Below are 72,089 nucleotides of genomic sequence, written 5' to 3'. Positions count from 1 at the left end.
TGTAAATGCGAAATTAATTTTAATTAATTAAATAGAAAAAACTTCGGTTTTAATTCTGACAGCTAATTCGCCTCAGACATTAAAAACGATGTTAATGTTACAACGCCCTAATACACTTGATGATGCATATACGCATGTAATTAACTATAATATGATTGAATCACAGGTAAATTTTTCAAATCTGTCTAATGTTCATAATAACCAATTTACTAATAATAATAACCATAATTCCTATGTAAAACAAAATAGCTTCCAAAGTCCCGTAAGATTACTACCCCAGAATCAACCCCCCATGACATTCCCCCAGCAACAATTTCCCAATCAACCCATACAAATTCGACCTAGACCAGTTCAAAGACATTATCCGACAAATGCTCAAGTTTTTGGAAAACCAAGAAATGTCTTCGCTCCCCAAAATCATAATAAACCAAAATTAGACCCCCCTACTCCAATGTCAATCTCCATAACTGGACCCTCTAGGCAGTATCAACAAAGAATGCCTTTTCGACAACCAAACTTTTTCCAATCATCAGGCCCCCGAAATTTTGTGTCCCAAGAGTTAACTAACATTGAGACCAACGCTAACTCTTATCCCGATGTGCCTTATGTCGAAGATAACCAGTCTGAATATTATACCGATTATTCACCCCAACATTATTCTGAATATTACGAGCCAAATCTTCAATATGAAGAAACCTCTTACGATCCCACCTTAACGAATCCTAATGACCAAAATCACTACCCCACTTCCGAACAAAATTTCGAAATTGATAATTTCGCAAATTTTCCGAAATCAGGCCCAGATCTACCATCAACTTAAATAACGTAGCACAACAAATTGAGCTCCCATACTTTTATTTACCACAAAAGCACTTGACAATTTTAATTGACTCCGGTGCCTCTGACTCTATCATATCTCCTAAAATTGCAAACAAATATTCCGACAAAATATTTATCGAACCTTTCGAAGTAACTGCATGCAAGAACACTTATAAGGAAACCAAAAATTTAAAAATTTCCTTGCTAGAAGAACTAGGCATAAAAAACGAATTTAAAATGAGAGTACTGAATTGGCATAACGATTTCGATGCCTTAATAGGATCAAAAGATCTTAAAAACTTAAAAGCCTTGCTAGATTATGAAAGCAAAACCCTTAAGTTGGAAAATATAATAATACCCTTTTCTTTGGCTTACAATAAACCCCTCTTGCATCCGATACACAACTTTAATAATAACTTTTTAAAAATACCAGTAAATTTCGAAAATGGTGTCGCTATTTTGCCCTCGTTTGACATAAAAAATCATATTATACCTGACAGTTTAGTAAAAGTTGAAAATGGCTTTTGCACTATTCCCAACCCCACGCCTACCGTCCACGTAAATTTTCATCAAAGGATGAAAGTCATCCCCCAAGATCAATTTGATATACTAGACCCATCATACCCAATTTTAGAAAAATTCAACCCTGAAAACATCTTACGTTTCGATCACTTAACCCCTCTCGAAAAATCAAAAATTTTACCTTTATGTCATGAATACAAAGACATAATGTATCACGAAGGATGTGACCTCAGTTTTACCAGTCAAACCAAACATAAAATTCGAACTAAAACAGACAGACCTATTTATGTAAAATCCTTTCGACATCCCCCTCTAATGAATATTGAAATACAATCCCAAATTCAGAAATTACTAGAGAACAAAATAATTCGTCCTTCAATATCTCCGTATTCCGCACCCGTGTGGATAGTCCCAAAAAAGCCCGATGCTTCAGGCATCCAGAAACATAGGATGGTGATAAACTATACATCCCTTAACAACGAGACAATAGAAGAAAAATGGCCTCTTCCCCGAATAGATGAAATTTTAGATAATCTCGGAAAATGCACGTACTTCACGACCCTAGATCTCGCCCAAGGATTCCATCAAATAGAAATGGATCCCGATTCTATTGAAAAAACGGCCTTTACTGTCAACAATGGTCACTATGAATACCTCAGAATGCCCTTCGGCCTCAAAAATGCACCCGCTACGTTCCAACGTATGATGGATGAAGTTTTCCGTGATTACTTATACAAATTTTGCTTTGTCTACATGGATGACATAGTTATTTTTTCTAAGTCCCTATCTGAACACATAGACCATATACGTCAGATATTTAAAAAAGTAAGGGAAGTTAATCTCAAAATACAGCCTGATAAGTCAGAATTCCTGAGTAAAGAGGGAGCTTTCCTAGGACACATCATTACCTCCGAGGGAATAAAACCCAATCCTTTAAAAATTGAAGTAATCCAACGTTACCCGATACCAAGAAATCAGAAAGAAATTAATGCCTTTTTAGGGCTTGTAGGCTACTATCGCCGATTTATCAAAAATTTCGCCAAAATTACCTTTCCTTTAACGAGATGTCTACGAAAAAATACTCAAATTGATATAGAAAATTTAGAGTATAAAAATGCCTTTTTAAAATGCAAAGAACTCATATCCAATTCCCCTATCTTGCAATATCCTGATTTCACAAAACCCTTTAAGCTCACCACCGACGCCTCCAACATAGCCATAGGCAGTGTGCTATCGCAAAATGACCACCCAATAGCATTCTTTTCCAGAACCCTAAATTCGGCAGAAAAAAACTACTCAACTATAGAGAAAGAACTTCTCGCAATAGTGGACTCGACTAAACATTTTCGTCCATACTTATATGGCCAAAAATTCCTAATTGAAACTGACCATAATCCCCTAGTTTGGCTTTCAAAAATCAGAGAACCCAACTCCCGATTAATTCGTTGGAAAATAAAACTAGAGGAATACAATTTCGAAATTCACTATAAAAAAGGAAAAGAGAATCTAGTAGCAGATGCTCTCTCCCGCATTAATCTTAACACTCTTGAAACAAATGATACCGATTCACAGTCTAATGTCCCAAATGTTGACAATACAGTTGCCAACTTATCCGATTTTGACTTAGCCGACTTTGTCTTTTATGAAAGATACAAAGAAGACGCTCCAGCCCAAAACATCTCAAACCCTGTTAACCCTGTCGCAAACGACGACGATTCTGACGTCACTGCACACTCCAATAATGATACAGAAGGAAAGAATATCCCAATATCAGAATTACCCCTCAATTATGCATCAAATCGTCTTGTCATCGACTACGGCGATGAATTTAAACACACCTACACTAAACCTTTTAATAAAAACCACCATTTTGTAAAAATTTCCAAAGAAAATCAGGAACAACACATTTTAAAAATTATCAAGGACATAATTAAACCAGATGTTACCTTTACTATATTTATTAAAAATGACGAATTAAAACTCGAGTTTCGAAGACAAGTATTTTCTAATCTAAATACAACCGTAAAACTAGTTTTTGCCAGCACTTACGTCCTTGACGTGACTGACCAGACTCAACAAAAGGAAATTTTAGCCAATTATCACAAAAGTAACCATAACGGTATAACAGAAACATATAACCATATTAAACAAAAATATTATTGGCCTAAACTACGAGATTCGATAACTAATTTTATTAATTCATGTGAAATATGCCTTCAAAATAAATATGAAAGACACCCTTACAAAATCGCTTACGAAGGACCCTTGCTCTCTGAAAAACCATTTAAGACACTTCACCTAGACATTTTCCAGTTTTTAAATTGTCAGTTTCTAACAATAATAGATTCATTCTCAAAATATGCCCAAGCCTATTTTATAACTGATAAAAACGCCCTTACTATTTTAAGCAAACTACGTCATTACTTTTCACATCATAACACCCCCTTAAAAATCGTCACAGACCAGGGTAAGGAATTTCAAAATAATTTATTCAAATAATTCTGTCAACTTTTCTGTATAGAAGTTCATTACACTACTCCAGGAAATTCTTCCTCCAACAGTCCTGTAGAAAGATTGCATTCCACACTTTTAGAAAAACTAAGAATTCTGAAAATGCAAAATCCCGATGAAACCCCTCAAAATCTCATGACTTCCGCTGTCTTAATCTATAATCAAAGTATTCACTCGACAACAGGTCATTCGCCCTTTTCCATATTATATGGCCCTTACGTAAACGAACCGAACATCGATAACGACCTAACCTTATTTGAGCAATATAATGACAGACGAAAAAAGGAGTTACTACCATTCCACGAACAAATTTATAAAACAGCTTACAACAAGCAAGCTACAAACACTCAAAAACAAAATAAAAATACAGAAAAACCTCCAGAAATACTCCCAGATGATACGGTATATAAGAAAACTACCCTTAGAAATAAAATGAACCCACAGTACGTACCCCTAAAAGTATCCCAAATAGACAAAAATAAAATAACAGGTACCGCTAAGAAAAAACCAATATCTACTCATCTTAGAAAAATCAAAAGACTTAGAAAAAGATCTATACCTTTTCAGCCACCTGATCCCGACCCTGATCCTGGCCCTACTCAATCAAACGAGCCCTTGCCAAGCACTTCAGGTGCACAAACTCCACAATAATGGATATTATATAGAAGAAGTTGCTCCCTCTTTAGTAATAAGTCAATATCATACTACATATATACCCTTTAATATAAGTAGCCTTAAGTATTCGTTATCCCAATTATTTACCAATTTATTAATTATGCAACCCTCTGTAAATAATCAAAATAGTATATTAATTAAATCACAATTTTATTTGACTTCTAAAGCATTAAATGATACATATGACACTTTCGCAAAGTTAAATGTATTTGACGAAAATAACCTGAATATTATGCAAAATCGAAAAAAACGAGGTTTAATAAACTACCTAGGAAGTGGTATCAAGTTCATTACAGGAAACTTAGATAACAATGACCTAGAGGTTATTACCCAGAATTTGCAAATATTGAAATTTAATCAGCTTGAGTCTATGCACAAAATCAACGACCTTAGTTCATTCGCAGGAAATATAATGCAAGAGTTTAAAAATAATATTCACACGATTAACGAGAACTCGAAAAACATACGTAATAAAATTTCTAAATCAAATACCCAGTCTAATTTAATGTTAAATCTGCAAAGTCAATATATTCAGATTACCAACTTAAATCAATTTTTAGAAAAAATATTACGTATTTTATCTTTTGGTCACCTAGAAACTTTAGATCTCGAAATTTTAACATTAAAACAAATCAATGAAATATGGCAATACTTGAAAGTTCACTATCCTAAAAATGCACTATGGCCAATTAAGCATTTATCGGAATTAACCTTAATCTGTAAAACCGGCCTTTTAATTTTAAATGAAATGGCAATTCTAGCAATTAAGATACCCATATTTGAACAAAATGTATGTAATTTAGAATTAGTTTATCCTGTGCCAAATAATAAATCAAAATTAATTATAAGTCCTAGTAAATACTATTGCAACGAACTATGGTATAGCCAATGCGAAGAAGTCAACTCACAATGGATCTGCTCTGGACCAATTGCCAATGGATGTATTTTACCCAAAAATTGTCAGTATGCCACTGTTCTAAACAATTTTAAGGTACATACCTTAACTTATAGGAATGCACTCCTATTTTGTACAAAAAGCCCTGAAACAATTTATGAAGATTGCTTCCAGTTTCAGAAGATTATACTCCAAGACTGCAACCTTATTCAAAGTCAATGTGACGTAATAATTAATCAACACAAATACTCATTAGCCATCAACAATATTTCAGTCATAATTCCAAAAATTATAAAAGTCCCAAACACCAATAATTCAATCAATCTAGAAATTAGACATCTTCAAGACCCTAAGAAAATCCAAGAAGATATCATCAAACCAATACATTTCCATGACCTAGCACAACATGTTCCAATGCACAATTATGTTCTTACGACAATATCAATCATTCTTTTATGCTGCTTAGCATTGATCATCTACCATTGGCAAAAACAAGGAAGAAAGAAGGCCATCCCTTTGAGAATCCTGCAGAGACTTGTCAACGAGGACGTTGACAGAACTGAGGGTGGAGGAGACATATCCTCAAACCACAATTAATTGTTTATATTACATTATAAAATGCTTAACTTAGGACTATTTTTATATTTAAGAAATCGCTTGTAATTTATCGTTAGCATTAATATTGTGTCAAAGCCTCGGCTAATACCGTTGCTGTTCATATTTCTGTTCACCTAGTTTTAAGGCCATTTTGTATCAATAAATGTTTTTTAAAAGTCCGTTCGTCGATATCTGAATTTAACTCGCACACGATCTTCTGATGAAGGAAATCGCGGATGAAGACTTAGATTTTGTCATTGGAGAGGAACCCAATAAAATGAGGTCACAAGCATTCTATTGTGATAATGACAGCGATTGTTTCATTTACGCTAAAAATGGGATAAAAATAAACTGTATTGAACAAGGAAAGGGATATGTATGTATTGACATATCATTCTTTGTAATAATGTCATATTATTTTTCGCCAAACGGGACCCTGGAAGACTACCTGACTACAAAATATCGAAACAAAAGTAAGAAAATACAAAAATAAGCTGATAATTTTTGGTGAGCTAAAAGCAAAAACACCATTGATTGGTTCAAGAGGAATTAATGACAGCCAATGGATTAGCAATTCTCAACCACGGAAACACTCCTACCTTCTCAAACACCTCTGGCACTTCGATCATAGATTTTACCGCTGCCTCGATGCATATTAATAACGATATAGACAACTGGAAAGTGGACGAAATTACAGAGAATTATAGCGATCACAACAACATACATTTCGAAATAAAAGTAAATTCTGAAACAAAAACAAAATGGAATTTCCCCAAAACATACAGATGGAAGCTAACTAAAGAAAACCTACAAAAATTTAGCCTGGGCTGCAAACATAACTTTACTTCTGATCTAACTCCACAAAAAAAGATGGAAATCTTAAGAAGGGTCTGCAATACTTACTAAAAAAAATCAAACTACAATAAACACCAACCAGTCTACTGGTGGAATGATAAAATTGCAGAAATTAGAAAAGAGTGCATTAAGTGGAGAAGAAAACTCATACGAGCTAGAGCCAGAACTATTTCCACCGAAGAAATCCAGAATATCCAAGAGCAACAAAAAATCGCTAAAAATAATCTTAAACGAGAAATAAGGCAAAGTAAAGTTGAATAATGGAATATCCTATGTAGAGAACATGACGAGGACTCTTGGGGGAAAGTTTATAAAATTGTTACGTGCAAACTAAATCTAAGACAAAAACACCAGATAAAAAAATAGTAAACGACCAAATAAAAAAACTATTTCCACAAAAAAACAAAATTAAATGATAGCATGCGACCCAAGAGATGGAAGAAGATTTTCCACCTATTGACTCGTCGGAAATTCTTAGGGCGATAAAAGAGACAAAGTTAAAAAAGGCACCAGGGCCTGACCTTATAACCCCAGAAATCCTAGTAACGTCGGTCTCGCAAAACATTGGACCAGTTACAAAAACATTTAACCAATGCCTCAAGAAGGGCGTTTTTTCAAATATATGGAAAACTGCTAAGCTCGTTTTAATAGAAAAGCCCAAAAAGGATAGTCTAAGTCATACTGCGTATAGGCCACTCTCCCTAAATGACATGGCGGGAAAATGATTTGAACGTGTTATTAAAAACCGTTTATGCCAAGAAATTGAGGAAAAAAATTTAGTAAGTCAAAATCAATATCGTTTTGCAAAAGGCAGATCTACCATAAATGCAATACAAAAAATTAAAGAAATATCTGAAAAAAATAGAACAAAAGCACACAAAAATAGGGAAATCTTATGACTCTCCTTGACATAGAAAATGCGTTTTACTCAACACCCTGGGACAAGATAATTGAGGCCATGGAAACAGGAAAAGTTGCGTCGTATCTGACAAAAATTGTTAAATCCTATTTGTCTGAGCGCAAAATCATCACCCCCTATGGAGATATAATAGATATGACATGTGGAGTTCCACAAGGGTCGTCATGGCAGACGACCCGGCAATTATTGTCAGGGGTAAAAGTACTGAAATAGTAGAAGATAAAGCCTATTATTCAATACATAGAATAATAGAGACCCTTGAAAGCATGGGGATCAGGACGGCCACACAAAAGACAGAAACAATTATAATAAACGGCAAAAGAAACATAAGAAATATTGACTTATACATACAGGGAAACAAAATTGAAACGACTAACACAGTAAAGTATCTTATGGTCACTCTAGACCGGAATATGAAATCAAAGGCACATATTAAACAAATTTCGGAAAAAACTTTTAAAATGATAAATCTACTGTACAGGCTAATGCCGAAAACAAAGGGACCCAAAGCTTGCATTAGAAGAACAATCGCTAGCATAGTAACCTCGGCTATTCTGTATGCGGCCCCAACATGGCATAGAGTTTTAAAATACATTACAACATAATTTATATAACATTACAACAACATTTTAACAAGAATAAACAGAAATCTGGCAATTATGATAACTTCGGCCTATAGAACGGTGTCAACAGAAGCCGCCGAGGTTCTTTCAAAACTGCCACCCATGGATTTAAGGGTAGAGGAAAGGGTAAACGTTTATGAAAACGGACCTACATACAAAACAGAAGCTTATCAAATTTTACTAAGAAAGTGGCAAAACAGATGGATGGAATATAGGGGATGGGCAAAGGTTTTTATTAAGGATGTAAACAGGTGGACAGAAACTGAGTGGACGGGAAACATTAATTTTTTCCTGACGCAGGCAATTACAGGACACGGTGTATTTAAAACCTATTTAAACAAAATAAAAAAACAGGAAGATGACCTCTGCTGGATGCAGGACACTCCTACACGCTCTTTTCTTGCAATACGTTTGAAGAGATAAGAGAGGAGGCAAGGATGAAATGTAACAGTGATATTACTATGGAGACAATAGCAAACCTACTTTTAAAAAGTGAGAATGATTGGACGGCTGTAACGGAAATGCTAGAGAAAATAATGAAGCAGAAGGAAAAAATCGAAAAAATGAATGAAAATTCGGAAGTATAGGAACATTCTCAGAACAAAATACGACGAAAATTCCAACAAAATGTAAAACAACGGACTACAGAATATGACATACCGCATCCCTTCTGAAGTAATGTCTCAGGGCGGTCCCAGAAGAGAAACGCAAAATGCGAAGAGAGAAAAAGGTTTTTAGTGGGTCGGGTTCATACCAAGCCAGGCCCCCCATCCCCACACTCCCTCAGGTGCTCGAACAACAATGCCTGGGGGGTCCGCTCGCAGATTTTCCTTAACCTCTATAAAAAAAAAAAGGGTTGGGTGGGGTTGGGTCTATCTATGGTCTGTGCGCAGCGCCTTATGTTCCCCTCGCGGTGATAGAGAAACGGAACAAACCAAAACACTGCACACATACACCCAGAGTCCACAACCTATTTAACAGATAGCGACTGTCATTGCAAAAAAAACAGCAAAAATTTTAAATAAATCAGTTTACCTCTATTTGTGAGTACTTCACATTGTTTATAAAGAAACTATTTGCAAAATACACCTTCCGCCACTTTATTAATTGTTTCCACATAAAATTAGGCTATTTAAAAAAGAAAACCGATGAAAATACGCCAAATTTGACAAAAGCCGCTAAACTGCAGAATCATATTATTTTTAATTCTGACCAAGATCTAAAAATTACCAAAATAATAATACATTATGAGTGTCTTCGGTATGTTTATTGCATGAAAATAACAGATTTAGTTACAAGAAAAGGTAAAAGCAGTTTTTGTGAATTTATTTTATGCATAATACCTAACATTTCACATGACTAAAAAAATATAGAGTGAATTCGCCACTTTAGAGAAGGCACTCATGAGTCAGCCACACTGGAGACAAGGCTGAATCTGCAGAGTGACAAAACCCAGTAGTCAACAGAACTGGCAACACCACACCTAACCTCACCTTAGTTGTCACCTATTTGTCGACAAAACTAATCGAATACAGGGTTATTCTAATGACTTCTATTTATGTCCCATAGTGAGTGATTTAGTGCGTGATAACACCCTCTTCGTGATAAAATTTGGCTTTCCGCCACTCTTAGTAAAAAATATATATCCAAGTTTACCCATTTTGCAAAAAACCCGATCATTTTTCGTTAGTTTTAACAAAAGCCGCTAAACTGCAGAATTATCGGCAAAAACAATGAAGATAATTCTAAATATTTCGAAACTGTTCCATCGGGTTTTAAAAAGGACGCGCTTCGTAACAATTCATTCAGTTTTAATTGTTTAGTCAGTTTTTACCTTGCAAACAATTAAACGACAGTCAAGGTGAGTTAGGTTAGTGTTTTTGACGTTGACAATAAAAGTGTGTACCCGAATTTCGTTACAATTGGTGTCAGAAGTAAAGGATATTTGGAAGCTCATTTTAGTGGATGCCTTTAACAAGAAGTCAGGCCAAGATGGAGACCGAGAAATTGTTGGAGTTGCTATAAAGGAAGTTTGACGAGCAAAAAGTAGAAAAAGAAGAACGAAACCGTAAACAAGAAAAACGAGACCGTAAACAAAAGGAAGAACAAGAAGAACCAGCCCGTAAACAAGAAAAACAAGACCGCAAACAGAAAGAAGAGCAAGAAGAACGAGACCGCAAACAGAGGGAAGAACAAGAAGAGCGAGATAAGAAACAGGAAGATTTACTAAAGACAATTAAATCTGACCTGAAGAAGTAAAATAAAGACCTGATAAGGACCATGAAAGATGACCTAAAAAAAGAAAATGTATACCTGTTTCGAATCATGAAATACGACTTACTTAATTTAAAAGATAATCTTAAAAAGGAGCAGGAGGAACGAGACAGAAAACAAGAGGAACGAGTTTTACAACTTAAAGAAGACCTGGAGAAGAATCAGATAACGTCAGAATTAATGACTAACTTTGAAGCAACGATAGAAGAAGAATTGGGGCAAGTACAAAAAAAGATCCAAGAACTAGAGATGAAAGTAAAACGGACTCCTCTTCATGCCGATCGTGGAATGCAAACGATGATGAAAGTAAAGCCACCAAAATTCGACGGCAAAGAAGCATGGAGTACCTATTTGAATCAATTTGAGGCCGCTGCTAGGGCAAATCGCTGGGATAACGAAGAAAAGGCAATCTTAAGATTGATTGAAACCTTAGAGGAGAAGCTACAGAAATATTAAGAATGGTGCCATCTGAGGATAAGCTCAATTTCGACGTACTGCTGCGTACCTTAGAGATGAGATACGCTGAAGCCCATCTACAACAAGTGTGTTCCAGGCTCAATTGAAATCTAAAAGACAACAACCCGAGGAAGGACTCCAACAGTTTGAGGCCGATGTTGCTCGATTATTAAATCTGGCTTACCCTTCAGCCCCAACAGAGTTCCAACAACAAATTTCTATAAATTGTTTTATTGACGGAGTTCGAGATCCAGATACTAACCACGCTCTAAGGATGGCTCGTCATAAAATTATATCAGAAGCTTTGGCCCATGGAGTATGAGGCAGCTTTTCAAGCAACTAGAAGGCAGACACGAATAAGACAAATCAGAACTTTGGAAAGTGATCTCGAAGACCGCCTAAAGAAGATTGAATCATTATTAGCAATGAAACCTAAAAGACTATTACAATGCTGGAATTGCAATGAGGAGGGGCACCTCAAATGTCAATGCCCTAAGCCTTTAAGAGATCCGAGGAACCAGGAAAACTTCAACTTCAAGCTGGCTGGGTGCTACCCCACGTATAAGACTAAACCGGCTGCCACATCCTGGAGAGAGCTTGGTAATACCGGGAAAAATATGCGGCCGTGAATGTGAGATGGTAGTGGATACAGGATCAAGTCATACTATCGTGAAGCCGAACATCATAGCACACTGTAGGCTTTCAGCACCACCCAATTTATGCATGAAGCTACAGTCACCATTGGCTTAACAACATTCCAACAGCCAGTACTAGTGGCAGAAATCATGGATGATGTCATATTAGGATTAGATGTTATGAATGCTCAGCAGTTTAAAATGGATGTATATAACCGAATATTGACGACGAGAAATGAAGAGATTTTTATGCATCACCTATATGAAGATAAAGTAAATACCAAAGTCGTTAAGTTATTCAAGGATATTACCATACCAGCAAATTCAGAGGTGGTGGTTAGTGCTACAACTGGGGGAAAAGAGGGAGAAACTGTTTTGATTGAGCCCATGAAAAACTGCAAACTATATGGTTAAGGAATTTTTCCAGCCAAGACGTTATCTGCGCAGAAGAAATCTACTGTTTTGGTTCGAATGGTAAATTTAAAAGAATATGAATAACACCTGAAACAAGGGGAGAATATTGGCGTATGCTCTGAAGTAGTGGCAGTTATGAAAAATGCTGATAGAAATCGGTATTCAAACAGACCTTTTCCTGTATGTTTACAAAACCTATTTGAAGAATCTTCTGCCAATTTAACCATGGACCAGTGTAGTAAATTGCGACGTCTTCTTGAAGGAAATCAAGATGTGTTTTCGTTGCACGATAATGACCTGGGAAGAACTGATTTGGTGCAGCATCGAATTAACATTGGAGACAATGATGACTCGAAGAATTCCGACAGCTAAACAAGGAGAAGTTTCCTCAATGCTTCAAGAAATGAGGACACAAGGAGTGACAGAACCTTCTCAGAGTCCTTGGACATCTCCAGTTGTGCTAGTGAAGAAAAAGGATGGATCCACTAGATTTTGTGTAGACTATCGGCGACTGAATGACAGTACGAAGAAAGACGGTTATCCCCTACCAAGAATTGACGATACCCTGACGGATACGCAATCAGGTTCACAATGGTTCTCAAAACTCGATCCAAAGAGTGGATACTGGCAGGTAAAGATGCACCCAGAAGATATGGAAAAGACCGCATTCTTGACTGGAACAGGACTTTGGCAGTTTACAGTAATGCCCTTTGGTCTCTGCAATGCTCCAGCTACCTTTGAGAGACTTATGGAAACAGTTTTACGTAGAATGACTTGGGAATCATGTTTAGTTTATCTGGATGACGTCTTCATACTGGGAAAACATTTGAAGATCATTTGAAGAATATTCAAAAGGTATTTGTTAAACTGTTAGAGGCCAACCTGAAGCTAAGTCCTAAAAAATGTTGCTTATTTAAAAAGAAGTTCGATACCTTGGTCATGTAATATCAGAAAAAGGTGTCAAGACTGATCCAGATAAAGTAGGGGCAATCGAAAAATGGCCACAACCCACTGACAAACACCAGTTAAGAAGATTTCTGGGCCTTTGTACCTATTACAGAAAATATGTAAGAAATTTCGCTAATCTTGCAAAGCCTCTACATAAGCTCACGGAGGACAAAATGGAGGACAACATTTTGGAGTTAGTAAGACCTTGGCAAAAGTGAGAGAATGGTTTTACTGGCTGAACAGTCATCAAGATTTTGAACGCTGGTGCCGACAGTGTGAGTAGTGTTCGTGAAGCAAGGGCCCAAGAAACCGGACAAGAGGAAAAATGAAGACGAATCGAAGGAAAGATGATGCTGTATCTTGTTGGTGCATCCTTTAAACGAATTGTCATAGACGTAGCAGGACCCTTTCCTACTAGTAGCTCCGGAAACCGATATGCTCTTGTTGCTATGGATTACTTTATTCAGTGGCCCGAGGTTTATCGGATTCCAAACCAAGAAGCAACGACAGTAGCTGAAGTGCTGTTCCAGAACTAAATTTGTCGATTTGGTGTACCCAGAGAAATACATTCAGACCAAGGTAGGAACTTTGAGTCACAAATATTCCAACAAGTATGCCAGTTGCTGGGAATCAATAAGATCCGGACAACCGTTATGACATAAAGGCAAATTCTACCGGTTATAATCCTGGGGATAAAGTCTGGTTATACAATCCACGGAGGACGAAGTGCAAGTCACCAAAGCTTGATAGCTTCGATATTTTGAACTAATCGCTCATCTATATTAATCGAAGGAAGTTTTAATCTTAGATTGATTGTCGCTGGTCTCTGTGAGTCAAAAATTTTATCATCTATTTTTACTTTACAATCTGAGGGTATAAGTAGGGTTGGTTTACTTATAGTTTCGATACTGTATTGACTGGACATTCAAAATAGATGTTCTTCTCAGAACGCGGAATTACTATGATTGAATTATCATAACAATTAAATTTTAGATAATTTAACTGTGTAGCAGACGTCTCTTTGTATTTTATAGGTATCATAGGGCAATGATTGGTTAGGTTAATAGTTTGAACAATGCAAGGTTCGTTTTGATTAAGCAAATTATTAGGACATAAAAACATACCTTCTATTTTAAAGCAGGTTTTTCTTTAATTATAGAAATTATTATTAGATTTTAACAAATAGGGGTTATTAATGGTGATTAATTGATTATTTACAGGAATTGGGTATATATGATAAAGCATGTAAGGTTTTTCTGATATTAGTGGAATGGCTACGTAGAATATAACTAAATTGTCTTTAATTGTTACGTCTGCATGTGCAATTTCACAGTATTTGATTATATTGTCAAAAGGTATCTGGTTCTTAGGGTCAATGTTCAAGATAATCGTTTTAAGCTCTTAATATTTAGAAATGTTTTGATGCGTTATATTTATCTCAGCGAAATTTCCCGAAGCACACGAAGGTTATTTTCTAAATTGTTAAGTAGCAAAATAAAATAAGAAGTTATAGTTATAGACTTGGTCATTTATTTTATTTATTTATTTTAAGTCAGTGACCTGGGTCAATAATACTTATTGGTTATTTTTAATATTGCTTAATTGGTTCTCGTCAAGTTTTTAACGATTGTCTGGGTTAAGGAAAGGTCATGATGCAAGGTATTTTGGTTATCTTGCAATGTCTTTATATACGTATCATAACGTTCTTGATCGCTATCGTCTAAAGTGCCAAATAAAAACTTTTGAGTGTTACCTATGAAATTAAATTGATTCTATTGATTTTACTTGTTGAAATAGATTATGAATTCTTGTTATCAATATCTTATATAAGGGAAAGTAAGGGGTAACATTAGTTTTTCCGAGGGTGATATTAGTTTGTAAAAGGGTTGTTTTTGTAATGTTTAGAGAGTCTTTTATGTTGGTTAAATTAACATGATAATATACATTATGGTAATTTGTTACGATATAACTAATTCTCTGGTACACTAGTAGCAAAAGATTAGTTAATTCTTCAATCTTATAAGTATTGACTATTAGCGGAAGTAGAAGAATGATTAGCTTCATGGTTTTATTCCTGAAAATTACGATCGTCTTTTAATATTCTTGGGATGTCGCTGATTTCTAAACTTAGTTTTCTTATATTTAGGTTCTAGTTTTGAGGCTAGTTTTCGCGGTGTACCTACCGCGGTGTTTCGCGGTCATTTTCTCGTTCTTTATTTAGCTTTGTTAAAATATTTGCCTTTTTTGCGTTTAATTTTGATGTTATGTTTTTATTGAGTTCTTAAATATTTCTGCTATTTCATAAACATAATCGGTTTGCATTTGGTTTAGATTTTTTTTTAAACTTAATTGGTAATATAAATTGCCTTTTAAAATTTGAAATGGGGTATATTCATGTGAGGAAAGAATACTGTTATTATAGTTTAAAATAGCTATGCCTTTTAATTCTTGAATAGTTTTACTATGATGATCGTTTTTAAGGGCAATAAGGCTTTCTTGAAGAGTTGAATGAAATCTTTCTATTGGGGAATGTGAATTTGGGTTGTATGGGGTTATAAAATGTAATTCTATTTGGTAGGTTTTACAGAGGTCTTGTACTAAATTACTTTTAAAAGAATTAGCATTGTCGGTGGTAATCTTGGAAGGTGTACCGTGATGAGAAAAGAATTTCATCAAATTCTGATAGATTTCTATTAAGGTTTTATGTACAGGGTAGGCAGTAGCAAATTTTGACAAATTGTCTATCAAGGTTAAATACTTTTGACCTGACAGTGAATATATGTCCATATATACAATTGTCTATCAAGGTTAAATACTTTTGACCTGAAAGTGAATATATGTCCATATATATATGTTGAAGGGGTTTTGATTCAGTTGGGGTTGGTTTATATACAACTTTGTATGGATGTCGATCATACTTTGTTTTTTGACACGTTTCACAAGTATTTACATAATCTATAATGTCTCTTTCTAGGCTCCGCCAGTAATAACGTTGTTTAATATTTTTTATGTTTTCCGTCATTCCTCTGTGCGATGTTTTCGTGGTATGATATCTTTCTATAATTTATTTTCTTTCATCTACGTTTAAAACGTCTTAAAGGAGTGTGTTTGAAATAACAAGTTTATATGCGTTATTTTTAAACGTTTCCTGGAAATTTTTAAAATTAGGGGGTCTAATTCCTTATTTTGGAAATATAGGCAATATGTATCTGGTGGTAGATAATCCTTAAAGAGTGATTGTATATCAAAAGTTAAGGGGTCTTTTTTTACTGTCCATTTAAATATAATCTGATTTTTAAACATGTTTAAAAATTTATTGCCATATAGGGTCTTCATTTGATGTGTGTACTGTTTCTGTTTCAGAGTTATCTTTTTTTATTTACGATCTCTTGAGGTCCTGGGGGTAATTTTTTTATAGATAGAATAGCTGTGTCTGTTTCCGATCTGTCTTTTTCTGGAATTTCTAATAAAATGATGTCGTTTTTATGGCTTGTCGAAGGTTTTGGTGATTCTATTTTTATTTTTATATCTATCTATTTTATATCTATTCTATATTTATTTTGTTCAGGTTCCTTGATTTTCTTCAAACTTGGTGGAGGTATTATTATTTGAGAAATCATATTAATCTTTTTCTGTGGTTTTAGAAAAAGATCGGTTGATCTTGAAAGTTATCAAATAAATACTTGATTCTTTCGTGCCATAAATATTAGTCATCTGCCTCATTGTCATCGCATGTTGCTGACATGTGAGTAGAAGGAGGTTTCTCCATGTCCATGGGGTGTATTTCTCTTGGTGGTCGCGAAAGTGCATCGGCGTTGCTATTATAAATACCTTTTTCATATTGAATTTTATATTCATACTCTTGAAGTTTAATCGCCATCTTACTAATTTTGAGTTAGGCTCTTTAATCGAAAATAACTATTGAAGTGGTTTATGATCCGTTATAATTGTAAATTTTCGGCCAAAAAGGTAGGGACGAAAATATTTTGTAGCCCATACTATTGCCAAAAGTTCCTTTTCAATTGTAAAGTAGTTACATTCAGTGGAATTTAATGTGCGATATGAAATGGGTAAATCAGATCCGATGGGTCCTTAAAATAATATTGCTCCAATCGCGTATTCTGATGCGTCTATTATCAATACAAAAGGTTTATACAAATCAGGGTATTGTAGAATCGGGTCGTTAGTTAAAATGTTTTTACAGATATTAAATGCTGTACGGAGGGCTTTATCGTGAATAATTTTAACATTTTTCTTAAGACAATTAGTAAGAGGTTTCGTGATCTTTGCGAAATCTTTGATGAATTTTCTGTAATATCCGACGAGTCCTAAAAAGGATTTGATTTTTTAGGGGTATTTGGAATTTTAAAATTTTTTATTGCTTCAATTTTCCGTCGGTTTGGTTGACCTGCTTCAGCTGTTATGATATATTCTAGGAATTCTAAATATTATAGTATAATTAGAAAATTCTAAAATTCTAAATATTATAGTATAATAATTAGAAATATCACAATTTCTAAAAAAAGACGGAGACACATTTGTCTAACTGTATTTTCATGATAAAAGAGATAAGTCGCTCGAAGACTAATTTAAGGTTATTTAAATGTTCTTGCAGGCTGGTTGAAAATATAATGACATCGTCAATGTAGACTAAACATATTTTGCCTAGCAAACCTCGTAACACATTATCCATTGCTCTCTGAAATGTCGCAGGTGCATTCTTGAGTCCAAATGGTATGCGTACGTACTCATAATGGCCATGTTCTACATTAAATGCTGTTTTTGGTATGCTTTCTGGATCCATTTCTATCTGGTGAAATCTGCTAGCAAGGTCTATGGTTGTAAAATAGTTACATCAGCTTAGTTTATCCAATATGTCCATGATGTTAGGAATTGGGTATATATCGCCTATGGTTTTTTCGTTCAATTTCCTATAATCAATGACGATTCTCCATTTCTTTTTCCTGTCACATCGGTTCAATTGATTCCAAGGGTAATCCATTGGATATATGACCTTCTAACGGAATTGATCTCTTAGAATGATTAAGAATATCTATTACATAGGAATTATTTTTGATCGTTACTAATGTAGGATGAATTGTTAATTCTTCATCATGAAAATAGGGGACTAACCAAATTGCATCGTTGGGTAGATCGGTTTTTATTATACATTTTTGAACAGTTTCTGGGGGTATTTCGATTATGAATTCTTCAAAATTTTCTCTATAGTGGAAAGGAATTGTTAAACATTGATTTACTAAATTTTGATTTTCTAAGTCAATGTTTAAGCCAAGTTTGCATAAATCTTTAATTCCTAAAATACCATTAAAATATTCATGAAATGAAAATAAAATAAACTCTATTGATTTCGTTATACCAAAATTTAGGAACAAGGAAATAAAAGCTCTACTTGTGGCTTTTTGTTAACCAGTACAAGTTTGTAGGGTACTTATGTATGGTTGAATTAACTCAAGAAAATAAGTTTCTGCCAATGAGGGTCTAAGAAGTGATGCGTGTGAACCTGTATCTATGAGTAATCGAATATTTAAAATAGGAATGTGTATGAAGAGTAGATGATTAACTTGGAAACTATTTAAACTTAAACAGGGTTTGTTTTCTCTGAGGCTTCTAAATGAAAATTTTCTAGTTGTTCTACTAGTGAATCTTCAGAATTGTCTTCAGGATTGTAATTTGGAAAATGATGCTCGTCATAATAGGGTTAATCATAGTTGTCAGAATAGGGGACGTTTTCGTTATAGCCATCAAAATATGGGACTTAGACGTTTAGATTTTCTAAGTGTGTCAATTCATGTTTAGGTTGTGTATGATGAGGCATTTCTCTTCTAGGTTGTACGCTTACTCCCGACATGGTTTAAGGATATTGGGGTTTTGTGTTAGTGTATTGTATTCCGGGCATTGGTTGGGGATATTGAGGTGTGGTTGCGGGTTTGTATAAACTGCTGGTTTTGTAGTTTATTAAATGGTTGGTTGATCTAGATTGATTTGGTTTATTTTGTCTAAATTGATTTGATTGGTTTTGTCTTTGTTGATTAAATTGATTTTGTGGTCTCAATTGATTATTGTTAATCTGTCTTTGTTGATTTATTTGTGGTTGGTTTAGTGGTTTCTGTGAAGTTTGTCTTGCAGCATTTTGATTATGAAGGTAGTTATTTTTTAATTGGTTTTGACTTGGTAAAATATCATAGTTTGTAGTAATATTGATAGTTTGATCTAAGGTTTGCAGATTTTGCACAATTAGTAATGTTCTAAGTTAATTAGGGACGTTCGCTAAAAGATTTTGTGTAGCTGTTAGTTCATTTTGATTGATGAGAATTATTTTGGCTTTGATATTATTAATTTCGGAACAAATTATATTATTAATCTTATTAACTAGTGACTTGTTGAGAAAAAGTCTTCAGCCTCTCCTATGATTTTTGATTTAATAGCTAAAATTACATATTCTTTTTGCGATGGGTCTACATTAAAGTATCTTGCATAAAAAGTATCAATCTGGTTTAAAAACGTCTCTAATGTAGATGGTTGACCATCAAAGCTTTTGAGAAGTGCAACGGTTGATTTTAATGCATCAGCCATTTTATTATTCCTTACTAAATTATTATTGTCTAAATTTAAATTTATACCTAAACTATTACTATCTAAATTAAGGGATGATAAAGTATTATTTGCTATTTCGGAATAAAGCTCGTTTAAGCCAAAATCTAAAAAAGAATTACTGTTTAAAGTAACCTCTAAATTCTTTACTGTAGGGTAAGTTATGCCACTAACTCTATTGTAAAATTTTTTTATTAGAGTTCATACTAAATTTCAAAAAGAAAAATAAAATAAAATTTCAAATTTTCAATTATAAAATTTCAAAATATTTCCATAATTAACAGGTTTTCTAACTAACAGAAACAATTCTGTGTACAATAAAAAGTTTCTAGTTTCTGATCTGTATCAAATGATGTATCTGCAACAACAGCTATACTGTAGTGAAGGCACCACCTGTCTTGGAAGCTAGCTATGCCAATTCTTCCTACTGGCTACTCGCAATGGCGTACCACTCTTCGAGGGTTGTTGGCCAGGAATCACTCAGCTCATCTCAGTTTGCTCAGCAACTAAATTCTTGATCCTTTCTAAACTGTTAAAACAGAAGAGTGAACTACTGGTAATTTACACTTTCCAGACACTAAGCATTGTATCCAGTATCCACGCTTATGGCTAAGGGATTACTCACTCACGTTTTTACATAATACGCGTTACTTAACTCGCGACTACTTCTATTTGTATTCAACGACGATGTTCACAGAGGTCCTCCGAAAGGGTCCTACCGACTGCGCCAATTTTATTTAATAAATCGCAACTCGTGTTTTAAAAAAATTAATTTATTAAACACAAAAATACAATTTAGATTACAATGTTACAAAGCTTACTTATGACTGCGCTAAGAGGACTAGCTACTCCTCTTTTAAATCCTCTTTATATATACTTCTAAATGCTGAATAAGCTTTGACAATTATTATCTTAAATTAAGCATAAGTGGCCATATAATTGTCCTAAGAAAATAATTAAATATTCGACCGGTCGCTGCACGCAAAAATAATTTTAAAGATAACAATGTTGTTATTAGTGAAAGAAACATTTCTTTTAATACCGGGTTCATAGATTCGTTGAATTATCTTGTCGACACACAAAAGCTTAGCCTGAAAATTATTTTAAATAAATTTAAATACATATTTTTGGATGTCCCCAGCAGAACAAACTTTTATACATACGAAATAAAATTATTTGATGAAACCCTGTTTAAAATTAAACAGTACCCAATACCAATTGCGCATCGCGAAGCGGTGTTTCGTGAAATCGATGAAATGATAAGCTGGGGTATTATTGAGAGTCAAATCGCACGGGAATGTCCGAGTATGCTTAGATGCTTGCCATTTGAATGCACGTATGGTAGGATCATGAAATGCGTTCTATAGATGAAATTTTAAAATTGTTTTCTCTCGCGAAATTGAAAACTTGTTTGGATTTATCGGCGGGTTATTGGCAAATTCCTTTATCTGAAAATAGTATAAAATATACTAGGTTTTTAGTAAGAAATAAAACCTACGTGTTTAATGTCTTACTTTCTGGGATTTGTACTGCCATAGGGTCTTTTTCAAAAGTAATAGGGGATTTATGCGCCGAATTTTGTGTAAATTATTTGGATGACCTTGTCGTTTTTTTGAGGACTTTTAAGGAACATTTGAGCGAAATTTTTAAAAGATTAGCCAACGCTGGGTTTACACTTAAGTTTAAGAGATATTCTTTTGTAACGGAATGTCTATCGTTTCTGGGATATACTTTAACCACCGAAGGCATAAAGTCAGATAAATCGCGAGTTGATGCAATTTAATTTTTTCCGTGACTAAATAATAAAAAAGAGGTACAGTTTTTTTAGGACTCGTAATTTATTTAATAAAGGTAATTTCGATAGAGCATTTTGCACTCAATTTTCTACATTGGCAGCATCACTCACGCAGCTATTACGTAAGTCCGTTAAGAGGAACTGGAAAGAAGAGCAAGAAATTTCCATTTTAAAATTAAAATAAATGTTAATCAACAAGGTGCTTTTATATCATCTTCACGAAGGTTTTGAATATTGCGTTCAGACTGATGCCAGTGACGTAGGATTGGGGGCACAACTTTTTCAAAATATCGAGGGTCAAAGAAAGGTTATTGCCTATACAATTTGTCTTTTGCTAGACAGAGAAAAGAATTACAGCTCTTGTGAGAAAGAGGTATTAGCTATCGTTTGGGCATAAGTGGAGGATATTCCTTTTTGGGAAAGCATTTCCAGGTTTTCACAGATAACAAAGCATTAGTATACATCCAATCGGCTGCTCACTACACGAATTTCTCGATGGCTCTGCAAGAGTTTGATTATACCATTCATTATGTTAAGGGCCCTGAAAATGTCATTGCAGATACTTTGTCTTGATACGCTCATTCCAGGTTACCGACTCCATTGAGCAAGCAATTTAGACTGATGTCCTCCTTCTGTTGTTCTGGGGAATTTACGAGTCAACTGAGAAATTTGAGTAAAGTTCAATGAGTGATCCTGTTTTCGGTAAGATTATTAGATCCTTGCAAGAGATCTGTTGTTCATCCGTAAAGCTTTCGATGATCCGTACGTTTTGTGCATACCATCAGTTTTACAGGAGGCTTTTATCCAGTATTATCATGAAACTCTGGGGCATTTTGGTATGTATAAGACTTGGACATTGCTACGGCGAGATGTATGGTGGAAAAATATGTATAAAGGAATTAAAAGTGTTGTGAAGAATTGTAACATCTGTCAAAGAAAAAAAGTCTCTATTCTGGCAAAACCTCCTTTACAACCAATCATTACTAATAAAATTAATGAGTTAATTTCTTTTGATCTTTATGTGTCGCTACCGAGGTCTCGAGAAGGCGTAACTTGTTTATTTTTATAAATGTTCAATGTAAAATCGTCGATGTTTTTTCTAAATTTATTACATTGTATCCTCTTACAAAGGCCACTACTAGAGCTATCCTTAATCGTCTGCTACTCGAATATTTTCCTAAGCATCGGGTAGTTCAACAAATTTTGACTGATCATGGTACTCAATTTACCGCAAAATCTTGGACGGATACTCTTCGACTTTATTATTCGGTTATGAATAGATCTTTCTAAAAAAGAGAGGTTCTTTTTATCAAAGAAAATATCAAAGAAAATAAAGAGAGAGGTAGATCAAAGTATTCTCAAAATTAATTAATAATTTAAAATATTTGATATTCATGTATTTTCTATGATTAATTTACATTAAGATCACACCGTTTTAAATTTAAAGAAGTAACCTTTGAAATTTTTGTTATCTTTCAAAATAGTTTGTCAAACTATTAATAAACCGTCAAATTATATAAAAAAAGTATATAAAGTATTTTCGAATTAGGAAGAAATTTTGATGATACTACATAGCTGAAAATTTGAAAGATAAGTATATTTTATTTTTAATTTAATTTAATTTTATTTTAATTACCTTGATAACGGTAGTAGGTATAACTACCGAAACGTTGGTTCAAATTAGGTATTTTTAAAAAAAAGTAGGTCTTCTTGTTGTTTTTATCGTTTTTTAATTGTAATATTCATAACAAAGTTAGGTAGGATATTGAAAAGAAGAAACGAGCTTAGAGATTAATAGATTGAACCTCAGCTCCTAGGTATATAAAAAATTTATTATACCTCAAGTAAACTATTGTATTTAAAACTTATTGAACTTAAATTAAATTAAGTATATCGAACGGTATCGTTACAGATTTAAGTTCATATTTCTATTAAATACGTTAAAAAGTCTATTTTCTTCTTCTTTTCAATTTTTGAGTGTGTGAGATAAAAATTTCTAAATTGATTTTTGCTATAAGTGACGTAATACCCAATATAATAAATAACTCATTATGTATGTTTTAGTTAGTAAGCATTTTGGGGTTTTGATTATATTGAATTACTATTAACAATAGACATAGTATTTTACCTTAAAACAAAAATGAACATACTTCTAAATTAATGAAAAACCCTTAATCAATACCTTTTTATCACATGGCGACCCTGCCTTTTGAACCATATAGTATAGTAAAGTAAAAGTGATTAAAGAAAAATGGGAAAATCACAGAGCAAGGAGGAAATTATAATAGCTCAAGCAGGAAATAGTGGTGGACAAACCAATAGTCCCAGCACACATGTTTTTGGCTCGATCCAGGATATTTTAATCATTGCTATTTTTGGGCTTTTGGCACTGTTCCTTGGGTGGTTTTTATATACAAAAGTAAAGAAAACGATGCTAAGAAGGATGCGTGCAGAAATAAGAGAGGAAATTGGAAGAAGCCGAGAACGAGTCTAAAGGGAAGACTTTTAGGAAACATTTTAGGTTTTTTTTTCTTTTAGGTTGCAAAAGAATTATTGTTCAATACACCAGTATTTATGACTAATATAACATGGAATGTCGGTGCCCACGGAATTTATATATTTACTAGATGAAGTTAAGGTATTTAAGAGGAATTTAATAAAGAACAATTTAAAAAAGAGACAAAAGGAGAAATATAACCTACGTAAGTTAGCTACATTTAATAATTATGTATTAGAATTAGAAAATATTAGGCAAAATTTTAGCTCAAAAATTAAATGACTCTAAATTAATACAATTAGTTAAGGAATATATAGGCAGATAGAAAAATATCTTAAAGCTAGTCAGGATATTTTGGAATCTAGGTTAGGGGATATCACAAAAGCAAGTGAAAAAATAAAAAATTTGGTATCTTCTGACTCAGATTCAGAAAGTATTGTTAAAAGTAATTTAAACAAAAAAGTAAACATAACACAGAAATTCGACCCTAAAACTGCATCAAGCCTATTACCAATTATGGATGGCTCTGAGGCCATTACTTTGCAATTAATTAAGGGTATTGAGTGGTATGATGCACTTTTAGATGATGAAAATAAAAAATTGTTGACTATATATGTACAAAAAACACGTTTATCTCAGAGTGCAAATATTACGCTAAAATCTTCCTATGCTTCAAATGCTTTATTAGTGTTGGGAGTTTGGGGAGAGTTGGAAATGAAACATGCTACCTTAAGAACGGCTAAAAAAGTAACTATATTTCTAAAAGCTTTTACTGGTCGATTACTATTTATACATTTTTCACATTACCAATATAATCATAATAAGTGCCTACGTAATGGCATAATTAATATCTTTTTAATAACATTACTAATCTACTTACAATAAGCACGTTATAATATACAGTATGTAATAATTATATTAATACCTAAACTACACCTCCTATGCAAAGGACAAAAAAAAACTGAAAAAAAAAGTTAAATCTACAGGTATATACAGGGTGTCTCACGACGAATAGACGCGATCGATATTTCGGAAACTAATTTTTCAAAAATTTTGAAAATTTGGCAACATGGCACTGTCGAGGGGGGCTACACAACTAAAATATTTTGACAGTTGTGACGTTTCCGGTTATACCGGAAGTAGGTGTCAACTTCGTTATTTTAAATGGAACACCCTGTATATTTTTACTTTTTTGGCTTTTACGTGAAATTCTAAGTATATTTTGTGTATAATGTCCTATACCTAAGTGTAACCGTTTTTGACATATTTTTAATTTCATGTGAAAAACTATGTTTATAAGCCCTAACATAATTACCGATTACTCCCTTTTAGTAGCCTTTATTTATTGGTTAGTTTTGGTTTTATTTTAGAGGAAGGACCACTTTAAAAGACTATTTTAAAATTTGGCTAAAAAAAAGATACAGGGTGGTCAAAAACTAGCATTAAAAATTAAAATGAAAAAATCATTAAAAGTCAATTTTTTTAAATGGAAACCCCCTATTTTTATAATTTTTTCATAAAGATAATTAAAAATAAGGTTAACTTTGTATAAGGTTATCTAGTCCAAAAATTGATAGTTTCCGAAATATTGGCAGTTTAAATTTGGCCTAATATTAAAAGCCGTATAATAACACGGCTCAAGGATTGTTGATTAGTTGGGCATGACGGTTGTCATAGTAACCGCTAGAAGCGGCAGTAAGATAATGGATTATAACAGAAATGTACACTTTTTAATTAAATTACACTTTTACGAAGAAAACTTAAATAGCAAGTAACTTATAAATTTAATGCATATAATCCATTGTCTTACTGCCGCTTCTAGCGGTAACTATGACAACCGTCATGCCCAACTAATCAACAATCCTTGAGCCGTGTTATTATACGGCTTTTAATATTAGGCCAAATTTAAACTGCCAATATTTCGGAAACTATCAATTTTTGGACTAGATAACCTTATACAAAGTTAACCTTATTTTTAATTATTTTAATGAAAAAATTATAAAAATAGGGGGTTTCCATTTAAAAAAATTGACTTTTAATGATTTTTTCATTTTAATTTTTAATGCTAGTTTTTGACCACCCTGTATCTTTTTTTTAGCCAAATTTTAAAATAGTCTTTTAAAGTGGTCCTTCCTCTAAAATAAAACCAAAACTAACCAATAAATAAAGGCTACTAAAAGGGAGTAATCGGTAATTATGTTAGGGCTTATAAACATAGTTTTTCACATGAAATTAAAAATATGTCAAAAACGGTTACACTTAGGTATAGGACATTATACACAAAATATACTTAGAATTTCACGTAAAAGCCAAAAAAGTAAAAATATACAGGATGTTCCATTTAAAATAACGAAGTTGACACCTACTTCCGGTATAACCGGAAACGTCACAACTGTCAAAATATTTTAGTTGTGTAGCCCCCATCGACTGTGCTATGTTGCCAAATTTTCAAAATTTTTGAAAAATTAGTTTCCGAAATATCGATCGCGTCTATTCGTCGTGAGACACCCTGTATATAAACTTATTATGCAAAGTATGGCTTGACTCTATTCTTATGTAATAATTTATTTGTATTCCCTATTTTTACTACAATATTTGAAGCTTTATCTTCGATAACCACATATTACCGTTAAACAACGCTTCCATTTTTCTTCCACCTTCATTTTTTATTAAAACTTTGTCTCCTGTTTTATAATTAATTGCATTTGTTTTCAAGTCGTACGTTTCTTTTCTTTTATTTTTAGACTTTACTAGATTACTTTTTGCATCAGCCTGAGCCTGCTGCAAGCGAAATTTAAGTTCTAACGGGTAGCTATCAAAGTTGTACAAAGGATCAACTTGTCGTTTTACATTTGAAGGTAAATTACAAAAGCTTCCCAAAAACTAATTCATACGGCGTATACCTTCTTTCTATATGAACAGTAGTATTAAATGCAAAACTCCAAAATTGTACCCAAGAACTCCATGAATCTGAAAACATAGCACATTGCATTCTTAGAAATACCCCTAAACTTTTGTGCTTATTTTCCAAACTACCTAAACTTTGATGGTGATAAGCTGTAGAACAAATTTGTTTAACCTTAAGAAGACTGCAAATTTCCTTTAATGTTATCGATAAAAACTCCGTGTCCCTATCTGAACCAATTTCTTGCGGAACCCCATACCGCAAAATAAAGTTTTCTACAAAAGCTTTAGCAACTGTTGTCGCTTCCTTATTTTTAATGGGATAACATTCAACGAATTTCGTAAGTTTGCACTGTAATGTAAGTATGTATACATTATTTCCCGAATCTGCTGTTGGTGGCCCAACAAGATCCAAAAATACCTTTTGGAACGCTGATGATGCGGTCGTAGTGATGGTCATAGGTTCAACATAAGGCCTTGAATGTTTGTACCTCTGACACTCATCACACTTCCTAACAAACTCTTGAACTTCCCTTTGCGAGCCATTCCAAAAGTAATTCTTAAAACCGATGCCTGTTGGAAGAATGTGAAAATCGTTTAAAATTATTTGTCTCGTCTCTTTACTTTCTACTTTAAGTATAAACTTAATTTAAGTTTCATATTTTTAATTTCTCTGGGATCCCTTAATATATTATTAATTAATAACTTATTTTTGCTATTTTTTAGGATTATAACTTTGGAACTTTAAACATCTCGCAGATTTCTTTTTTTCCTCAACGTTGCACCAAATGCTAACGCTGAACAGGTATCCTTAATTATAATTGCGTTTTCATTTTTTATGAATATAGCATTTCGTAAGCAAAAATTTTCTTTATTTGTATTTTTATTAAATTCATTTACTGGTACACAAAATACATCAACAAAATTTTGCGGCGATTTCAATAAATCTACCACTCCAGGGTGATCAAGCCTCTCGTGAATAGTGTTATTAAACCCGTCGCCAGCGATTTGTTTACTTTGTTGTCGAGTAATTGCATTTATGCATTCCTCATTACCTGACATATTTTTTAATTCACCCGAAGTGATTGCTATGCGAGACAGCGCGTCGACTGCTATATTATTTTTACCTTTTAAATATCGCACCTCAAAATTATATTCCTCTAAAAGCAATCTAAATTTTATTAAACGACTCGAAGGATTAGTCATTCCGAATAAATAAACCAGCGGTCGGTGATCCGTAAATATCAGAAATTTCCTACCAAATAAATAAGTCCTAAATGTTTTTACCGCGAAGCAAATAGCCAAAAGTTCCTTGTCTATAGTTGGATATCCTCTTTTGTGAACTTTTAGACTTCGACTAGTATAAGCAACAGGCCTATCATCACCATTGCACAAAACTGCCCCCAGTGCAACATTTGAAGCATCGGTTTTAAGAATAAACGTGTTAGATTCTGTAAAATCGGGATACTGCAGAACAGAAGGAATCATAAGTGCTTGCTTTAACTCTTCAAACGCTTCTTGATACTCTGAATTCCACTGAAATGGTACTCCTTTTCTACTTAAATAGTTAAGAGGTGATGCAATTTGCGCGTTTTTTATGTGTTTTCTGTAAAAGTTCGCGAAAGCTACAAACTTTTGGTTTCCTTTTCATCTTTTGGAACTGGAAATTTTAAAATAGCTTTAATTTCTTCCGGATCTGGAGCTACTCCCTCTTTTAATATTAAGTGACCTAAATATAATATTTCTTGCTTAAGAAAGTCACATTTTTAAGGATTTAACTTTAGGTTAACTTTTTGTAGTCTTTCTAATATTTTAACTAAATTCTGATTATGATGAACCAAACTATTGCCAAAAACTATTAAATCATCTAAATAAACAAAACATGAAAAATTATTTAAACCTGCCATAGCAATTGACATAGACCTCGAAAAAGAACTAGGACTTATTTTAAGCCCCATAGGAAGCCTTGTCATTTGGAATTGGCCCCTATCAGTGACAAAAGCGGTACATGACCTACTTTCTTTTTCAAGTTCAATTTGATAGTACTCTTGAGAAAGATCTAAATGTGTAAAATATCTTGCCCCTGACAAAGAATCCAAAATATCAGTTATGCAAGGCAAAGGGAATTTATCAGGACCTGTATAGAATTGTTTAATTGGCGGTAATCTAAAACTAAACGTCATTTTTTATTTCCTTGGTTATCAGCATGTTTTGGAACAACTAATAAAGGAGCTGACCAGGGTGATCTAGCTTCCTCAATAATTCCCTTATTCAGCATATCCTCTAGTTGTTTATTTACCTCATGCCTATGAGCGTTTGGCAATCGATATGGTTTAACATAAACAGGCGGTTTTCCTTGTTGTAAATGGATTTTTTGTTTGTATATATTAGTAGTAGTAAATTGATCGTTATCCAAATAAAATACATCTGAAAATTTTGAGCAAATTTTCTGAATTGAAAACTTCTCAGATTGTTCTAAATGGTCTAATTGTAATAAATCTAATATTTTATCTACTCTATCTACAGTTTTTCTAGAACTTTTAAATGCACAAATTTTGTAATCACTCAACGATTTAATTTTCGGCCTAAAATTTTTTATATCTACGTCATCCTCACGAACATTTAATATTTTAATGGGTATTTTATTAAGTTTAGGGCTCGCTACGGCACTAGCAACAAAAATTCCCTCGCATATCTCTTCTGGCAATATAATGACATCTCCACTTAAATTATCAACATTTATATACTTAATAATTTCACACCTTGCCGGAATGTGTAATAAAAATTCTTGCTTTGACTGCATTGGTATGCATTTTTTTTTTCATTATTTTTCTATAATGATAGCATAAAATCTTCAAAACTAATTTTGACTGAATATTTCACAAAAAAATCTGAACCCAAAACACCATTAAACTCGTCATCTTGAATCTTGAGCAAAAAATCGTGACACACTTCCGTATTATTATTTATGTGTAATTTGATAGTCGTGTCACCTTGTGAATACGTTGACCCCGTAATACCATTAATTTTAACTTTACTTGCATAACTTACATTTTTAAGGTTTTCAACTCGATCTTTAAAAAGTACACTTATAGATGCTCCTGTGTCGATTAAAAGTTTTTAATTTTGATTTTCGTATTTTGCCCAAATAAAATTTAACCCATTTATATTAGTAATATATTCTTCATTGGGGATGAAAAAATTTTAACCCTGAAGAACCTGCGCCATCTTGTACACTAGTAGTATGACTTATTTCCTCTATAACCTCTGTTTGACTGAAAATTACCTCTATTTGAATGGAAATTGTCTTTATTTGATTGAGAATTGCTTCTTGGGATATAACTATTTCCGTTTCCCCTATATGAATTAAAATTTTGACAAAAATTGGAGTTGTTATTAAAATTTCTTACCCCATAGTTTCCCCGTGGAGTAAAATTCGTACCTCGTGAATAATCTTGCCTACCAAAATGCGATTGACCTCGAAAATTGTGATTCCTACCACGCATATTGTATAAAGAACTTCTATAATCTAACTCCTCGTCCTTTGCTGCAGCAATGACCTCTGAGAGAGATTGATAATTCCGCACCCTTATTATAGTACGCAAATCATTGCTATGTATACCATTTGTAAACGCATTTATGGCTATTCTTTCGTTCACCGGCCTAAGAATATTTGCAGTTTCCGTGTTACCCTCAGATTACCCCCCCCCCGCGAAATTGTAAGATCAACCAACATTTCTTTTATTGATTTGCCAAATTCGTTTAACGATTTAGACCCCTGTTTAGCAGAATTAAGTTTAACTGATATTGTAGTTGACGATTTCTTTGAAATAAAATGCAACCTAATATCTTCAATCTAATTAGCATTATCCCGATACGTTTGTTTAAGTCTTATTTTTGCTCCTTCAGAAAGACGTGTTTTCAATACATATGTGGTTAGCAACTTTTTACCCTCATCATTCAAAAGCGAATCATACCAACAAATTGCATCAATGAGCTGCTTTCTAACAAGCTCAGAACAATTCATTACAGGCAGCAAGCTAGCTGCTGTTTTAGGGTCAAAGTTTTTCCCCATTTTTTCCTCTTCCGAACAACCACAATCGATATTTAAGGCAGAGTACTACTATCGTACTATAGAGTAAGTACTATCGCTCTGTTTAGACGATTCCGTTTGTTCAGTTTGAACAAAACTTAGTCTGCTTCCTAAAATACTACCTATAGCTTCGACATATTTTTCTATATTTTTTACATATTCCCTTACTTCACTAAGAGCTTTTTCTTCATGTGAATCACTATTAAATCTTAATTTTAAATCTGCAAATTAATTTTTTACCCTATCTAATGTACTCACATAACGTTGTGTCTTTCCTATGTCCTTCCTTCTATCGTCTGAATCTTTCCCTAAATTCCTGTGGAATACCCTGACTTCCTCTAGGACGTACCTAAATTCACTAGGCACTGACAAGGACACAAACAATACATATTATTATGAAAATGTAAATACGTTAGTTATTTTTCTAGTTTTTGTACAATTTTATTAGTATTCTGTAGTTAAAGTTAATTCGTAGGGTTTCTTTAGGGTTCTACTTACGTTTGGTTTATTATTTTCATCTATAGTGTTTAGTTTTTAAGTAGTTCATCTTGTTCGAGAGCCCCATTTTGGCCCCAATTTAGGTTATTTAGGTTATATTATTGTAAATCCCTGTAGTTCTAATTTTCTAGAATTTGTATACTTGCTTGCTTTGACTGTCAGTATTCTCCTAAAATTATTGGTCTCTTTGGGCAAAAACAATGAAGATAATTCTAAATATTTCGAAACTGTTCCATCGGGTTTTAAAAAGGATGCGCTTCGTGATAAGTTTTTCAGTTTTTATTTGTTTAGTCAGTTTTTACCTTGGAAACAATTAAACGACAGTCAAGGCGAGTTAGGTTAGTGTTTTTGACGTTGACAATAAAAGTGTGTTCCCGAATTTCGTTACAATTGGTGTGAGAAGTAAAGGATATTTGGAAGCTCATTTTAGTGGATGCCTATAACAAGAAGTCAGGCCAAGATGGAGACCGAGAAATTGATGGAGCTGCTATTAAGGAAGCTTGACGAGCAAAAAGTAGAACAAGAAGAACGAGACCGTAAACAGAAGGAAGAACAAGAAGAACGAGACCGCAAACAAAGAAAAGAACAAGAAGAGCGAGACAAGAAACAGGAAGATTTACTAAAGACAATTAAATCTGACCTAAAAAAGGAAAATGAAGACCTAATAAGGACCATGAAAGTTGACCTAAAGAAAGAAAATGAAGACCTGATTCGAACTATGAAAGATGACTTACTTAATTTAAAAAATAATCTTAAAAAGGAGCAGAAAGCACGAGTTTTACAACTGAAAGAAGATCTGGAGAAGAGTCAGAAACAATTAATGACTAACTTTGAAGCAACGGTAGAAGAAGAATTGGGGCAAGTACAAAAAAAGATCCAAGAACTAGAGTTGAAAGTAAAACGGACTCATCTTCATCCCGATCCTGGAATACAAATAATGATTAAAGTAAAGCCACCAAAATTCGGCACAAGACGGCAAAGAAGCATGGAGTACCTATTTGAATCAATTTGAGGCCGCTGCAAGGGGAAATCGCTGGGATAACGAAGAAAAGGCAATCAATCTTAAGCTAAGCCTTAGAGGAGAAGCTACAGAAATATTAAGAATGGTGCCATCTGAGGATCAGCTCAATTTCGACGTACTGATGCGTACCTTAGAGATGAGATACGGTGAAGCTCATCTACAATAAGTGTACCAAGCTCAATTGAAATCTAGAAGACAACAACCCGAGGAAGGACTCCAACAGTTTGAGGCCGATGTTGCTCGATTAGTAAATCTGGCTTACCCTTCAACCCCAACAGAGTTCCGAGAACAAATTTCTATGAAATGTTTTATTGACGGAGTTCGAGATCCAGATACTAACCACGCTCTAAGGATGGCTCATCATAAAAGTATATCAGAAGCTTTGGCTCATGGACTAGAGTATGAGGCAGCTTTTCAAGCAACTAGAAGGCAGACACGAATAAGGCAAATCAGAACTTCGGAAAGTGATCTCGAAGACCGCCTAAAGAAGATTGAATCATTATTAGCGAGGAAACCTAAAAGACCATTGCAATGCTAGAATTGCAATGAGGAGGGGCACCTTAAACGTCAATGCCCCAAGCCTTTAAGAGATCCAAGGAACCAGGAAAACTTCAACTTCAGCTTTATGGGGCGCAAGCTGGCTGGGTGCTACCAAGCCCCACATATAAGACTAAACCGGCTGCCACATCCTGGAGAGAGCTTGGTAGGACCGGGAAAAATATGCGGCCGTGAATGTGAGATGGTAGTGGATACAGGATCAAGTCATACTATCGTGAAACTAAACATCGTAGCACACTGTAGGCTTTCAGCACCACCCAATTTAATTCTGGAGTCTGCAAATGGAAAAAGAATCCCAATTCTTAGATTGGCATGAAGCTACAGTCACCATTGGCTTAACAACATTCCAACAGCCAGTACTAGTGGCAGAAATCATGGATGATGTCATATTAGGATTAGATGTTATGAATGCTCAGCAGTTTAAAATGGATGTATTGTTACAGGTTGGAATTGGCATTTTATACTCTTTATTAAAAACACTGATTACAGTTATATTTTTAAAATAGATATTTTACAAATATGAATGATTGGTACTAGTAATGCCCTCTCTGTAATAGTCTCCCAAGGAACCCATAGTTCTGTTCTCTTGCCATTTCAAATAACAGTATTCTTTTTTTTTTAATGACACATTTAGTCTTGTACATTTCAGCTTCATATTGTACTGGTTGTTAATGAAATTTTATTTATACTCTTATAAAACCCGGTTCTGGACTAAAGAAATATTTTAGAATTTAAATTATATCCCATATTGATTATTCCATACTTTATTTAATTGTTTTATAACGAATAATGATTAATTGGGCATGTACAATTATTGTGTATGTTGTACTGTCCATAGTACAATATCTGATTTTGGCTTGACCATACCAGATATGCTGGTTGATTTTACTCGGACTGACCTATCTAATTTTTGTCTCTTTTTATCTTATGTAAATATTAGTTTTCTTGGAAGATAGCAAGAAGTTACTGGTCTAGGGAAAATCGAAATTGAGTGTCATAGTGACACATATTTTCATTGCCAACTTCCTTGGGCCATAAATTTAGTTATTTATTTTTTTATAAAAGATTTTATGGTACTTATAAAAAAAGTTAAGTTATTTTCGATTGGCAATACATTTTGTGCGTGATTGCTTAAATACGGGTTTGACCTCTGCGATCGTTCCTTTTTCCAGACCGCCATCATGAAGTGAAGAGTGCTTTAGTTCTTTTTGAAATTCGTGTGAATTTTACCCATATGGGGATATAATTGACTAAATGTGGTGATAGTAAATCAACTTTTTGGGCGTAATGCTATAATTTGTTGTTTTGTTAAATTTACTGGCCTTTATGGCGATTTAAAACCTAATAATTTTTCACGTGCCCTCGAACATCGGCAAAATGGCGGTCCTGATTGGCATTGGCAGGGGACAATTTAATTAACAAAGCTACATAACATGGATTTTGGACGGATTTTTTTTGTACGGACCTGATTTCTTCATGCCACATGGTACTTTTATTTTGGGGTTATGTACTTTACTGGTTCTAATCTAGAGGAGATTTTAAACAACTGTGAGCTAACGTCTAACCTAGACCACTACCAGAGCTTGGCTTATTGTGAAGTGGAAGAGGTGAAGCTTGGAAGCCTGCAGTTTTTCTTTGACTGGGAATTGGATGTCTGGGAGAATCTCGAATCTGAGGTAGTCTGCTGTGTGTGGAGCTAAGTGACACAGCATAACATTTTTTTTTTATTCACTTATTTTATTTTTATTATCACAACTTTTATCTTTTGAGTTGAGATACATACATATATGACTTTACAATCTGAGCGGGGTGAAGCCGAATTGTGGTGGTTAGGGGATGTAATTATTTTTCTCATTCAAAGGCTGGATATATTTATATTATTTTGATAATCCAAAGGCCCACCAGGTTCGACTGTACTTTGTCTCAAAAGTTTAAAATTTTATTGACATTATTTAATCTATGCTATTTTATTATTGAATATTACTGATAAGAGTACATATATAGGCGACAAGTGACTCCTGTGAGGTAAGACGCAGCCGGCTTCGTAGTACTACGAGTATATACTTGGGTTATATTATTTATTTTCAGACTACTCCTAAGATGTCAAATTTTCTCAGATTAGCTAGTAAATATTAGAGTAAACTAATAAAAGGGTAATTTTGATTGGGGAAGCTTCAACAGTTAGGGTTGTCATTTTTTTTTTTGCTTAGGTCAATGTCCGTGGCGGGATATACCGGGCCATGTAAATTGTTAGTTTAATTCGAATTGAAGCTTCGTTCCCCGAAGGTGTGGGTGTAACATAATTTATTTTATTTTGACAACCACACTTTTGATTGTGTATTTTTTTTTAGATATATTTCTCATAGATATATTTCTTATAAGCATGGTCACGAATGACGAATGAAAATTTAATTTTATGGCACGTTATCTGTTGACAACTTTGTTTTTCTTGTAATTAGAAACTTAAATGTTGTGGTTCCTTATTACCAACTTAAATAATTATTCCTCTTAAAGATAAATAAAATAACATAACATAATTCTCTTTGATAATCACGACTTAAATAAATTGTTATTTTCTGTTGTTATTTTGTTTTTCACTTGAGTTGAGTAGGTTAGAATATCATAGGTAATTTGGAAACAATAGTGTATACCGACTTGACTTTGATTTTGTTTTCCAAGTTTCGTTTTGAACTTGCCTAAATAAGTTTTGATAAATATTGGGCGTCCATTGGGATTATATAAAATCCAAAACTTGGTGGCGCCATACTGATTTTGACATTTATTTGGGGTAACTATTGGATAGCTACTACATAAGAAATTTTGGTTCATTTGGTTGAGAAAGAAGCTAGAACCCACATCGGCTTGAGCTAGCAGCATTGTGAAGGATTCCTTCTCTGGGCGTTTCAGGTAAGAGGGGTTAAGTTCCTCCGGGCATCAAACAACTTTTGGAGACCCTCTTAAGGCCATAAACCTTTCACTATTTTTAGTACTTCATTTCTTTTGATTAACTTGGTATTCATCGGTTCACCATTACATTGCATTTTAAAAAAAAAGTGGTATAACAGTATATAACCGGATATTGACGACGAGAAATGAAGAGATTTTTATGCACCATCTATATAAAGATAAAGTAAATACCAGAGTCGTTAAGTTATTCATGGATATTACCATACCAGCAAATTCAGAGGTAGTGGTTAATGCTACAACTGGAGGAAAAGAGGGAGAAACTGTTTTGATTGAGCCCATGGAAAACTGCAAACTATATGGTCAAGGAATTTTTCCAGCCAAGACGTTATCTACGCAGAAGAAATCTACTGTTTTGGTTCAAATGGTAAATTTAAAAGGATATGATCAACACCTGAAACAAGGAGAGAATATTGGCGTATGCTCTGAAGTAGTGGCAGTCATGAAAAATGCTGATAGAAGTCGTTATTCAAACAGACCTTTTCCTGTATGTTTACAAAACCTATTTCAAGAATCTTCTGCCAATTTAACCATAGACCAGTGTAGTAAATTGCGACGTCTTCTTGAAGAAAATCAAGATGTGTTTTCCTTGCACGATAATGACCTGGGAAGAACTGATTTGGTGCAGCATCGAATAAACACTGGAGACAATGCTCCGATTAAACAAGCACCTCGAAGAATTCCGATAGCTAAACAAGGAGAAGTTTCCTCAATGCTTCAAGAAATGAGGTCACAAGGAGTGATAGAACCTTCTCAGAGTCCTTGGACATCTCCAGTTGTGCTAGTGAAGAAAAAGGATGGATCCACTAGATTTTGTGTAGACTATCGGCGACTGAATGACATTACCAAGAAAGACAGTTATCCACTACCAAGAATTAACGACACCTTGGACACGCTATCAGGTTCACAATGGTTCTCAACACTCGATCTAAAGAGTGGATACTGGCAGGTAAAGATGTTCTCAGAAGATAAAGAAAAGACCGCATTCTCGACTGGAACAGGACTTTGGCAGTTTACAGTAATGCCCTTTGGACTCTGCAATGCTTTAGCTACCTTTGAGAGACTTATGGAAACAGTTTTACGTGGAATGACTTGGGAATCATGTTTAGTTTATCTGGATGACGTCATCATACTGTGAAAAATATTTGAAGATCATTTAAAGAATATTCAAGAGGTATTTGTTAAACTACGAGAGGCCAACCTGAAGCCTAAAAAATGTTGCTTATTTCAAAAAGAAGTTCGATACCTTGGCCGTGTAATATCAGAAAAAGGTGTCAAGACTGATCCAGATAAAGTAGAGGCAATCGAAAATTGGCCACGACCCACTGACAAACACCAGTTAAGAAGCTTTCTGGGCCTTTGTACCTATTACAGAAGATTTGTAAGAAATTTCGCTAATCTTGCAAAGCCTCTACATAAGCTCACGGAGGACAAAATGGTATTTAGTTGGTCAACAGACTGTGAAGAAGCATTTCAACGGTTAAAAAGAGCACTATGCACATCTCCGATTTTAACATATCCGATTCCTGGACAAACTTTTATTTTGGATACCGATGCAAGTAATGTTGGAATTGGGGCCGTTCTATCACAAAAATATTAAGATGGCGAGCAAGTGATAGCTTATTTCAGTAAAACGTCATCAAAACCAGAAAGAAACTATTGTGTCACCAGACGAGAGCTATTGGCAGCAGTAAAAGCTATTGAACATTTCCATAAATATTTGTATGGTCAACGATTTATCCTTAGAACTGACCATGCTTCGTTGAAATGGCTGTTTCAGTTTAAAAACCCCAAAGGACAAATAGCAAGGTGGCTTCAACGATTACAAGAGCACTTTACAATAGAACATAGGAAAGGCGAATATCACCAAAATGCCGATGCTTTATCGAGAAGACCCTGTATTGAAACATGTCAACATTGTTTTAAAAAGGAATCAAAACAGCATCCAGACATATTTACTTGTAATCGTATTGGCCTTCACAGCTCTAAAGAGTGGGATGTAGCTAGTTTAATCCAAGATCAGTGTGATGACCCAGTATTTGGTCTTATTTACGAACTGAAATCTCGAGAAATTTCAAAACCAGAATGGAAAGATATTTCTGACAAATCTCCAGAGCTAAAACCTTATTGGTCTCAATGGAATTCATTGGTTATAAAAGATGGATTGTTAAAAAGAGTCTGGGAGAGCGTAGATGGAAAGAAAAGACATATCTGACAGTCCTTCCTCGAAAACGGATTCCGGAAGTTCTTGAAGCTGTTCATGGCGGTGTCGGCGGAGGACATTTTGGAGTTAGTAAGACCTTGGCAAAAGTTAGAGAACGGTTTTACTGGCTGAACAGTCATCAAGATGTTAAACGCTGGTGCCGACAGTGTGAGCAGTGTTCGTCAAGCAAGGGCCCAAGAACCCGGACAAGAGGAAAGATAATGCAGTATCTTGTTGGTGCACCCTTTGAACGAATTGCCATAGACGTAGCAGGACCCTTTCCTACTAGTAGCTCCGGAAACCGATATGCTCTTGTTGCTATGGATTACTTTAGTAAGTGGCCCGAGGTTTATCCGATTCCAAACCAAGAAGCGACTGGATTTGTCGATTTGGTGTACCCAGAGAGATACATTCAGACTAAGGAAGGAACTTTGAGTCACAAATATTACAACAAGTATGCCAATTGCTGGGAATCAATAAGACCCGTACAACCCCACTACACCCTCAGTCTGATGGAATGGTTGAAAGATTTAACCGCACATTTGAAACCTATTTGAGGATGGTGGTAAACTCTAAGCAAACTGACTGGGATACCTGTATAAAAAGCCCGGCAAAAGTTGTCTACGGTGATGAACTTCGTTTACCTTTGGACATTATTACTGGAAGACCCCATAAGTCTGAAACCCTTGAGGAGTACGTCGACCATTTACAAGAGCATTTACAAATTGTTAAAAAACAAGTACGGGATAAACTTCATCTAGAAAGTAATAGAATGAAATCGCCTTATGACATAAAGGCAAATTCTACCGGTTTTAATCCTGGGGACAAAGTCTGGTTATACAATCCACGGAGGATGAAGGGCAAGTCACCAAAGCTCCAGAAGGATTGGGAAGGTCCATTCAATGTGGTCACCAGAATTAACGACGTGGTGTATCGTATCCAGCGACATCCGACAACGAAGATGAAAATTGTAAACATCGTTCGGCTAGCGCCCTATCATGACTCAGGTGGTCCCATGTTTGATCGGCAAAATTGAGAGGAGAGCAGTATTATGAAAATGTAAATACGTTAGTTATTCTTCTAGTTTTTGTACAATTTTATTAGTATTCTGTAGTTAAAGTTGATTCGTAGGGTTTCTTTAGGGTTCTACTTACGCTTGGTTTATTATTTTCATCTATAGTGTTTAGTTTTTAAGTAGTTCATCTTGTTCGAGAGCCCCATTTTGGCCCCAATTTAGGTTATTTAAGTTATATTATTGTAAATCCCTGTAGTTCTAATTTTCTAGAATTTGTATACTTGCTTGCTTTGACTGTCAGTATTCTCCTGAAATTATTGGTCTCTTTGGGCAAAAACAATGAAGATAATTCTAAATATTTCGAAACTGTTCCATCGGGTTTTAAAAAAGGATGCGCTTCGTGACAAGTTTTTCAAATTTTAATTGGTTAGTCAGTTTTTACCTTGGAAACAATTAAACGACAGTCAAGGCGAGTTAGGTTAGTGTTTTTGACGTTAACAATAAAAGTGTGCTCCCGAATTTCGTTACAATATTTTCACGACCTTACTGTCTTTACACTATACTATACTTGGTCTACTTCTAATTACTTCTTCACGAATCTTCCTCTCCAACCGTTTTTTGCATCTTACATAACAAAAAGCAAAAATACAGACTGCTACCACTACTACCAGCAATACAGTTAGGATATCTGCTACACGCCACTCAGCAACACTGGCTGTTGTTCCACCACTGTTTCCACTCTGAACAATCACGGTCTCCTCCTTAGACTGATTCTTCCCCATTGTGGCTGTGTCTTCTTTACTATTATTTTCTTCTTCTAGGTGCTTGTGATGTCATTGCATTAACTAAAATTAACTTAAGACTCCATTTTTCTCCGGTTTAGCAGGACCGCCATGTAATATGTTGGGAGTTTGGGGAGAGTTGGAAATTAAACATGCTACCTTAAGAACGGCTAAAAAAGTAACTATATTTCTAAAAGCTTTTACTGGTCGATTACTATTTATACATTTTTCACATTACCAATATAATTCTAATAAATGCCTACGTGATGGCATAATTAATGTATTTTTAATAACATTACTAATCTACTTACAATAAGCACGTTATAATATACAGTATGTAATAATTATATTAATACATTTAAAACTATACCTATACTACATTAGTTATGAATATTGAGCGGCATTTTATCACCAGAAAATCGGCCACTGCTTTATCTTCTAAATAACATTAAACAAGATTCAAAGTCTGTAGAAGAGTTTGGTAGAGCAATCTGAGCAATTGAACAACTAATGGCTGACCTGACAATATCTCAATCTGGGGGAGACTCTGGAGCAATGGATATTTTAAGGCCAGTCAATGAGAAAATTGCCATAAACTCTTTTGCAAACGGCCTTCGAAATGCTTACGAAACATAATTAAGGCACGAAACTATGATACCCTTAGTGAGGCAATCTGTGGTGCTAAAGATGAGGATTTGGATCAAACCAATACAAATTCTTTATTTCATTGTCGGGGTAGAAACAATAATAATTATTCACACTCGGCGGAGACAAAATAATAATTTTAGAAGTAATAGAGGCAGAAATAATTTTGAATTTAGGGGCAATAATGATAATAATTTTAGAGGGAATTTTTCTTGAGGTCCGCAAAGTAATTAATTTCAGGGATCGAGGCTCTCGTTTTAGTAATTATTTACCAAGAGGTCAATCTAGTAGAAGAGGCTATTTTATTAGTAATGGCAATCATTCCAATCAAGGGAGTTTTTACATGAATAATGAACCTGATGAAAATACTAATAATATTGGAAACTATCATCAAAATAATAGCGATAAATTTTTTCGAGGCTCAGCCAAATAAAAACACTGATTTTTATGATCCCTTTATATTTAATAGCAATGGGCTTAATTTTATTTATGTGAAATATAAAAATATAAATTTAAAAATTTTACTTGATACTGGCGCCTCAATAAGTGTAATTTTTAAAAATTGCATAGATCCAACAGAAAAAATTAATGGGTCAAAGAAAATAAAAATTAACGGAGTTGCTGGAATAATAATTTCGCAAGGTTCAGCAAATTTGTGTTTAGATATAAATGGGTCAAATGTATATCATGAGTTTTTGCTTACCGACAGTTTTGAGGACAGCGTACACGGGGTCATTGGCACAGATTTTTTTAAGCTCTATTTTGCAAATTTAGATTTCGAAAAGATTTTATTTTCATTTAAAGTAGACAATAACAAAATAATTGCGCCTATTCAGTCGAAATATGAGAATTATACTTGTATTCCGGCAAGGCATAAAGTAATAAAATATTTTAACATTAACACAAATGAAGTTGTTTTGCAAGATGAAATTTGTGAAGGTGTTTTTGTTGCAGAAATTTTAGTAAAATCTGTTTCTAATCGTATTCCGGTACGAATTCTTAACACACGAAATGAAGATGTAAACATAAAAAAAAATTCGCCAAAAATTGTACCGTTAAATCATTATAATATCTGTCAATTTAACCCAGTTCCCAAAACAGTGAATAGGATAAATTATCTAAATTTATAAAATACCTTAATAGTTTTAAGATTTAAGATCGAAAAATCACAAAAGTTCTCTTTGCAAAAAATTTGTTCAAATTATTCAGATGTTTTTCACTTAAAGGGAGAAACTTCAACAGCAACAAAAATATACAAACAAAAAATTAATCTAAAACCTAATACTAATCCTGTTTATGTTAAACCATATCGTTAACCCTATTCTCAAAAAGCTGAACTTAACAAACAAATAGAAAAAATGTTACAAGATAATATAATTGAAGAAGCCAGTTCTCCATAATCAGCCCCAATTTTATTAGTACCTAAAAAAGAAGATGAGCAAGGTAATACAAAATGGAGAATAGTCATTGATTACAAAAAAACTCTAAATTCAAATATTCAGGATGATAAATTTCCATTACCCTGTATAACTGAAATTTTAGATTCTTTGTCCGGACCTATATACTTCTCACATCTAGATTTATCCCAAGGATATTATCAAATTGTGTTAGAGGAGGAAAGTAGGCCTTGTACTGCATTTGTAACTGATCGGTGACAATTTCAAATGACAAGATTACCAATGGGTCTGAAAATAAGTCCTAGTTCCTTTTCGAGAGGAATTTCAATAGCTTTATCAGGTTTAACTTATTCTTCATGTTTTGTTTATTTAGATGACTTAATTATTTTTGGAAACAGCTTAGAAACTCATAACACAAACTTTATAAAAGTTCTCCAAAGGTAACGCGAAGTTAATCTTAAATTAAATCCGGAAAATGCGATTTTTTGAAAAAAGTTTTATATTTAGGGCACTTTATATCAGCAGAAGGTGTAATTCCTGACCCTTAAAAAGTCCAGACTATACAAAATTATCCTGTACCGAAAGACGACAAAGAAGTTAAAAGATTTGTTGCGTCAGCAAATTTTTATAGGAAAAGCATAAAAGATTTTGCGCATATTGTTTCTCCATTAAACTATTTAACGCGTAAAGGTGTAAAATTTCAATGGACATTAGAATGCCAGCAGGCTTTTGACAGTTTGAAGCAGGCACTAATTAGTCCTCCAGTCTTACAATATCCAAAACTTTTGGAAAATAACACTTTTATTGTTACTGCTGATGCTTCTAATAAAGCTTTAGGAGCCACTATTTAAAACGGAGATGGTTCACTAGTCGCATATATTTATAGGAAATTAAATAAAGCAGAACTAAACTATCCTGTTATTGAAAAGGAATTTTTGGAAATTGTTTTTGCGGTAAAATCTTTTAGAAACTACTTATTTGGAAGAAAATTTATAATCTGTACAGATCATAGGCAGATCGTAAGATACATAAAAGGTAGCAAAAATGTTGTGGCTGATGCGCTTTCTAGAATCGAAATCACATCTGAGCAACTGAAACAAATGTCAAACAGAGTGTGTAATACAATGTTTGTTATGACAAGACAGCAAGCAAAAAAATAATTAACTAGGCAAAGTTTTGATAGTTCCTTGAAAGTTCCTCCTACACGAAAGGCGTGATCATCTTGGAGTAGTAAAACTTTTAAAGCAGCCAAAAAATTCTTTTGAACTTTGTTGCATTTCAGATTTAGAATTTAATAATTTCATATGGAATAAAAATTGTAATTATTACACGAACCATATAATTTATTCAGAGAAAGAAAAAATTTTAAAAATTAGAATTCTCGATTGACGTTCGCATCAACTGCATCGTTGAGAGATCTTAAAGAAATTTGCATAAAATATGACATATTAGAAATTTATATTTTAAAAAATGAAAGTAATGCGCATTTAATAAATATTATAGGTAGGGATCCCTCAGAATTAAAAATAGCTAAGAAAAAAATCTCAATTATAAAAGATGTACAAAGAATTGCTGATATAGAAATGCGACAAATCATTTTAAATGATTTTCATATTTTACCTAGTGGAGGTCACGCAGGTATTAATAGAATGTATAATAACAAAAAAAAGTACTATTTTTGGCCGAATTTACATAATGATGTTAGTTGTTTTGTAAAGCGTTGTGACTCTTGTCAAAGGTTTAAACATTCTAGGCCTAATGTCGAACCGATGTCAATAACTACAACTGCTTCGGCGGTGTTTCAAAAAAATTTTTTAGAACTTGTGGGACCTCTATCGAAAGATATATATATAAAAATAAATATATATTAACATAGCAGTGCGAATTATCAAAATTTGTGATTTTTACATTTTTTCTGTAAAATGTACAGGGAAGGCAATAATTGACCCCCTTAAAATTTACATGGGATTTCCTATGTTCCGATCGGTGACGCACCACCCGGTATGTGGCTTGTTTAAATGTTTGTAAAGATGTTTAAAATAAAGAGAATTTATTATTTTGCCAGGATAACTATTGTTCCGAGCAATTTAAAAAATTATATTGAGTTCCTTTTAAAAAGTTTTTGAAAAAGAGGGATATTAAAAAGACTGTGGAGAAGTGAGTTAAAGGCGGAAAGCTTTTGATTAACTGGATGGTTTGAAAAGAAGGATATAACGTTATCCATAGCAGTTGATTTTCTATAAATTTCAAATTCGAGTTTTATGTTGTTTGTTCTTTTAATTTAGAGGTCTAAAAAAGGTATATTGCCTAATTGTTCCTGTTCGAGAGTGAAATGAACAGAAGGATTGAGAGAGTTTAGAAATGCCTGAAATTCCAGTAAGTCCTCCGTGGAACCAGTGAAAACTGAAAATATATCATCGACGTACCTATACCAACATCTTATATGTAAACGCTATGCCCTGCACTACCATCAAATCCCCATTTACACTGAAGTTTTAGCTGATTACAGGAGAATTTGTTGTCTATATCTGGTATTTTTAAAATACTGTCTATTGTTTTTTGAAGAACTTCCTGCAGATTCACTTCATCAGACACTTCCGTTACTATTATTTGAGAGGGAATATATTAATTTTTCTTTTCCAGTATTGTCCGATAACTTGGAAAACAATTTTTATGTATACCATTAACAACAGATCGTAGAACAGTGTACTTTCTAACAGATAAGTTTAAATCATAATACAACGCTAAAGTTTGTTGCACATTTAGAGTTTTTTCTTGTTCTTGATGTAGTCTGAGCGTTTAAGCGATGTAAGAATAAAGCCACAATCTCCCAATAACAATTATATTTACAAATATCCCAAACAATAACTTTTGAATAAAATAATAATTCGTAATTTATGCAAGTCTTATCGCTTCAAATCGAATCAATATACTATATTCTCTTTTTGTTATCTCGCCCGGCAAAATATATTAAAGAATGTTCCGATTGCCTGAGGCATTCTAAAAACATCCGATCAGGTGAGTCATGCTGTTGAATACTTTACGTTTCAGTGGTAGGTTAGGAAAGTTAGTACGTCATTGAGGATCTATATTATTAAGTTTCAAGGATCTTTTAGTAGCAAAGCACAGTTCTTCTGAACTATGCTCCGAAACTAAGTTTTCTACTCTTCGAATTTTTGTTTTTCTTGAAGCTGCGTCAAAATTTACTTTTGGACGATCCCTTTGGATATTGCTGGTTCCCAGTTGATCAAGGTTACGTCTTGGCTCTGATATAGAAATATTATTTTCCGCTGGTATAGATAAATTACCTTTAAGCCAATTGCCATGCTTTGATTTAAATAATTTAATATTTCTCGAGCAACCTCTCCATAATCTTGCGAGATTTAGGAAAAAAAACATACTTTTCTCCTCCAGAACTTTCTCTATATATTCCGGTGGATATTCTGTTTGCAAAAATTGCATTAATTTTTTATTTTATATTATCTTTGCGTTCACTTTTTTCGCTTGTTATCCATACTTCAAACAAAACTGCGTTTGGTATTAAGATGGCATTATACTTCGATTGGTCACATCCGAATAGAACACCCTGTAGTTATACTTTTATCGCTGTTTACTCGCAAAGTTTAGAGAGAAAAAACCCGCTGACTCTCTACATACCTATCCGACAGGCCCGCTCCCATAGACATCATTATACTTTTTGCGCGTATACGAGCAGGTAGAAATTAAGTAGTCAGGTTAGTCAAAATTCGGAGGAAAATTTCTTGTTTTAAATCGTGATAGTAGGTGTTTATTAGTCTTTCCGCTTTGCAAAAAATAAAAATGACTAGGAAAGATAGGAAAAGGAAATCAGAGAAGGTGAAACACTTGAAAAAGAAAATGAGGAAGCTTCAAAAGCACATGCGAGAATAAGAAACATGTGAAAATAAGTAAATATTTTAAATGAATTTTAAAGTAAATGAATGATTAAGGTATAATGGGACAAATATGTTGGTTATTCTGAGTGGTAATAAAGGAGGATGAGACAAATATTATGCCTTTGGCAGATATTTCTGGCATAGGTTGTCTATTCTGTAGACAATTGCCTCTTAAGTTTTAAGTTGATGTAAATAAATTTTATTATTGTTTTGCATCACAGAGGCTAAACCCAGCATAGTTTCTGACTTATACCCGCCATAGGTCTCATAAAAATTCTAAAAAACAGATAATCCTCAATTAACTACATATGTCTATTTTTTGCAGGCTCTTCTGACTCTGACTCCTCCACATCCTCGTCTAGTGGGAGTTCAAACTCTGATTCACACTCAACACAACACAAATGCAACAAGAAAATCATCCAGAGGATCTTAACCATATTTTGGGCGAACACCCCACTGGAGATAAGACATTTTCCACTGAAATTTCAGAGAAAATTGCAATAAGATGGCAAAGTTATTTAGCACAAGACCTAGATAAGGAAATAAAAACACAATTAATGGAAAAATGGGGTACTCCAGCCAACTGCTAGTACCTAAAAGGACCTGAACTCAATCCTGAGGTACAAGCAATGCTTTCAGCCCCAGAACAGAAGAAGGAATCATTCCTTAGAGATCTGCATGAGATGTTAGGGAAAGGTCTTGCAGCACTTGGCTATTCCCTCCCAAATATTATCCAGGGGAAAGACTCTCTGACTAAAGAACAAAATTCCAATCTCACAAACCTTGTTGAGGCCGGTCAGATTATATATCAAGTGCACAACTCAATATTAAATCATCGTAAATTTCAATTATACTCACACTTTAATAGCAAGGTACAAAAAGTGGCTGCGGCTCAAATTCCAGACAAATTTCTGTTTGGAGAAGATTTCACCGATAAATGCAAAAACTTAAAAACATTTGAAAACACTGTAAAAGAACATCGGCCGGTGACCCAGTCCACTTCAAAAAACTACAAAGGCCCACCAACAAAAACCAGGTGGAAAACATCGCAGAAACCGAAATACTACAAACCGAACAACAAATTCACAACCAGACGATACAACAGGGACAACTGATCCCAGAGAGAAAAGGAGAGGGGGCGGAGGAAATAGAAGTACATCTAGGTGAGGAGTAGGTTGGCAGAATAAAGCATTTTCAGGCAGAATGGAATCAGATTACCCATAATAAAACAATATTAACCTGGGTAAAGGGATATGAAATTCCTTTTGATTCCATACCCCATCAGTGCAAAATTCCAAGAATGCCTAATTTAAATAAATCAGAACTTAAAATTTAGTCTGACAGCATAAGCCATCTATTAAATATAGGAGCAGATAAAATTGTGCCAAAATGTAAAAACCAGTTCTTGTCTAGCTATTTTCTCAGAGAAAAACAAAATGGTGAATATAGATTTATTTTAAATCTCAGAAGCTTAAGCAAATTTATTACTGCCCCTCACTTTAAATTAGAAGATTAAAAAAGACAGAAAATTCCTTAGATTTAATTTTAAAAATAATATTTATGAACTTCAATGTCTTCCCTTTGGGCTATGCATGGCCCCATATGTCTTTACAAAAATGCTAAAACCAGTTTTCTCTCTATTACGAAGCAGAAATTTTTTGTCAGTCGTTTATTTAGATGATACTTTACTGATAAGCAAAAAAGCTCATGAGTATATATAAGACTTGTTTAAAAAGCTAGGTTTTCTAATTAATACAGAAAAAAGTATTTTGCATCCATCACATAAAATAAAATTTCTTGGATTCGTTTTAAACTCATCAAACATGAAAATTTCAATAACCACAAACAAAAGGACACAATAAAAAGCAACATAACAAAACTAGCATCGAAAAGAATAATTAAAATTCGGAAATTCTGTCAGTTCATAGGGACCTTAGTTTCTATCTGTCCTGCTACAAAATATGGCTGGCTATATCTGAAATCATTTGAAAGGGAAACATACTTGGCGTTAAAAACTAATAATGGCGACTATAATAGAAATATGCATTTACCTGTACACTTGAAAAAAGATTTTAAATGGTGGTTAAGAAATATAAATATTATAAACAGGGATATAAAACTTCCTGAATACAGTCTGACAATTTTTTCTGATGCATCGAAATCAGGGTGGGGTGCATATTGTAATGGACATGAAACAAAAGGTTTTTGGCAGCAACTAGAGAAAGGGGAACACATCAACGCCTTGGAAATGAGGGCAGCATGTTATGCATTAAAAACTTTTGCAAAAAATATGGAAAGTTGTCACATATTATTAAAAATTGACAATAAAACTGCCATATCAGTCATTAACAAAATGGGCAGTATAAAGTACAAAAAATTAAATTCAATTACAAGAGAAATATGGCAATGGTGTGAAGGGAAAAATACATTTGTATTTGCTAGCTACATAAATACTGTAGAAAATGTAATAGCAGACAAAAATTCGCGACATAAAAATGTAGACACCGAATATTCTCTCGACCATTAAGTTTTTTTAAAACTAACTCAAAAGATAGGAACTCCAAAATTAGATCTCTTTGCATCATATTTAAATAAAAAGTTTAAAAATTTCGTTTCTTGGCTTCCTGACCCAGAATCTCTAGCGGTCGACGCCTTTACCATCCACTGGAGAAATCAAAATGCATATATTTTTCCTCCTTTCTTTCTGATGCCAAAAGTCCTTAATAAAATAGAATCAGATCATGCAAAGTGCATTGTAGTTTATCCGATATGGAAAGCACAGCCTTGGTATCCAAAATTAAAATCCATGATTTCCTCTGATATTCTGATTTCTACCACCCCATCCTAAATTACTCATATCCCTATCCGATGTGGCCGCACCTTACCCTGGGTGTCGCAATATTATCAGGCTAGCATACATTGAAAGGAAAATTCCGGAAGACGCTATTGACATCATGATGGCTTCCTGGAGTCAGAGTACGTTAAAACAATATAACTCAACCTATGTTAAGTGGTGGAACTTTTGCAATGGTAACGTAAATCATGTTTTGAAGCCAGTTAGGGAAAAAATACTTTTATTCTTAAAAGCAGAGTTCAGTAAAGCCGCACAATATTCAACCTTTAATACGCATAAATCAGCCCTAAATTTAATTTGCGACAACAGTAATTGTGAAATTGTAGGAAGATTTATGAAGGGTGTTTTTAAACTTCGCCCCTCTTTCCCTCGATATAAGGAAACTTGGGAACTTGGTTTATCCAGAACCTGTAATAAACTACATAAACACACTCTTTCCATTTGAAAATCTTTCACTGGAATCCTTGACAATTAAAATGATGTTGCTTTTAGCATTGTGTTCTGCACAACGTGTACAAACCTTTTCCAAGATTAGACTATCAAATATTCAAGTTTCTGACATTGGTATGGTAATAGAAATTTCGGACATTATAAAAACATCTGGGCCAAAGAACCGCCAACCCTAATTGAATTTTCCTTATTTTTAAAAATAATTCAGGACTCTGCACAGCTTCTACAATTCGGCATTACATAAACCATACAAAAAGCTTAAGAAATAATGAGGATATTCTCATTTTAACAATTAAAAAGCCACACAGACTAGCTACGACACAGACACTAAGTAGATGGATTAAAAAAGGCCTTAAAATATGCGCTGTAGATACACAAAAATTTAAAGCGAGGCATGCTTCTACGTCAAGAGCTCTTAGGGTTGGCACCCCTATCAATTCTATTAGAGAAGCTGCGGGCTGGTCAGAAAAGACTGAAACATTCAATATATTTTATAACAGACCCATAGAAAATATTCAATGTTTCGCAAATTACATCACTGAGTTAATTAACCAAAAATAAAATAGACTTAGTTTTAAGTAGTTGTTTTTCTCGTTTTGTTTGTTCTCATGCATTGTTGTATACATTTACGTAATAATTATTAGTTTATATCTAAATTGATATAACAATACTATACTATATTTATGTTTAATAATATTATACTATATGCCCTTTATGTAATTAGGTATATAAGTAAGCATTAATTAAAGAGCGTTAAATTATAAGTAAAATTATAAGCGTTAACATTATAATATTATACTTACGCATTTAACGAGTTTTCTTAGAACTAGGAGAAGTATTTGCATATAAGATTGCCAATCAATATATTCTAAACATCTACAGGGTGTTCTATTCGGATGTGACCAATCGAAGTATAATTAAGGATTAAACGACTTACCTGTAAGGAAGTTCAATATGAATTATACGAGATTGGTCACATCCGAATAGACGCCCTCCCTAGGAAATGAATAATAATGTATAACACATTTTATACAGAAGCATAATCCCAACCCTGGCGATCTTAGGGGAGTCTCCAAAAGTATAATGATGTCTATGGGAGCGGGCCGGTCGGAGAGGTATGTAGTGAGTCAGCGGGTTTTTTCTCTCTAAACTTTGCGAGTAAACAGCGTTAAAAGTATAACTACAGGGTGTTTGTTCTATTCGGATGTGACTACTCTCGTAAAAATTCGGATTGAACTTCCTTACAGGTAAGTCGTTTAATCCTTAATCATCTTAGAAAAAAATTAATTACTCAAAAAGTGCATATTAGTAGCGGAAATTGAAAATTATTTTATAATATACACATATGAGGGACCACCCGTACATATACAGGGTGTTCCGTTGATCATGTTACAAACTTCTAGGGAGTAGAAGATAGAAAACGTCAAAAGAAAAACAAAAGTTCATATAAACATGGGTCCGGAAAAGCTTCCTCAGGGAGCTAGAGCTCCTTGAAAATTACCTTTAAAAACTAGTTTTTTTTTAATAGCTCCGGATCTACTTTAGCTACCGCAACCAATTTGGGGAGGTAAATTATTGTTAGTACGTTTATTCTTTTGAACCTACTAAATAAAAAAAAAATTTACCAGGGGCTTCAGAATCAGGGGAGTATTTGGTAAATTTAGGCCCATTTCTTTAAGACTTTAATTTCTGCCCGTTTGGGCATTAGATTATGATGTTCCTATGCTTTTTACATAAAAAAGGTGCTCTTAGTAAAACTCGGTAAATAGTAAATATCACCGTTTTTGTGAAAATTGACGAAAAGCAAGTTATGAGATACAAAAATTAATTACCTTTTATTATTAATAAACAATTTAAAAAAAAATCTGGCGTAAATTAAAAATAAATGTTTAAAAAAAGTTAAGGTAGCCACTTTATTAAATTGGTACTCAAATTAATTAACTGTCACTTTAATTACCTTGAGGCATAAAATGTTTAAATGATTTTAAGTGTAATAAAAAACCAACAAATTAACAATTTTAGAAACGTAAACAAATTTTATAATTTTTAATAAGATTGGTATTACAAAAATAAACTTAAAATATTAATTGCTCAAAATGCCGGCCGCCACGATCGATACATTTATTGTATCTACGCACCATATTAAGGCTGACGTGGTTAAAAATATCAGGCATGGTTTGGATTAGCAGCTGCGGAAATTCTGGCCACCAGGTCTTCTTCTGACTCGACTGGAGTTTCATATACGAGACTTTTCATATGCCCCCAAAGAAAAAATTTAAGGGTGTCAAATCTGGTGAGCGCGCTGGCCAGGTGACAGGGCCTCCGCGGCCAATCCAGCGCCTTCCAAAATTTTCATTTATAAACTCGTGGACAATAAGTGAAAAATGAGCTGGCGCTCCATCGTGTTGTAGCCATAAGTTCTGTCGTATATTTAGGGGCAGATCATCTAATAGTTCTGGCAGTACATTTCTTAAAAAAATTAAATAAATATTTCCCGTTAAACGAGGAGACAACATAATTGTACCAATTAAGCGTTCTCCAACAATGCCGGCCAACATATTGACCGAAAACTTATGTTGATAGCTCCTAAAATGAATACCATAAGGGTTTTCCTCACTCCACACATGATTATTTTTAAAATTAAAAATGCCGTCTTTAGTAAATAAAGCCTCGTCAGTAAAAAGGACATATTTCGGAAATTGAGGTTCTTCTGTACACCGGTCAAGAAACCACTGGCAAAAATTCACGCTGGGCATAAAATCATTGGGTCCTAATTATTGCACCTTTTGCAGGTGGTAGGGCCGAAAAAGCTGTTCATTAACAACGTTCCATACCCTAACATGATTTACATGCATCGCATCAGCTACTGCTCGAGTACTTACTGATGGGTTATCTTCAAATCGCTGAGGCACTTCTTCCTCAAAATCCGGGATTCGGATGTTCCTTTGCGTGCCATTATCTTGGCGTTTTATTTTAACGGAGCCAGTCTCCTTGAGCCGTTGATTGACCCTTTCAAAAAGTGTATGAGCTGGGATTCGCCTTTCGTGAAACCGCTCTTCATATAGTCGAGAACCAGCTCTACCATTACATCGAACTTCCCCATAAATCAAAAGCATATCGACGTATTCAGCAAAAGTGTAAACTTCCATTACTTAACCGAAATAAAAAGGGAATTAATATCATGTAAAAAATACTGACAGTGACAAATTAAAAAAATGCTGACAGTGGCAATGCATTAGCATTATTATTAAAATAATTAATTCAGGTGCTGTATCTTAGTTTGGTTTTAGTCAATTTCCACAAAAACGGTGAGATTTAACGACTTTTACTAAGAGCACCTTTTTTATGTAAAAAGCATAGGAACATCATAATCTAATGCCCAAACGGGCAGAAATTAAAGTCTTAAAGAAATGGGCCTAAATTTACCAAATACCCCCCTGATTCTGAAGCCCCTGGTAAATATTTTTTTTATTTAGTAGGTTCAAAAGAATAAACGTACTAACAATAATTTACCTCCCAAAATTGGTTGCGATAGCTAAAGTAGTTCCAGAGCTATTAAAAAAACTAGTTTTTAAAGGTTATTTTCAAAGAGCTCTAGCTCCCTGAGGAAGCTTTTCCGGACCCGTGTTTATATGAACTTTTGTTTTTCTTTTGACGTTTTCTATCTGCCCTAGAAGTTTGTAACATGATCAACGGAACACCCTGTATACAAAATATCTTCGATATGTTTTTTTACTTTTTTTGAAAACCTTACTTAAAAATTGGATAACCATATTAAATTATTTTTTTTCTTTACTATATTTGTTGTTCAATTATTTTTAGGGTATTAGTTTTAGAAAAAAACATCTTTTTCTCTTTTTGTCACACTTACCTCTAGTTGTAATATCCATAGTAAAATTAACTTCTCACTACTACTTTCAACGAAATAAATGCTACTAAATAAACATATAAACTGAACAGAAATACTTACTGATAACGCAAAAATTTGTTTTGCCAAATGTTAAGATCACTTTGTTTGAATGTTGCGCATTTTTGGTACATTTTTGCTTTGTTTTTATGAAGTACGATCCTTTTAGTAATATAATAACATATTTGGCTTATTCTGATTGGTACTTGTATTTTGAGATTTTTGTCCATGGACCGCAACACTGTGCGGCGGGCCTATTTGCGTTCCGAGTTAGAATAGGAAAAGCGGTTTTAGCTTAGAACATTGAAAGGCTAGAATTAGTAAACAACAACTTTGTTTGAGTCCAACATGTGCACAGGGACAAGAGGGGTGTTTTGTTTACAAACATATTTGCCGATTCTCTGTTGTCAAGTCGACGCAAATTTCCAACGGAGGAAATTTTAGCTATATTGCATCAGAGATGTTGCAAGCAAACAAACCTGTCCATAGTTCCACGGCATGCTATTTCTAGCCTTTCAATGTTCTAAGGGTTTTAGAGAAGGATAGAGGATGTCTGGCCAAAATTGTAAACGCGTCGTGTTCGTCTCGTGACGTCATGAGTTATTTTATTAATGAATTATTAGTATAATGGGGACAATTTTGAACGGGTTTTTTGGATAAATAACTAGGATAAATAAAATGGATATAAATATTAATAAATATATATTTGAAATATACAGAGGGTATTGATAGTACGGAACATTTATGAGGATAATAATAGTATAGAAATAGAATTATACGGGGGGTTTTAAGGTTGAGGGCATAAATAAGGAAAATATTATTTATAATTATAGTAATCGTATTATACAGGGTGTTTTAAGGTTTAAGGACATTTACAAGAAAGATAATATTTATAATAATAATTAAACCAGCATAAAGGTTAGGACAAGGTATAAATATCTGGAAAACAAATAACAGTAATAATAGTTTTATTTTAGTTAAGGTTCTTTTAGTAGGGTTGCTAAATTGGTAATTTTTATTATTAGTTTACCAATTTAGAAAAAAAGACATTGGTGCGGTGTCAAAAAAGGTGTATTTTTTGTATTTTTTTACTATGTTACTGATATCACGGCTTTTATAGCTTCTATTCAATAAGTTGATAAATTTTTTTATTCGTTTTTTTTCCTTTAATTTTTTTTTATTTTATTATAATTGCCTTTTAAAATAAAAATACAAAAAAAAAACAAGAAACAAATCTCTTTTTCCTATCCTAATACATTGCTTTTTCTGGGACTTGATCTTTCTCTTTAGATTGTGATACTCGTATGAATAGTGGAAAAATTTGTCATAAAGCTTTTTTACTATTTTTTAAGTTGTCTTTAAGCAAAAAAAAAATTTTGAATTCAGAGCTAATTTTGAAAAAATGCTCATTTTGACCCGGATTTTGTTCAAAAATCGAAAAATGCAAAGAAATAGGTTTTCCGTTCGTTTTAGAGTCAAATCGGTAATTATCTTTTTTAAAGGTACTCTGAAGTAGTACAGGATAGAAAAATAAAAAATTTAAATTTTGCCATAGGGGCTCGTGATAATTTAATATTTATGTTTTAAAGTTTTCTCCGATTCTATGATAGCTATAGAACGGATTCGTTTTGACATACAGATACCTCGAAATATTCCTGAGAACTTTTGTTTAAAACAAAAAGTTATCAGACATACAGTTAATTTAGAAAAAATAAAAATCATTTTTTCGACCAAAAAAAATGTTTTTTTTCTTGGTTTGTTTTAGTGAAAATTGCCAGTTTAAGGCTAACTTTAAAATTTGTCAATAATCATAAAAAAAAATACCGTGGGAAAATACAGTTTTCTTTTGTTTTTCCCACATTTTTACTAATATCTCGGCTTCTATAGCTTCGATTCAATTCGTTAATAGTTTCTTTTATTACTAATTCTTTTCCTGTTATTTCTTTTCATATTTTATTACAATTGCTTTTCAAAATAATAAAAATCGATATAAAAACCCGGTTGTCTTATCCCAATACCCTAATAAATGGGACCCTCTTTTCCCTTTATCTTGTGGCACGTATATATCGTGGAAAATTTACTTATTAAACTTTTCTACTAAGTTTTGAATGGCCTTTAAGGTAAAAAAAGAAGTTTTGAATTTGAAGCATAATTTGAAAACGCAAATAAAATTACTTTAAAAACAGCGATTATCTGCATACTTTGGTGAATACGCCATAACGTTCACTAGTACGAGAGTGAATTAATTGATCAGTCTGTTTCAGCATATAAATTAATTATTAAATACATTATATACTAAAAATATTAATTGACATTAATATTTTTAGCATATTTTCTTTTTCTTGGATGGCCTTTTCAATAGAAAGGTTTACTTTACTTACACTCATGAGACATAAACTTTTTTGCTCTTGGTTTAACCAGGCTTCTTAGGGCAGAGCCTATTCTTGTCACTAAAAATGTAGGAAATAGAGAAAATAATATTGTCATTTGCCAATAACGACCTTTATTCTCCTTAATGTTTTTGGCTCTAATGCATCATAACATACAATCATAATTTTTAATAAAGATATTACGTGTGTGTCTATATTATGTGTTATGCTTTTATACATGTTGTCCTTATCTTAATACAAAAATTTATATATGTACATATAACTTCTGCCTATTTTATGTGAACTATACAATTGTTAGTTAAATAATGTATAAAACTAATTAACTTAATAATGTTACAAAAATATTTATTACGTGTCAAACCTGCATACAACTGAACTTTGTTGTGACTATTTTTTATATGCTCATATGAAAAACTTAATTTTAACCTCTGCATTTTTTTCTTTCACATCCTCCCAACTTTTTGCAGCAAAATGAATTTTGGCTCTGCTGTTGGTGCAAAATTGAAATCATGTCCCTTACTTGAATTTGACACCGGCTCACCTTCTACCAAATCATTGACAGTTTCTCTGTTTGAAGTACCATGCTTCAAAGAAGTAGACGAACTTGTATTGGGTATAGATAAGTTTGGACTAAGCAATTCTGTATTTACCTTGAAAAAAATCAAGCTTCGAAATGAATAAAGATAAGTTGGAAGTATAGACCTACCTAGGCTTTTGACAATTTCTTTAATTTCTCTTTGGTTAACCACTTTGCATGTGGAAAAATAGTGAGGCCATTCATTGTATTTTTGTCAACAATTACATACCAATGCATGGACTGAAGGTTTTTTATCCATTTGCCTACAAGGAACAAAATTTATAGAATACCTCACTTAGGTATTAAAAAAAAATGAAAGATTTAGTAAAAATACCTTAGTATTCCTTAGAAGAGATATTCATTTTTTTTTCCAGGGGCTCTTTTAGAAATTTAAAGAAATTACAGGTCCGTTTTTCGCTATGATGCTTTCAATCTGGTGCAAAACACATAACGTTTGTTGGTGTACTCCACTAAAATCACAAAAACAAAATCAAATATAACAATCAAAACATTATGCCAAAACCTTAAAATGTATGTATTTTCTTAAATTTCAGGATTATTCACTAAAAATTGGTAATTATGAAACTGAATTTAAAAAAAAAATTTGTATGTGTAATTATGATACTTACAATTTACTTTCATATGGAAAAATAGTGAGGCCATTCATTGTATTTTGGTCAACAATTACATACCAATGCATGGACTGAAGGTCTTTTATCCATTTGCCTACAAGGAACAAAATTTATAGAATACCTCACTTAGGTATTAAAAAAAATGAAAGATTTAGTAAAAATACCTTAGTATTCCTTAGCAGAGATATTCATTTTTCTTTTTCCAGGGGCTCTTTTGGAAATTTAAAGAAATTACAAGTCCGTTTTTCGCTATGATGCTTTCAATCTGGTGCAAAACACATAACCTTTGTTGGTGTACTCCACTAAAATCACAAAAACAAAATCAAATATAACAATCAAAACATTATGCCAAAACCTTAAAATGTATGTATTTTCTTAAACTTCAGGATTATTTACTAAAAATTGGTAATTATGAAACTGAATTAAAAAAAAAATTTGTATGTGTAATTGTGATACTTACATTTTACTTTCATATAGAAAAGTAAGAAAGATGTGGAGACTTAAAAATATCTTCCAACATTTGTTTGGATTTTGGCATATATGTATAAACACCAATTAATTTATGTATTAAGGTAATTTATATGGATTTTGGGAACTCCCGTTACCGGTGGCGTTTATGCTCGTGGGCACGAACTTAAAAATATTCTTGGACTGCCAATTCAATGAAAAGTAAATGACCACTACTAGGGGGCCGCCATTTTGCGTGATTGTGTCCTTTCGATGTTGGTCACTCTGACAAATTTTAATTGTGCCAACTGTAGGGAAACCAAACAATTAAAGTTTTTGAGAGGTTATGTTTACAAAAATACAAAATAAAAAGTTACATATAGGTAAGAATTTAAGATAGTTGCGTTAGATCTGTGATTTTTCTGGTAATACCATGAAAATCATGATATTTATTTAAATTTTTGCTTGTATTTACTTAACAAATTCAGTTAAAAACACTTATGTTCTTTCTATTTTTACTTTCCTTCCATGTACAGTGTTTTCACATCCACATTAATAGGTATAACCATATATAAAAATCAAAATATAGATGATTTTATGAAGGTTTGTAATTATAAAGGGTTTATATAGAAAAAATATATTATTCTGTCAACAACTCAATATATTATTCTATTATAAACAACACAGAGGGACAATTCACAATAATTCGGTTTTAAGAAACTGAACCAAATACCTTTAAATAAAGATGGTGCTACTTATTCACGTATTAAATAAGGAGAAAGATACACGCCTGTTCCAGACGATATACCTAAGCGTCGTTTATAAATCGTCAAAAACTAGGCAATCCGCTATACTCACACGTCAAATGTCAACTTCATTACCGTTATTTAATAAATTTTTTGTTGGCAACACTAAAAATTTTCAGAGTGACCAACATCAAAAGGACACAACCACTATAAAAATGGCGGCCACCATGCAGTGGTCATTTTTGGGTATCGTGGCCATATGCATTAGCAGTCCAGGGCTGGGATTCTAAAATCACGACTCGATCTCGATACGATCACGACTTCGAATTCGATCGCGACCCAGTCGCGACGACAAGGGTGATTCTAAATTTCAATCGTCGGCTAAACTCGTTTTATTCGATTTGATTTAGGTTTCTTGGGATATATTTGTTATTTTCCCTAATATTTGACAGATGGAAGCGTCAATTGTTTTTGATAAACACAAGAGTTTTCATTTATTTTGTTAATTTTTTCGCCTTCGTGTTTTTTTAATTAAATATATGCCTATATTATTTCTTTAAAATAAAAAATTGTCGTTTAAAACCATCACTATCCATTGGAAAATCATAATTGAATTCATGGAAAATCACAAAAACTTGTTGTGTTCATCCACTTTTGGTATGTTTAAACGTTTCAACATGGCAACATGTGTGCAATCAATAGGACCTAGAACACCAGGGAAATTGGATCTCTCTATAAATGTTAATTTAATAATTTCTCTAATCTCTTATATTTGAAAAATTAATGAATCGGCCAGCAAGGTGATTGTCAATAATTTCAGTAATTTTATGGATCCAATGACTTGTAGTAGTTTCGCTAATTTCAAATTTAAAATCTTGTCCAATGCTTCTTTGGTAATATATGTGGCATAAAATCTTGATATATGTGCTAAAACTGCCCATTCAATGGTAACTCTATTTCCTCTGCCTCTATTATTAACAGAAGGTTGTGGAAAATAGGGTCGAATTAAATCTATTAGTTGTTGTGTTTAAGAAAGCTTCTTGATATATTAATGAAAACCTGGTATCATAGATAATATATATAATAACTAAAAATGCCTGGTATGACTATCGGTAAACAATAAATTAAACAAATACGTTTAACAAAGGATGCTGCTACATTATGCACGTATTAAAAAAGGAAGAAGCTATATCGTCTGGTGTATACGATATATCCAAGCGTGTCGTCGACAAATCGTTAAAAACTAGGCAATCCGCAAGACACTCACGACTGAATATTTTATTTAGAATCAGTCATATCGAGTAATCGCGCCGAGTCGTGATTTTAGAATCCCAGTGCAGGGCTGGAATGCCAGCGTGGGTAGACGCCACTAAAAAGCACCCGATTCCCGGCGGTGATCGTGTATGTTCGGAGAAAAATTCGGTCGTTTGACGTGAATGACAAGAATAACGACACGAATGTTCCCGCGTTTGTTAGTTGTTTACTTACGTAAAAAAGCTCCAACTAATTTGATCAATTATTGCGATTATACTGAATTTGTTTCTTTGTGAAATATTGACCATATTGTTGCTTATAGTGTTTTAAAATAATACCTGAAAAGCTGTATCAATTCCAATTTAGCGATTTTAGCTGTAAAGATGGACGGCCCTACTCAAAACTATCAGAATCAGGACCAAATTATCAACAAAAATTTGTGCCACTTATGCAGTAAAATGTTTTCTTCCATTTCAGCATTGAACAAACATATTAAAGTTATTCATAAGCAGCAGCTCCCAGATAACCCAAAGTCACACATTTCTTGTCCCTAATGCAAAGAGACTAAGTATTCTTGCGAGACTTATTAAAGACTTGAAGCTCATTTACAGGTTAAGTCATGATATCAAAATAGAGTCCTCAACTTTCCATTTTTCCAGTGAAGAAACATTTGAGGAATGGTTAAGAGAGCATAGAATAAGCACAAACTATGCACTTGTTCGCACAAGGAAAATTGAAGACAAGATTAAAAAAGTATATTGTTGCAATCGAAGTGATCTTAGAGGTAATTTGTAGCAATTTCAATTGTTCATTATGGTATGTGAGCAAAGGAAGGGAAGCGATTCTGTTTTAGGTGAACTCCTCGGGCAATGTTCTTTCAATAATATTGAAGCTAGCCATAGTCTAGAAGTTGAAACATTTGTTAATGAAAAGACAACTAAAAATCAACAAGTAGCAGTACAACGATTGAACAAGCAATCAACAAGAGAAATTGAAAGTGTATCAAACTTTTTAAGATCTTTAAATGATGAAACTTATGATAAGTAAGTTATCTTTTTATAAAATTATATAAAATATATTAACATATACCTGTAAATGTCTAGGTGCATGAGACAACTGACATCAATGATGGAACAGATAAATAATACAAATACACAAGTAAACGAAAAATGGACAAACAGGTTTATTTTCCATCAAAGAAGAAGAAGGAGCAGTAAATAAAAATAATTAAATGTATATTTTTTCTATTTATCAGTATTTTTTTTTATATAATAGTAGGTATATTTTTATAGGTTTAACTATATATGTATGTATATGTGTATTATAATTTTTTATGTAAGTTTTAGGCAAATATTTGAAGTAAATATTTTAAGTTTCTTGCAGTTTCTTCTTATGAGTATTAATCGAAACTGCGAATTGTAAATTAGTATTTTAGCATAAAATAATTAAGTTTCTTTTCAAATCAGTCATAAACATGTCTTTGCAGCATTTATAAAATAAAAATTGTTAATATATGATACATTTATATAACAGTATAACTAATTAAATCCGTTGTGTTTTCACTTACCAAAATTACCTCTCTCCCTAGGTATAAAAGTTATTTAAAAAAATAGGTACTTATTTCAAAAAGATTAATAACATTTATATATTTAAGATTAAAATTAAAGTACGATACTACAATATTTTATAAATTATGTTTTCCATTTATTTATTTTTTTCTAAATATACAATACCCTATTGTTTAAGTTGGGCTTTTCCTTTTGATATGTCCACATATAGAGAACTTAAAAAAATAATAGTTATTTGTATAACGAAAGGGAGCAAAGTGCATAATTTCCTTAAGTGGGTGAAGTTTGATCCAGCAAAAGCATCCACAGTGGGGAAATGACACTGCTCCTACAGTGCATAATTTTCTACTTTCATTCTTATTAATAAGCACAATTTAATGTAAACATTAATTTCATAAAAAATAATAAGCAAGATATAGTCAAATAAAAAAATTCAATTATGCAGGGAAATAAAATTAAAAATTAGATTAAAAGGTAGTAGAAAAATAAATTTTTCAAATAACACTTCCTCAAAAATAAACTATAGTAATTTTAAATAATATCCAAAATCAAATAAATCAATGTCCGCCCAAAGAAATTTTTCAAAATATTTATTAAAAAAAAAATAATTCAATTTCCATTCCATTGGATCATTCAACCAAACTGCATTTTTTTGATACTTATATTAGGGTATTATGTATAAGATTAATAATTCAATTTTCTTGTTTGCATCCTTTATTTATATTTAATTTATTTAAAGAATCAATAATTATTATTATTCCAGAAACGCTTTTTTTTAATTTTAATTCAATTATTATTCCATTAATTATTATTTACATTAATTATTCTTATTGCCAGAAACCGTTGCTTCTAGCAGCAAACATTGCTCTTTTGTTGGTTGCCCGCCATTCACATATTTAAATATCCGAATGGGACAGTCGGAGATAGCCGAATGATGACGGGAATCGGGTGCTTTTTAGTGGCGGTTTAAGGATGTTATTTTAAATTTATGACTTTTTTCTAAAAAGTTCCCTTTCAATACTGGGAGTAGTGTTTTAATAAATTTGCGGCAAGCAATTCTAGGTTTCTGGTAAGAAAATCTGATTTTATTTATTACTATTATGTTTTTGTATTGTCAATCTTTAGTCTTTAATAAAATCAAATTCAGTTGATTTCAATGAAGAAGTTTCACTTTTCAAGTATTTAATTATTAACTTTATTATAAATACGTATTACAAAATGTTCTCATTTTCTATTCACCAATTAAAAATTGATTGAAATTTTCCTGACCTTGATGTAAGAGTATGTATATTTTAAATGTTTCTGAGAAACAGTAATAAAAGATTTTTTTAATTTCCTTTAGTTCATATTACAAGAAAAACATGGAGAGGGATATGCAATGTAAATATTATTAAGACTTTGAGCTATAGAATTTCTTCTGATCAGTTCTCCACAAATTTTAATAATGCTGATACCCCTGGCTTTACCCTACAATACATGTTTATTTAAACATTTATTTTGTCTTTTTTTTACATAAATCATTTAGTAAATTGATTTATAAGGTTTGCACTATCTATTTTTTTATTTTATTTCCTGCTCGTATCATACCACTTCCTGTGTTCACTAAGACAGGACATAGGTATAGCGGCTAAGAGACCTGAGCACCCGGAATGGATCAGAATTAATGTTTTTCTTACAACATGTTTTTTTAAGAGTTTCTTTTTATTTTATGTAAACATCTATGCTTGAATTAAGTTTTTAGTAATATTATAGTTCCAAGATATGTTGTTAGTATTATAAGAGACCAACAAATATATTCTATGTAAGTGATATATGTTTATACTAAAAAGTTGTTTTCATTTTGAAAGATTTTATTTTGTTTTGTCAATGGATATGTTGTTTCTTTCGATAATACTCTGTTATAGAATTTTTAATTAATTTTAAAAATTAATATTTAGATTATAATTTAAATAATTTTAAAATCTGTTTAATTTTTCTTTAGGAAACAGATACAAGTACATATTAAATAAGAATAATTAATCCTCTATTGACTCTATGTGTTAATAAAATGAGGATATTATTAACCTAATGGGAATGCCTTTAGATGTATTATGAGAAAATAGCACAAAAATGTTGACAACCTTTTCTAATCTGTATAAAAGGGTAAAAGGGTAATTCAGTTCTAACAAAATAATTTAAAACATTTTAAGATTAATTCTAATTTATATAATGTCTGTTATAATGAATTATTGAATATTATGTATATCATTTTAAGTAATTTTTTTTTCCAGGAAAATTAAATAATAAATGTATTAAAGCAAAAAAAACATTGTTTTATTTCCATTTGTCCAATTGGTGATATGTCGTACACTATTGTTAGTACACTTTCGTAGATTATTGCAGTAAATTAACCTATTTAGATATGTAAAATAAAGCTGAAAAGTTTTATTTTTGTTGAGACAAAAAGGCTCTTTTCTCTATGAGTAACCTTTTTGATTAGGCGTTTGCTTTAGAAATTACGATTAAATGATAAGATTGTCAGATTAAATAAAATGTGAATTGCCGCCTTAATTTGGCCACGCCTTTCTACCATTTCGATTGGTCCAATTAGACACGTCAAACTGTCAAGTTAGTTACAACAGTTTCCGCTGCCAAGCGAGAGGCCGCTAGCTGATTTGTCAGAAGAATTTCTTTCAGTTTGTATGCAACCACCACTTCTCTATATATTTGTGTTTTGTGGTTTCAGCACTGTTTTCACAATCACAACATAACCTATAAAACCAAATTACCATGTGTGTGAAGCTAGCGTCCGATCGATATCCAGCAACCAAAATCGAGAACGCAGCATATGCCGGTTGCCAGCGACCAATTTATAGTCCGCGCTCCCTGTTATTTAATCAATATAATGCACGTCTCTCCTGAAATTCCCAAGGGATTTTAATAATTTTTTGTCCAGATATTAACAATGAATACCTAAAACGACCTCTACAAACTAAGGTTTTGTTGTGAAAATTAATTAAAAAGTCGAATGGTAAAAAAATTAAAAAGGCTCTAACTCCCAAAATTCCCAAAGGATTGGGATAAAACTTTTTTCTATAAAAAATAATAAATATCTAATTTGATTTTAGATGGTTGCAAACCTCTACAAAGAAAAGTTTTTTGGTAAAATTTTGAATGAAAAATGAATTTTTAGATGTACAAAAAAAATTTAAAAGCTGTAACTTCCAAAACTCCCAAAGGATTCGAATAAAACTTTTTTATGTCATTACTAATAAATATCTAAACCGATTTCAGATGGTTGCAAATCTCTACAAACGAAAGTTTTTTTGTAAACAATTATTGAAATGTTAGATGTAGAAAAATATAAACGACTATAACTTCCAAAACTCCCAAAGCATTAAAATGAAACTTTTTTGTGCAACTAATAATAAATATCTAAATCGATTTTAGATGGTTGCAAAACTCTATAAACGAAAGTTTTTTGGTAAAAAATTATTGAAGTGTTAGATGTAGAAAAATATAAACTACTATAACTTCCAAAACTCCCAAAGGATTCGAATGAAACTTTTTTACGCAATTACTAATAAATATCTAAATCCATTTAACATGGTTGCAAATCTCTACAAACGAAAGTTTTTTGGTAAAAAATTATTGAAATGTTAGATGTAGAAAAATATAAACGACTATAACTTAGAGCTACTAGCCCCAATGGTTTAATTCCATACTACTATTTGGCTGGACTTCGATCTTGTATTTCTACTCAGAAATCACTATCTTTGTATTTGTTATATAAAAAAATAAACAATTGGAAAGTCTTTTGATTGGTTAAAATAACTCAATTTAATTAGTTTAAATAGAGAGTTTTGCAACATTTCTTAAATCTCATCACTTAAAATGTTTATTATTAATATTAAAAAAAAGTTTTATTCAAATCCTGTGGGAGTTTAGGAAGTTATAGCCTTTAAGTTTTTTTTAATACATCTAACAATTCAATAATTTTTTACCAAAAAACTTTCGTTTGTAGAGATTTGCAACCATGTTAAATCTATTGAGATATTTATTATTAGTTGTATAAAAAAGTTTAATTCGAATCCTTTGGGAGTTTTGGTAGTTATAGCCATTAAGTTTTTTTAATACATCGAACAATTCAATAATTTTTTACCAAAAAACTTTCGTTTGTAGAGTTTTGCAACTATCTAAAATCGATTTAGATATTTATTAGTAATTGCGTAAAAAAGTTTCATTCGAATCCTTTGGGAGTTTTGGGAGTTATAGTAGTTTATATTTTTCTACATCTAACACTCCAATAATTTGTTACCAAAAAACTTTCATTTGTAGAGGTTTGCAACCATATTAAATCAATTTAAATATTTATTATTAGTTGTATAAAACAGTTTCATTCAAATCCTTTGGGAGTTTTGGAAGTTATAGTCGTTTATATTTTTCTACATCTAACATTTCAATAATTTTATACCAAAAGACTTTCGTTTGTAGAGGTTTGCAACCATATTAAATCGATTTAGATATTTATTATCTTTTATAGAAAAAAGTTTTATTCAAATCCTTGGAGAATTGTGGGAGTTAGAGCCTTTTTAATTTTTTTACCATTTGACTTTTTAATTAATTTTCACAACAAAACCTTAGTTTGTAGAGGCTTGAGACCATCGTCAGTCGATTTAGGCATAATATCTGGACAAAAAATTATTAAAATCCCTTGGGAATTTCAGGAGATACGGGCATTATATTGGATTAAATAACAGGGAGAGCGGACTATAAATTGGTCGCTGGCAACCGGCATATGCTGCGTTCTCGATTTTGGTTGCTGGATACAATCGGACGCTAGCTCCACACACATCAAATTACCTGTTTCTGTTTTGTTTTCCGGTGCGTTGTTTTGCTTTATTAAAACCAGATTACATTTGTTAATAAAATAAATATGACTGAAATAAGCAAGATAGTAAGAATAATAGACGCAGAAAATAATTTTGAATACCACATTGAAGTTAAACCGTAAGAATACGAAAGAGCCCAAACAGGTTAGTGCGTTGTATGAGAGCTTTTTAAGTGGTAAATTTTATTATTGTTAAACATTTTAAAACCACAATTATTATTTCAGACATGATCTTTGCAACCAAACTGCTTGAAGAAAATCTGAGAGCTCGATAAATTCAGGAGCTCCTCTAGGCTCCCAAGAAATAAATTCTGCAGGCGATAGTGGATCTGATACAACAGAAGGCCATCATGTTTGGACAGAGCAATCCACAAAATTTTTCTTATGTAGTTACAGAGACATGTAAATGGATTCCTTGAAGAGAACCTATATAGCCATAAAAGATAATAATAGCAAATCTGGTAATAGCCCCAAATCATGGATTTATTTTAAGGTATGTATTTTATATTTATTAAGATATTTCAAATTTAATTTGACTGCCTATTAGTCAAGAAATTATGTACTATTGTGGACTCAAGTCATGTCCCTACATAAACATTGGAATCCAGTAAATCACCCACCACATATTTCCTGTTATTGTTAGGGGATGTCACGATGGATATGTCCTCTGTAGTGGATGATTCTCCGAATTCTGATGTTTACATAGGGACATGATTTGAGTCCACAATTGTACCTAAGCACCTATTTACTCTTAATGTAGGACATGGATGACATTTGGAAAAAAAGGCTTGGGCCAATCCTCTCTCAACTATGGCATCCACTTCAAGAAGTGAAGATGATTTGGCAAACGAGACATTAACTGCTACAGAAACAGGTACATAAAATGTAATGTAAATATGAATTATTCATTCTATAGGGTCAAGTGGGGTAATTGTAAATGGAATATGTAATTTTTATAAATGTCAATATTTTTAAATATATTTGTAAATCAAGTTTTTTGCAGTTTTATGGAATTATGGTTCATTTACAATTACCCGGTGCTATTTACAATTTCTCCTGATATTTGGGGTAAATGTAAATTAGTTTTAGTCTAAATATGGGTGATAATGTTTCAAAACAAAGGATAATTGGAAACAAATGGGCCGATAATAATTTTTCCTTGACTAACATTATGATAGTTTTATATCAAGATCTGTCATTTACAATTACCCCATGTGCAATGTTTACAAAGACACCATTAAATAATACTAAACATTTAAAAGTAGTTTTTATTAAAGAAAAGATGCCTACAAAGCCAATTCTTAAAAAAACATAAAGAAAAATAAAAAACTTAAGTTAACTCAGTTTTTGCCCAATTATGGTCTATTTTTCAAATACACTGACATAGCCAGGAAAAATATACAACAAGTTTCTTTTTTCCAACTTAATTTCGGGGTCTGGTAAAATTGCTACTATTGAGCTGAACTCAATCTCTGTAGTTGGTTCTTCTCGAGCAGCAAAAACAGTAGAATATTTATTTTCTCTTCCAAAACAATCGACATAGATGGAAATCTATCTGTAGTATGCATTGAACAAGTATCTCTTGTTCAATGCATACTACATATTGATAATGGTTTGTTTTCCTTGGGCCCCCCAAAAAGTCTACCACTAAAAACATGCCGAGTTTAAGTTTGTTCCATTCTGGCTGTTCATAATATACTTCTTTCAAATTTTCTTTTATGCAAGATTCCAGAAAATCAGAATCATCTGATTCATTATCTGAGCTACAATTTGTATTGTTTTCATCGAGGTCTTCATTGTCTGATGCAGTTTCAATTGGATTTTTCTTTTTCCCTGTTTTTTTTTTTCTGTTTCTTTTTTAAATCTTTATTTTCTTTATTCTTATTTTTCTTGACTTCTTTTTCCCTTCTTTGAGCTTCAATAATTTTAATTTTTTCTTGGTACTGGATTAATTCTTCTTTTAACAACCTCTAATTTTTCGTAGCTATTATTTTACTTGTGGTTTTAATTGGAGTTTTATGGGTAGAGGTTGAAGGAATAACAAGTTCAGGACCAGAGATTTTAGAAACGTTTTTTCCAAATTTATATCAAGTGTACTGTTTTCTAAGGTAGTATTGGCTTGATTATTTACACTTAATATTTTAAGATTTTCAATAGGAGATTGATCTTCAATATTTTCTGTAAATTGTGTAGGGCTAGTGCATGGTGTGGATGAGTTTTTAGATTTTAGCTGATTTTCTTTATACCTTCTTAACAAAATCTTAAAATCTGGAAAAGGATTAAAATCTGCCTCAGGAAATTTTGTTGAATCAACTGGAAATGTGCCAATGGAAATAAAACCTTTAACGATGTTATCATGTTTCATAGAATCTCTCCAAACCTCTCCTAATAATTCAACAAATTCGGATTTTGATAACCTTATGTTACCTTTACCAATTTGTTTTTTCGTGAAGGTTATTAATTTTTTTGTCCAAGCCGTTTTCACAGGACCGAAGACACATTTATCCAATGGTTGGATATGATTGGATAAATGTGTCTTCGGTCTGATAAATGCCTTATCAGTCAAATGACTCGGAAATTTGTAAACTTGAATGTTGTTATCAAGTACGACAGCTTATGTGAGAACTATGCCCATCATACATTAAAAGAGCTGTTTGATTTGGTGTTCCCCATGTCCTTCTTTTATTCTGAACCTCTTGCACAAAAGCTGTAGAAAACCATTCGAAAAACTGGGGTTCCTCCATCCAACCATTGAATGAAGTAGTGTATAGGGTCCCTGGGTGCGCTTTTTCTGAAATCCATCTTGGTTCAACTGCTGCTCCTTTAAATAGTATATAGGGGGGCAAATACGAACCATCTGCACAAATTGTTGCCAACACTGAAATGGATCCTCCTGTGACACGTACTAAAGCTAAAACCAAATAGGAAGGTAATACAATGTTAGTTAAAAATTAAGGAAACTTATTCATATCTCACTCTGTTACGATTATCTGTTATTCGAATATAATTTAAATTTAGTATTTCGCATATACAAGATAGCCAAATGATTTTTTTACGGTTTGAACATAACCAGAATTAAGAAAATACGATAACTAATAGCTAACGCTATTATTCCGATTTAATTTTAGTTTAATTTTTAGATATAATTTGTTTAACCCTAAATGATTTTAAAAAATATTTTGATGTATTGTGTTTTAAAAAAATTGTCATATCTCACTCTATTACAATGATCTATTATTCGAATGGAATTTAAATGTGGTATTTAGGTTATACAAGATGACTTAAATGATTCTTTTTACATTTTGGATATAACCAGGGTTAGAAAATTAGAACAATTAATCCGTATAGCATTGTCCGATTTGATTCCCAAGTTAATTTTTGAAGTTCATTTGATTTACTATAAATTATTTTTAAAATTTTTCTGATGTATTGTTTTTTAAAAAAATAGTCATATCTTAGTCTAGTACGACTACCTATAATTCAAAAATAATTTAAAATTAGTATTTAGGTTATACAAGATGACTTGAATGATTTTTTTACGTTTTGGACTTGACCAGAAATAAGAAAATATGATAATTAATAGTGTTAGATATTGTTCCGATTTAATTTTAATTTAATTTTTAGATATAATTTGTTTTACCCTAAATGATTTTTAAAAATATTTTGATGTATTGTGTTTTAAATAAAATTAGTATTTAGGTTATACAAGATAACTGAAATGGTTTTTTTTACGTTTTGGACATAACCAGCGTTAAGAAAATGGAACAATTAATCCCTGTAGCAATGTCCGATTTGACTCTAATTTAATTTTTAAAGTTCATGTGACTTACTATAAATTATTTTAGACATTTTTCTGATGTATTGTTTTTTAAAAAAAATAGTCATATCTCACTCTATTACGATTATCTGTTATTCGAATATAATTTAAAATTAGTATTTCGCAAATACAAGTTTGCCAAATGATCTTTTTTACGGTTTGAATATAAACATAATTAAGAAAATACGATAACTAATAGCGTTAGCTATTGTTCCGGTTTCATTTTTAGATATAATTTGTTTAACCATAAATGAATTTTTAAATTGTTCTGATATATTGTGTTTTAAAAAAATAGTCATATCTCACTCTATTACAATGATCTGGTATTCGAATATAATTTAAATTTAGCATTTCGCAAATACAAGATTGCCAAATCATCTTTTTTACGGTTTGAATATATCATACGATAACTAATAGCGTTAGCTATTGTTCCGATATAATTTTAATTTAATTTTTAGATATAATTTGTTTAACCCTAAATGATTTTTAAAAATATTTTGATGTATTGTGTTTTAAGAAAATAATCATATCTCACTCTATTACAATGATCTATTATTCGAATGTAATTTAAATTAGGTATTTAGGTTATACAAGATAACTCAAATGATTCTTTTTACATTTTGAATGTAACCAGGGTTAGGGAATTAGAACAATTAATCTATAGCATTGTCCGATTTGACTCCCAAGTTAATTTTTGAAGTTCATTTGATTTACTATAAATTATTTAAAAAATTTTTCTGATGTATTGTTTTTTAAAAAAAATGGTTATTTCTCACTGTATTACGCTTATCTATTATTCAAATATAATTTAAAATTAGTATTTAGGTTATACAAGATAACTGAAATGATTCTTTTTACGTTTTGGACATAACCAGCATTAAGAAAATAGAACAATTAATCCGTATAGCATTGACCGATTTGACTCTAATTTAATTTGTAAAGTTCATTTGATATACTGTAAATTATTTATTTAAAATTTTTAAATAAATTTTTAAAATTTTTCTGATGTATTGTTCTTAAAAAAAATATTCATATCTTACTCTATTATTCGAATATAATTTAAAATTAGTATTTAGGTTATACAAGATAACTGAAATGATCTTTTTTACGTTTTGGACATAACCAGCGTTAAGAAAATGGAACAATTAATCCCTATAGCAATGCCCGATTTGACTCTAATTTAATTTTTAAAGTTCATGTGATTTACTATAAATTATTCAAAAAAGTAGTCCATTTTTCTCAAAGAGACCTCTTGATAATAAAAATTCAGAGATTAGAGGGACACAAAGTCAATGGTCTCAAAAGATGTTTATTTAAAAAAAATGATTACACGTGTTTCGCCCTAAGGCATCGTCAGATCTAAAAGAACCCTAAGATCTAAATTAACCCAATCGGGAGTTTACTCACTTAACTGCGGGGAATGTAATGTCGTTTACATTGGTCAGTCTGGAAGGAAAATAAAAACGAGAGTGCAGGAACACTTAAGAGAATACAATAAACATAAAGATACCGAAATCACCGAGACTAAATCGGCTTTTGCAAGTCATTTATTGTCCTCAAAACACTTTCCTTCAATCCCAGAAAATGTAAAAATCCTTCATGAGTGCCCCAAGGGAAAGAAGCTTGACCTATTAGAGAAGATGGAAATCACAAGGGCAAAAAGGAGTCCTGTACTGTCTTGTGTGAATGATGTTTTTACCTTCGAACCGCATTTAATTTTCAACAATATTTATCACGACCTGGATAGCACGTAAGTCAAGCGCTTGCCTACGAACCCGATGGTCGCTGGTTCATTTCTCGACCAAGTCATATTTCACTTTTTATTTTTTATTTTATTTTTTGCTTTTTTTCCGTTCTCCCGTTCAACTTAACCTCACTCTGCTTGTTTTGTTTACTTTTATTTAATTAGTTTTGATACCGAAATTAATGTGAACGTCAACATTATTTTTATTTTGTATGTATTTATGTTTGTTTTAACTTAAATGTTTGTGGTGTTAATCCTATAGCTTTACCGGTAAGTCAAATCTCTATATTGTAATTTGTATCTATGCATTGTTGTTTTTGTACTAGGGTTGCTTTCTGTTTTCTTTTAGATCTGACGATGCCTTAGGGCGAAACACGTGTAATCATTTTTTTTAAAATAAACATCTTTTGAGACCATTGACTTTGTGTCCCTCTAATCTCTGAATTTTTACTATAAATTATATTAGAAATTTTACTGATGTATTGCTTTTTAAAAAAATAGTCATATCTCACTCTGTTACGATTATCTGTTATTCGAATATAATTTAAAATTAGTATTTCGCAATTACAAGTTTGCCAAATGATCTTTTTTACGGTTTAAATATAAACAGAATTAAGAAAATACGATAACTAATAGCGTTAGCTATTGTTCCGATTTAATTTTTAGATATAATTTATTTAACCCTAAATGATTTTTAAAAATTTTTTGATGTATTGTATTTTAAAAAATAGTCATATCTCACTCTATTACAATGATCTATTATTTGAATGTAATTTAAATTTGGTATTTAGG

The 72,089-nt window shown here is 32.6% G+C and overlaps 2 long non-coding RNA genes across 3 annotated transcripts; both read left to right on the top strand.

Annotated features, from left to right (window-relative positions):
• Positions 1–23,143: 23,143 nt before the first annotated feature.
• Positions 23,144–60,817, top strand: LOC126738685 (uncharacterized). 2 transcript variants are annotated; one of them, XR_007661416.1, is made up of 3 exons: positions 23,144–24,252; positions 59,910–60,341; positions 60,402–60,817. It is a non-coding gene; the product is annotated as an uncharacterized LOC126738685 (long non-coding RNA). The 2 variants fall into 2 exon arrangements; XR_007661415.1 differs by lacking the exon at positions 23,144–24,252 and having other exon boundaries at positions 59,407–60,341.
• Positions 60,818–65,753: 4,936 nt separating this feature from the next.
• Positions 65,754–66,957, top strand: LOC126738948 (uncharacterized). Its single transcript, XR_007661497.1, has 3 exons — positions 65,754–65,881; positions 65,962–66,229; positions 66,497–66,957. It is a non-coding gene; the product is annotated as an uncharacterized LOC126738948 (long non-coding RNA).
• Positions 66,958–72,089: the final 5,132 nt, after the last annotated feature.

The sequence above is a fragment of the Anthonomus grandis genome, chromosome 7, assembly GCF_022605725.1.
Source record: "Anthonomus grandis grandis chromosome 7, icAntGran1.3, whole genome shotgun sequence".
In the NCBI taxonomy this organism is placed as follows: domain Eukaryota; kingdom Metazoa; phylum Arthropoda; class Insecta; order Coleoptera; family Curculionidae; genus Anthonomus; species Anthonomus grandis.
This window is presented reverse-complemented; position numbering and strand designations above follow the sequence as displayed.